The following is a 72,089-nucleotide window of genomic DNA, read 5'->3' as shown; positions in this document are numbered from 1 at the left end:
GATAAAGTGCTGACAAGACAGTTGAGCTCATCCAGAGATGGGCTGAAATAAGCTTATAAAATCAGTCATGAAAAACACAGAGCTTTTTGGACCATCTGTAGCAGCTGGTTGATCCTCCCCCTCATGTCCAGATGGGCAACTCCAGACTCTCCCACTATATGCAGATGTGTTCTCCCACTGGACAGGTTTGGACTAACCAACAACTGCATAAGGTGGCTTTAACTCCTAAGATGTTTCATGGGCAATGGGTCCCTGACATCAAACTCAGAAGACCTCTTTGACAACCTGCTGTCTCACTATGGGCAATCTGAATAAGCCATTGCATTTGTAAGACTGATGACTGGATGTTTTCATCACTTCAGTGCCTTGCAAGCTAAAACAGGTTGATATGAGCCAATTGGATAAACAAAGGGAATAGACATCAAATGTTAGATGCCACTGGTGATTGGATACAGATGAAGGAAGAAATTATGATATGGACCTATACCATTAGCACTACTTTTAAATGGAGGATTAATTTAAAAGGATTCACTATATTTAGCTTGGTGAAGGAAACAAAATCACAGTAGAGTCTCCCAAGGCTTTAGTCAAGACTGAATTATTTGCTTCAGAATAGTGAATTCAGAGAATCACTCTTGGGTTTAATGATAATGTCTATATTTTCTCTGGAACCTAGTGAATCATTTCGGGCATTTGAGTCTCCACATAATATAAAAGGGACATAACAATTTGGAGATCAGAGAAGCAAACATTCTATATATGGGTTCACTCTCAATTAATATGGGCAGGATACATTTTACAGTATTTTCAGGATTTTGGTGTCAACTTCTGTATCCCTGATATGATTAAGACTGATATTCCATATCCTCAAACCTTAAGACGTATTGATTTCAAGAATGTAAGTTCTATTTAACATTTGAATATCCATTATATACAAGAGGCAATAATCGCATACAAATGTCAGTTAACCTCAAAAGGAGGTAGAGCTACTCACCTGGGGTACAGCTTCTTACTAACAGATACAGAGTTATGCAAGGATGGAGGTAATATTTGGTGTCAATATGCATTTTTTTCCTGGTGCTTTCATCAGACTAAAAGTTGGTCAAGATCATTGTTTTGTAGTTTGAGTTATAGATTCTATTTCTACATAACACCAGATGCCTATCACTTCTGAGATAAGGGAGCTTATAGTTTATGATAATTATATTTCAGAATACCTGAAAGGATTTGAAGTGATTTTTAGTTTGAAAAATGGTTTCTCTTGGAGTAACTGGCCATAAATCTGCCATTCGATGGATCTGATCTATTGCTTGGAAAATGCAAGAGAGGGAAAGGGCAAAGTCTTAGAAAAACTTAGAGGTAAAAGAAAATCTTAAAATACTAAAAAGCAATTAGAAATGTGAAACCATGAGTAGCAGAGTATAATTCTTAACACAAATAATTGAAGTAAACTCAAATTTTAAACAAACTTAGGACTAACATTAGTTTTTAAACTACTTTTTGCTAAAGCCAAAGACACTAGGTGGTCTATTTTAGGCTTAATATAGGCAGACAGACAGACAGATCATGGATATCAGGTCACCTAAAATTCAAAGCCATGGACTAGCCTTAATTTAGTAGCCAGTTTTGGACAGCAGAATAGGCATTTTTAGTAGTATAAGTTTAAAAATGTTGTGAACAATCTGAAATAGCAGAAGTCAATATACAGCAAAAATCATCACAGCAATTAGGGGAATTGAATAAAGTTTGCCTACCTGTTTTCAAGCAAGCCAGAATTCACTATGTGAGGTATCAAGTATATCATTTGGGGCTCCCAGCATTGGAAAGGAGGGACTATCTTGTTAAATATCATAACCCTAGAGCCCATGACAATAGACAGTTGATAAATATTTGTTAAATGAATGGAGTGTGAAGATTCCAGAAACTTGGCACCCTTAGGCCGACTAGTATTGGCATCCCTGCCATCCCAAAACCTGTAGCACTTTTAAGTGTTATGTCTGGGTTCTGAGATGAATCCACAGGACAAAAGCTCTTAGCAATATTAAAAATGTGGGACCCATTTTTCAGAGCTGAGCACTAAGGTAACAATGACCTGGAGAGCAAAGGGTACAGAGAGGGAGGACTTTGAAAACGAAGCATATACATCACATTTATTGGAACACAGACCAGCTCATATCTTAACCAGTATCTGACTGGTAAAGAAGGTAGTAGTTTATTCATTCTTATAAAGAACTGTAGTGGTTCCTATCATATATCAGCAAGTCAAGCCTTCCATGATTTAATAAATGCCTAAACATGGATTTTTTTCTTACATAGATATGCATGCTTGGTAAGGTGCGGCATGTATAAATCAGAATTCAATACAAAATTCTACTCGCAAATGACAGATTTTCAACAGTCTGACCTTAACTTTCAGTCAATAAAAGCACTTTTGTGTTCGAAATATACCTATTCATGATATGCAACTCATTTTATCTTGTTTCCATATGGATGGGACTGGCAATGGGGGAAACAATGACAAATTTGTCTGGACTGGAAATGTTCTAACCAATCCTCCCTCCTCTCCAGTCTACTTCCTGCTCCCTTGCCCCCCAACCACGTGGCTCCAAGAGAAGGAGCAGCACCAAGAGGCTAACGGGGGTGATTGCTGTTGGCTGCATCTTCGTACTTAGGCACATGTCTGTCTGGCAGTGGAAACAAAGGTCTCTGCAGCCTTACTAGCCAGTGCTATGCTGCTTCTGTCTCCAGCATTCATTACCGAGGGAAGAGAAGGGCAAAACCTTCCATTCCTGTCCTCAATCTCCTCCCCCAGCTGAGCCTGGGATAGGCATTAAGTAAGGCCGCCTTTGCGAAGAGCATTTCCCCCGTCCAACATGCTCTCACAAGCCCCCTTTGTTCCCTGCCCTCCACCCCACTATATGCTACAGCAGCAGTCACCCAGATGTTCTCTATCACAGCCTGAGCCGTGCCAGCAAACTTTGGCACGCATGAAAGTGCACTGAGTACTGGCCCTCCAGAAATACCTTATTCCCCCTCTGATTTCTGCAAATATTTTTAAATGTTAATGGGTTCCACTCACCCACAACCTAGGGGGAGGTTACAGAACAGGGCTCTGTGTGTCCAGCAAATTAGCAGCCCGAGGATACTGCTTGGCGCCTGGGTTCTGTCCCACCCTCGGGCGTTGGCTGGGGTTCTCCAACCTTGAACTGTTGAGGCCAGTTTGCCAACACATAGCTTTCTCGTGACAGGGGTTAGATGGGCGCTTGGCAGGAAAGTTACTCCAAGCTACAAAAAAGAAAGGACCCTATCTCGCTCTGAAACTTCTGAAAGCAAGAGAGATCTTTTGAGCGTCACTGAAATAAGATTTTGAAATGTTTATTTTTTCCTCTTACTCATCCTCTTTTTTTTTTTCCCAGTTCAATACATAGGCACAAAACAATTTGATGTGTGCTCTGGTACTTTGGGTATCATGTACCTTTGGAAGTACCTTAATGATAGAAAATGGTACATTAGCGGAAGTCTCAGTGCAAAATTTAATAACATGGAAATTTGGATCTTTCGTATACAGGTAGGAGGTGATATGTATTTGGAGGGGCAAGAAGAAGAGATAGAATATATTTGTCACTGGAGCGACTTACTCATCTTACTTACATTGTGACAGCTGTTCTAGGGTGCAGCTGGAGGTCTCTAAAAAGCTCTCTAAACTGAAAAGATAACTGAAAGCCACCCTTAAAGAGTCTGTTTTTAATCCGTCCTGATAATCTCACTGGTCACTCTGGAAACAAACTGCTTATATGTTATCCACCTCTGGACCTTTATTTCTATGTAGCTAAAGCTCTCTTGTTGCTTACCAAGTCACACTGTGTGAGGCTGGTAGCCCACATTTCCTGCCCCTGCCCACGCTGGGGAGCGGAGGAACTGACCCTCGGGTCTTCTGTCTCCTGGATGCGAGCTTTAGAGAATCACGCCGTATCATGCCATGATCCAAAGACTTCAGAATGTTCCAGTTACACCATCAGTATTCCTGCTGGAGGTGAAATTTTATTCTCCCACCTTCCACTGAGGAGGAGTAGAGAATTAGGAGGACCTCGATGAGATCTGACTGCAGAGCAAATGCAGGGTTACACAATCTAGATAAATCTTGAGAATCTTGAGAAGTAAACCATCTACCCACACATCAGCCTGGGCACTGAGAAAGGAAACCACACCTTACTGCCAACATTCATGTGATTTTTCTATTCCACTGTCTTCATTCGCTTTTTTTTTTTTTTTACTTTTCGAGGACTGTCCTACCCAACCAAGAAATGGTGTGAATGTTCATTACAGGAATTTGCCCTAAGACCCACCAATTCTTCAATGGAAAGCATTGACTGACAGGTGTGCCCTTGGAGTCTTTGAATCCCTTGCTTCAAAATCTTCCCCTTGATCTTTCTACCAATCCTGACCTTCTTACCCCATCCTAATCAATTCCCCACATTGAAAGATCAGATTTAAGCAAAACTCCCAATCCTCAATAAATTCTGACCTTACCTTTCCCCCAACCTCTTCTAGACATGGCTGAAGCTCTGTGAGGTGGTGCTTATTTCCCCACCATACCAAGCAGTAAACTCAGCCCTTTCTTACCAATGACTGCATTGCATATTTAGGGAGCCAACTCTTAAACACTCTTTTGTTTAACTATAACCTGAGATGGAACTAATATTTTGAGATTTTGGAGTTTTATACTTAAAACTGGGGGAGATATGATGATTTTTTTAATTCTTTATATTTTCAAAATGATTCTTCTCCTTATTTAAAAAGTCCTGAGAAAATTTAAAAACTGAAAGAAGAATTTCCATTATGAGTTAATTCTAAAATGAAAGTTAAGTAATTTTAAGAAGCAAAACTTTACTTTATAAGCTAAAAATATAGGCAGGGACCATGTCTTCAATCTCCAAATTTAAGTGAGTGATAACAAATTAATTAATTTGGTACAAACTGAAATATCTCTAAATGTTTATGTCAGTGTCAAATCACTTGGATTTTTCTGATGTGGGAAAACCTAGCATACAGAATTTTATTGTTGGCAGTCCCTGCAAGTGTGACTTGCCCTGGATCTATGCTGATAAGGTTCCAACATAAGAGATACCTGGATAACAGGCAAAAGAGTGTAACCAGGATAAAAGCACACATAAAACTTTACTAAATTTGTTTCCAGTCAGTAACCAAACAAAGCACAGTTATAAATGCCTGATATAGGTGTCTCACCAAAGAATATGATTTTAACTACAGAGACCACTAGAACTTCTGGACGAGAGGTGTGCTGGGTCAAAGGAAAGAACTATAGGATAATCACTGCCCTATTTACAAATACTTTTGTTTAAAAAAAAAAAAAAAAGGAAGTACAAACCCAGTGGAGATTTGAGGTACATCAGTGTTTCTAAAGCTAAGTCAGTAAATTCTAGTTAAGATCCTGCAAAAACTTGGGCTTTTCTTTAAAAGAGGTCTGCAAGTTTGAGTTTGAGGACCACTGCTATACGCTCTAAATCCTTGCTTAAGCCAATATAAAGAAGACATGACTTTTGGTTCAAGAAAGCAGCTAAATATAATTGTTCATCTGTTCTACCTCCCCCAAATCAGAGAAAGCATAAAAGTCAAAATAAATCCACAGTAAACCTGAAATGCCAGGAAGGATATCATCAGTGTCCATGAACAGAAAGAATTTTCTGGCAGATGAAATCAGATTGACTGCAAATTCCAGAAGACACATACACACACACACACACACACACACACACACACACACACACACCCCTTAATCCCATACAAATGAAGGAGAGAATCTCCTGAAAATCTGAGTTTACCTAATAGAATCCTAGATTAAACCTGTGAATCAGAGACAGCAGGGGCTAGGAAGAATGGATCCTGAGTGGACAAGTAATTAAGAGCAGCAGAACAGCTGAACCCACCTCCACATGCAGAGCCACTTTCGTGTTGCCCAAAGCAGAAAGCACAAATACTGGTGTTCCATAAAAATGGGAGTTCTGATCCAGGATGGATAGAAGGGGCTATGGGAGAACTATGTGCCCCTAGCTATCATAAGGGTTAGGAAATCTCATAGAAGAAAACAAGTATCTCCTACCCCCAAGCCTGCCTATGTCATACCTCTCCTTTGCACAACCAACAAGAGTCAGGGCTCATGTACTGACCAGCAAGGGACAAGTATCATTCCCCAGGCTGATGAAATGTGTTCCAGCAAGCAACAGTGATCAGCCTAGCCTGAGGGTTTTAGCCTCTTTTATGCCATGTGGACTTCTTTGTCTGATGAAGCCTATGGAGCCCTTCTCAGAATAATGTTTTGAAATATATAATATTTAAAAAATTTATATGATTATAAAGGAAACCAATTACAATGAAATGAAAGTATCAAAATATTTTTAAATTATAATATAAAAATATTTTTTCTTCTTTATTAACACACAAAATGACAAGATCTAGCAGTAGGCCAAACACTGCCAAAGTTTCAAAACAGTGATGATTATAATCCATACTTACAAACTAATGTGATATGGAAATGTCTGATGTCTATCAGTGACAAAGTCACAGATTGTGCTAATACTCCTATAATTGTTGCCTATGTTCATAATTGAAGGAATTGCTAAATTTCATTTTGAAGCCAGTAAAATAATATCATTTTTCCCATCTAAATTCATGAACATCCTGAATTCTATCTGTATTGGTCTGTGGTCCTCAAGTTAAAAATCTCTGATGGTAGACTCATTAACAAATATGAACAGGCAACCTGTTCTCATGCAAATATCAACTGCATGAGAAGGTCAACCACATGTTTTAAAAAGTGGAATATTCCACAAAAGAGCTAATTCCTGAGGAAGAAAAATATAGGGAATAGGAAAGAATCATCAAAAAAACACAATTTGTATCTTTTTGTGAGCTCTGTGAATTGTGTAAGACTGATGAATCACGGACCTGTACCTCTGAAACAAATAATACATGTTTAAAAAGAAAGAAAGAAAGAAAAAAGAGAAGATAGTAGGAAGGGAAAAATGAAGATGGGGAAATGGGAGGGGGCGACAAACCATGAGAGACTGTGGACTCTGAGAAACAAACTGAGGGTTCTAGAGGGGAGAGGGGTGGGGGGATGGTTTAGCCTGGTGATGGGTATTAAAGAGGGCACGTTCTGCGTGGAGCACTGGGTGTTATACGCAAACAATGAATCATGGAATACTACATCAAAAACTAATGATGTAATGTATGGTGATTAACATAACATAATAAAATAAAATTTAAAAAAACACAATTTATAACTATAGTTTTAAAAGGAAAAGATGTCAAATTAAAAAAAAATACCTCAAAACGATGCGATGAAAAAGAAGCAGAGTTTTTGGAAATTATCAAGATTATTAAAATGTGACTGAACTGCAGAATGAATGAGATTTCAGATTAAAATAGTGAGCTGGAGGGGTAAGCCAAAAGATCGTATCAGAATTCAGTGACAAGAACAAAGAGATTAAAAGGATGAGAGAAAAGATGAGATATGTATATCTAAAAGTTCTGCCATCCATCTAGTAGGCATTCAAGAAAGATAAAGTAACAAATAGAAGGAAAAAATCAAATAATAACAGCAAGGCAAAGTTTCTGCCAGATGAACAAAGTCTCTTCAGTAGTGCAAGGAATAACATCTAGACACGTTATATTAAAATACATGAACTCCAACATTAAGTAGGAAGTTGTAATAGACTATGAAAGAGAGTATAACCAAGTGGAAAGAAAAATTAAAACAGCATCAGACCTCTCACCTTCAACAATAGATGCTGGAAGACAATAGAACAATACTTTAACCACGGACAATTAGAATTTACATACAAAATTAAACCATCTTTTAAAAACCAGGGCAAATTTTAAAAATTGAAAAAAATTAAAACCAGGGCAAATAATCATAGGCAAAATCTGAGTTGAACACATATAGCCTTTCTGAAAAAATACAAAATAATGTACTGTAACAAACTAAAAACTGAATTCAAGAAAGAATATAAGAAAAAAAATTGTAAGCAAAGATAAAGCCTGCAGTTAAGTTCAAATAGCAATTGATGATTGACCCTAAAATTAACTCAATTGCTAAGGAATTATTCCTAAGGAATCAGGAATCAGAAACACAACAATAAGAGAGTACGTAAATATACCCAATCAATCAAAAGGATTCCAAAAGATCTTAAAATGTAAGTTGATGGTGTGATATTTAAAAAGTATGCTAAGGGATGTGCATGCTCTGGGAGATGGAGGAGATTCTGAGATTCTGATTAATTCTGGATGTTAATAGTAAAGTTGTTATCACTATGTGACTATAAATGTATACAAATATTTTTAAATTGGCATAACATAGGCGCCTGGGTGGCTCAGTTGGTTAAGCGACTGCCTTCGGCTCAGGTCATGATCCTGGAGTCCGGGATTGAGTCCCATATCGGGCTCCTTGCTCAACGGGGAGTCTGCTTCTCCCTCTGACCCTCTTCCCTCTCATGCTCTCTCTCTCTCATTCTCTCTCTCTCTCAAGTAAATAAATAAAATCTTTAAAAAAAATAAAGATAAAAAAATAAATTGGCATAACATGAATACCCCTTATTATTTCTCCCCTCTGCTTTGGCCCTAAAGTTTCAGACCCAAAATTGTGATGCAGCTCTGGGAAGTATAAGACCTTGAGACATGGTTTTCATGTCCTATCCTCATTCTTGGCTCCATTTTATTTTTCATATTCTTATGTTCCCTCAATTTGGATTTACTTCTTTAAAAAAATCATATATATATTTGCACATGTGTGTATATGTCCATATTCACATATATATGTGTGTATATATGTCGAATTTTAGGTGATACATATATATATATATGTAATATACCTAATATATATTATATATATATGGCCTAGGCAGGGATAGAAAGAATATACATTTATAGTTCAATAGATGATCTCAATTAACTAAAGGCAAGGGTACGGTTTAACACATTACTATTTAATCTCCATCTTATTAATGTAATCCAAAGATTACCTAGCCCAGAACTGTCCTAACCTTAAGATGGTGTTCAAACCGTCTACTCTTCTGAAAATCAATGATAGCTTCACTATATCCCTTAACCACATATATGGAAAGAACCGTGTGTAAATTAAATTACCTAAATGAAGAACTTGAAACATTCAAAGTGACCAGCTAACTACAATAATGAGTAGGCTTCTTTCAAGTAAAACAAAGCAAAACCAATACCTGAGTTGTAAGAGTGCATTAAGAGCACAAACCTGTGAGGCAGACTGCCTGGGTTAATCCCACTTAGCAAGTATGGCAACTTGAACAACTGACAGCAACTCTTTGTGTTTAGTTTTCTCATCTGTAAAATGGGGATGGGGGGAATAAGAAGGTTGTTGTGAGGATTCAGTAAGATAATGCATGAGAATATCTTAGAATAGAGGCTATCACAATAAATATTAGCTATGACTATTTTAATAAAATATTTCCCTGAATGACATATTTCCCAGAACTGTATTAGCATTCTGTCACACAAATGATGATTGTTTTGAACAATCCAGCTGAAAGTTCATTCAGAGCAGAACAGTGAGATTCTTTATGAATAACAACATAAATTTAAAAAACTACTTCTTTGACTTTTTCTATTTCCATTCCTTTTGTCAGACCATATATCTGATAGTTTATAAGTAGGCATTTTCTCAAAATGCTCCATCTGAAAAATGACTAAGTCCTGTTGAAGCCTTCCCAGGTGGTGTATGCCCACAGCAACCATACTAGTCCATCTGACCCAATTAAGGCAATTTTTCCCATTAACATAGGCTTTTGTAACTGACGGCTTCCGTACTGCATGTTTAGCAAATATGAAGGAATCCATCGTCAGTGGTTTGCTGCAGCAGGCTAGCATCGATTGGCAGGAGGTGATTTACACATCTCTTACCTCCACATTTCATATTTACACTATTAGGAATCATCAAATCAAGGTGGTTTTGGCTTTTTTTTTTTTTTTCCGGAGAGCCTTTTGTTAAAAATTACCAACTCATCACAACCTCTTGTCCAAAAGAACCAGCCTTTGTAAAGTCCCAAAGTTAAGAGTACCCACATTATCTTTTAAGATAAAGCTTTTACAATGTAAAAAGCCGGTATAAGATACCTTGATTTGCATATATAAAAGAAATATGGTGTAAAAACAAAGAACAAATATACTTATATCTGGAATATCATATTCATGAATATAACTTTCTATTCTGGGTTAAAATCTGAGCACAAATCTTTTCAGATGTAACAGTAACTATCGCAGTAATGATGTGGTTTGATTCCACATACTAAATTAACTTGGAAATATTGGTACATGATGTAAGTACTCATCAAAATTCAGTCCGTTTTATTCAAAGAAGTTTAAATTCAGAATATTTTATTTTGTTCTGGGAATTTTATAAAGGGGTTTTGCCAAAAGCATTAAATATTTGATTCTACTTGTTAAGATTTGCAGGAACTGCTTTAAATTTATTATAAAAAATAACAGCAACAGCAACACATTTTCCCCTTTCATTAAGGTAGTGAAAAAACGAACTTTAAGAGGTTTTCCATAAAAATGCTCTAAAATATTCCATTAAAATTAAAAGGCAACTGCCATTTCACACGTGGTCAGATTTAACTATTTGAAGTTATTTTAGGTATATCAGCCCCCAAAGACCAAACTACCTGAGAGTCCAGCTGTGTTCAAAGATCTGCAGAATCCGGCCTCCAAAGTTGGATAGGGTTGGTACAAAGGGTTGTTAGACCTGAGAAGGAAAGGATAGTTCTGGTAGTATTCGATGTAGTATTCAAGCTCCTAAAAATCCTCACTTGATTAGAGGTTCCTTAATGAAACAATCACCTTGCAGTGGTCAGGGAGAAATCTACACTAGAGCATGCTTAGAACAAAAGCCCAATCCAATATTGAAAGCGTGTGATCGCCCCCCCCTCCATCAGAAATGGTGAATGGAGAATCTTAATAGCAAGCAATCTTCCAGGGTTGTGAGAAATAATGGCAGTTCAGTTGAAATCTTAAGCTTTCATAATTATAAAAAGTATCTTTAAAATGCTACAATAATATGCACATTTGCTGTTAAATATTATACTCCTTCTGGTATGGTTCTCCTTGCCCAGTTTTGTTTTATAGCAATATTTATGCATTTTAAATATGGTTCAAACATTAGTTTGCCACAGAGATATGTAGTTTCCTGCATGAGTAATTTATGCATTCTTAGGGTGGTCCTTTATACATACATTTAATTAGCCTTAGAATCAGATTGTTAAATACTTGTTTAAATGTCCCGAATATCAAGAAATAAGAGTACCTCATATTTTTCAGGAATTTATTATTGACTTTTGCACTTAAACCTTAACAATCTTTCACCAGTATCCTTGTTAGGTCTCCCAGAACCCCAGCAAAATTTGACATAACTTACTTTTACCATAGTACCAGATGTTTATGTCTTTGGAATTTCATTTTTTGGTGTAAAAGAAAGTTATCCCAAAAAAGTGAACTAACGACTACAAGATAAAAAACTATGGACACAAATGATACAGTAACTACATTTAAAGGCCAACAGACTTGTCAGTATGTGTTAACATCTTACTTCCTGTACCAGTGTTAGAAAAAGGATATGGGGGTGAGAGTGTTTTTGTTTGGCTTGTTTGTTTAGTGTTAAGTGAAAAGTATAGGGCTTGAAACCATCCATACTTGGGGTATAATTCTGACTCTTCCATTTACTCATTTGTTTGACCCTGAGAAAGTTACTTGACTTCAAGTGACTTTTACATTTCATCAGATTTCCTTTCAGATCCACCCAAAAACGAGAAAACAAAAATAATGAACACTCTTTTAATGATCTAATTTATACAAATATGGTGTTAATACTGAGAAAAACTAGAACAACAGTAACTTTCACATTAGGCCTTAACTTTTCCTCAAAATATCCCTGTTACAAACCTCTCAGCCAGGGCACCTGGGTGGCTCAGATGGTTAACCATCTGCCTTTGGCTCAGGTCAGGATCCCAGGGTCCTAGGATCGAGCCCCACATCGGGCTCCTGGCTCAGCGAGGAGGCTGCTTCTCCTTCTCTCTCTGCCTCTCTCCTTGCTCATGCTCTCTCTCTCTATCTCTGTGTCTCAAATGAATAAATAAAATCTTTAAAAAACAAAAAAAAAGAACCTCTCAGCCTTTGCCTTAGGAATGATTTTTTATTGTCAAATATGGCTGGCTATATGTCATTTCTTATGCCAGGTATGGAAAGTGAAGGATTTCTTCAACTTCCCACAAACACTCAGTACTTGCTTTGCAGGCCACTGGCTTCTCTTCCACCTGAATCAAGGCAGGGGCAATTTCCAGTCTACTCGCCTACACATTTGCTGTGAGCTTTAACTCCATTTGTTGGAAAGCCACCAAACGTTTATGAGCACCTAAGGGATATTGGGTGATCGTCATCTTTCTCTTGGTCCTTCCTGCCACACCAAATGCCCTGGTAAGGTTGCTGCACCTGGACACTGCATTCCCTGCAGAGCCCCTTGTTCCCAAAATTGTAGAATATTTGGACCAAGTTCAGAGAAGAGTTACTAAAAGGATTAAGTGATTGAGGAGACCAATTTATAAGGAATTCAGAAATGTTTGGTTAAATGGTAATTACCTTAAAAAGGTGTGGTGGCTCTGACATTAAGTTCAAATTTAAAGCCCTACTTGGCAAAAAGGGCTCTTTTCAGGCCTCCCCATTCAGAAATACTCTGAAGAAGGGGCAGAATCTCCCTCTTGCTTGGCCCTCCAACCACTGCTGAGGCTGCCTGGGTGGTATTCATAGTCCAGCGCCATGATCTCTACACACAGGCACAGAAGGCCACGCTACGAAGCAGAGGGTGCATTTAAGATGGCCCAGAGATGCTTATAAGAAAGTCTTCTCAGCAATCATGAAGAACAAGCCTGGGTCATGAAGGGCTAGTTCCTCTACCCCCGTAACGCATTTATCCACACCCCATTGCCAATCTCTGCTTGACGGGTGGTACCATTTAATAAGAGCTGCTGACTGAGTCCAAGTGTGCAAGTCTAAAATATACCACTTGGAATTTAAGAATGACAGTTCCCACTTGGCCATAGAGGAAAACCTGAGAACACCTGTAACAGTCAAGGAGACTGAAAGAGATAATTCCTCTATAGCAGCATTGCCCAAAATGTTCTCCAGGTGATATTACTCTGTGTTACAAACTTTTTTTTTTTAAGATTTTATTTATTTATTCATGAGAGACAGAGAGAGAGAGAGAGAGAGGCAGAGGCAGAGGGAGAAGCGATGCGGGACTCGATCCCAGGACCCTGGGATCATGACCTGAGCCGAAGGCAGACGCCTAACCGACTGAGCCACCCAGGCGTCCCTGTGTTACAAACTTTTAAAAAGAAAAGAGCGAAAAACTGGAATAAATGAAGTCAAACTTTGTGTGTGTGATGTGTGTGTTTTAACAGTAGTATCTCTCAGATGCAAACAAACAAGCCAAACAAAAACACTCTCACCCCCATATCCTTTTTCTAACACTGGTGCAGGAAGTAAGATGTTAATACATACTGACAAGTCTGTTGCCCTTTAAATGTAGTTACTGTATCATTTGTGTCCATAGTTTTTTATCTTGTAGTCATTAGTTCACTTTTTTGGGATAACTTTCTTTTACACCAAAAAATGAAATTCCAAAGACATACACACTCCAAATTCAAATTGGGCTTGGAATGCTTTATTCCTGAAGTACAGATTCTTGGCATTCACAGCTACTTCCAGAATGCCTTTTATAATGATGCACTCAGTAAATGAAAAATGAAATGTATGGACCAGCCTAAGCTAGAACACAGGTTTTAAATCTACTCCACTCCTCTTTCTACCACATTGATATTCTAGCTACTCTTTACTTACAAGAAGCTTTTCATCCTATATAAATGAAATGAAATTTGTTACCTGGAAGCATTGACTTGGAAGGTAGAAAAGATCAAGCTCGAGGGTCTTCTGCTTTCTTGAGGCATCCAGGTAAGTGTGTATTTATATTTTTTTCTTAAGGAAGCCCCACAAAACTGTATAGCCTTTATGTCCTGCAAAACTTGCTGCTACCATATAAGATGAAAATAGCCCAATGAGTTTTCACCAAATTTATAAGTTGTGCTTGAGACAGTTGACCTTATATTACTAATGATATGACAGAGTAAAATGCGCTTTAGATTACTCTGGGGTCACCTTTGAGAGAGAGATATTCATCCTCCTGTGTGGCTAAAATGTATATCTAAATAAAAACTAACTCTATATTCATTATTTCCATACTCTTCATAATTACATGAACTTTAACCATCTCACTTCTTAGCATTCCTCTTAAGACATTTATTACATCTACTATTTGGTTAATAAGCACCTTACCCAATAGTCTTACTTCCACCCTCGCACCTCTCGATATTTTCAGACTATGAATAGCCAATCTGAAATCATCACATTGTAAATATTACCACAGATGGAATTCCTTCTGACAACCATCTGAAGTTTCTGTATCATTTTTTTTCCATGAGTGGGGGCTGCCATAGTTAAACTTGAATCTACAGTACTGCAATTTGGCATTCTACTTCAATTCTTTAAAAGCTTCATTTATATTGATCTTGTCTTTTGGAATTTCCTGTAGGCTGCCTCAGATAAAATAATTTCCAGCCTAATCTTCGTCTTGTCTAATCTCTAGTTTGACATTATGCCTTCAAAATCAAATCTTATCATTTAATCCAAAACAAAAACTTTATTATGAATATTAAATCAGTAATATTCACAGACTGGCCTTGGTAATTCATTTTTACCATGATTGAGAAGCCAATGTTTAAACTTTGACTACTGATACTCAAAACTTTGCAAATTTCTTCCAGACTGTTCGTAATTTAACAAGATATGCTAACAACCACACACACACACACACACACACACACACACACACACACACACACACACCACTATCCAACCACTCTGTGTCTTAGACCAAATAGCCTTTACCCTCTCATTTTTCAAGTAAACTTATAGTCCAGATTATAAAACCAGGACTGAGTGTAAAAGCCAAACATTTTACCTTCCTGTGTTTCCTTCCCATCACTTCCTGAGTTGGTGACTATGAAAATATGCTAAGCCCAAAATAGCAGTCAGCTTGGCCTCAGTCATTTCCAAGCCAAAGGGGAATTGACAGACACCCCCTTTACAAGTCTAATGTTTGTAAATATCCAGTGAAATGACTTCATTCTGTCAATTATTTCTGGAGAAAGCTGGCAGAATAACATAGTAATTAAACTGAGGACTGATGGAAACTGTTAAACAGGAGAGCTATTTTGCACAGCAATTCACATTAATGCTTTTAATGTATTTTCATTTTTAAAAAATGCTTGAAATACTAGGGCAGTTAAAAGGAACTGCCTCTTCATTGAGAAACATATTTAAAATTCCAGGGAAGGTGGCATATGGAAAAGAAGAAACTCAGTTTTCCAGTATCATCTTAGAATCAGTATGATTTATTTTAAGTATGATGAATTGTGAAATCAAAACACAACTGTATTCAAATGTAAGTAGAAAAGACACCCCAAAGCCAGAACATCATGTACTCAAGATTCAATTGCCTGTGTGCTAGGTATTCACTTCATAGTGAATATGCTGTCTGCTGCATGTTTTTGCTCCGTCCAGTTTCCCTTTGATTCCTCCAGCTGGACGCCAGCTTACCTTGATTCATCCATCCAATCATTCATTTATTCAACAATATTGAGCCACCACCTCAGGCACTCTGCTAGTTACTTGTTATGTAGCTGTAAACAAAAATACTTTTCCACATACCTCTCCTAACTGCCTAATAGTTATGTACTTGGAGATAGACAAAAATTCTAATACAAAGTAATAAATTGGAACCCATAAGCTGATGGAAAGAGCTCTGAATGCTTCCCAAAGGAAAATGCAAGTTGTTAAATTACTTGTCACTTCATTTTTTTATTTTTTAATTTTAATTCCAGTATAGTAAGTATACAGTGTTATATTAGTTTCAGGTATACAATATAGTGATTCAATTATTCTATACATTATTCAGTGCTCATCATGATAAGTATACTCTTAATTCCCATAACCTCTTTCACTCCTCTGATAACCATCAGTTTGTTCTCTATAGAGTTATAGTTCTAGTTCTCTATAGTTAAGAGTCTATTTTTTGGTTTGTCTCTCTTTTTTAATCCTTTGCTCATTTGTTTTGTTTCTTAAATTCCACATAGGAGTGAAATCATATGGTATTTGTCTTTTTCTGACTGACTTATTTCAGTTAGCATTATACTGTCTAGCTCCATCCATGTTGCTGAAAATGGCAAGATTTCATTCTTTTATGGCTGAATAATATTCCATTGTATATATATACACCACCTTTCCTTTATCCATTCATCTACTGATGGACACTTGGGCCCTTCCATAACTTGGCTATTGTAAATAATGCTGGCAAAAACATAGGGGTGCATATATCCCTCTGAATTAATGTTTTTGTATTTTTGGGGTAAACACTCACTAGCATGATTACTGTATTGTAGGGTGGTTCTATTTTTAACTTTGTGAGGAATTTCATACTGTTTTCCGCAGTGGCGATACCAGCCTGCATTCCCACCAGCAGTGCATGAGGATTCCTTTTTCTCCACATCCTTGCCAACACTTGTTTCTTATGTTTTTGATTTTAGCCATTCTGACAGGCAGGTGTGAGGTGATCTCATTGCAGTTTCGATTTGCATTTCCCTGATGATGAGTGATGTGGAGCATCCTTTCATGTGTCTATTGGCCATCTGGATGTTTTCTTTGGAGAAATATCTGTTCATATCTTCTGCCTATTTTTTAATAGGATTATTTGTTTTGGGGGTTACTGACTTGTATCAGTTCTTTATATATTTTGGATACTAACTCTTTATCAAATATGCCATTTGCCAATATCTTCTCCCATTCAGTAGGTTGCCTTTTAGTTTTGTTCATTATTTCCTTTGCCGTACAGAAGCTTTTTATTTTGATGTAGTTTCAATAGTTTATTTTTGTTTTTATTTCCCTTGCCTCAGGAGACATATCTAGAAAAATGTTGCTAGAGCCAATGCCAAAGTATAGCACTTAATTTTTAAAAGACTCTAATATACAAATAAACACCATCTTTTCTAGTACCTGATGGCATAGATACAAAGCCTAAAAAAAGGGAAACTTTTAGGTCATTTATAACAATCTAAAGAATGGAGTAAGAGAAGTTGGCAAAAATCAAGACCAACTTAGGGAAACCAAGCCAGAAAATTCCAAGGTAGACTGAAACTGGATGAGTTAGTGACTAAAAAGCACTTCTCCTACACTTCAGAAATACTTCTCATTTCTCTGTCAATATTAACTTACTAAATATTCTTCTGGATGAATAATCATACTCCTTTGAAAATACAAATAACATGGGGGTGTGGGGTTAAGGACTGTCAGTCATTCACATTCTGCTTATATGAGCTACATAAGAATTTAATGAAATGTTTGGCACAGTTCTTTGTAAACTGAGGAATACTACAAAATCAGAATGGCAGGGTAGTTAAGATCGTAGATTCTGGAGCCAAACTGCCTGAATTTGAAACCTAGCTCTACAAATACAAGCTGTGAAAGTTTAGGCAACTAATTTAATCTCTTGATGCCTCAGTTTCTTCATCTACAAAATGGCAATAATAGTTGAAACTATTCCACAAGGTTGTTGAAAGGTTTAATTAGTTAATATATGTAAAGCACTTAAAACAGTGCTGGGACTTGCCCTTTTGACCAGAACAGAGTAACAGGGACTGGTTTTATGCTCCCTCCTAAAGCTACCAAAAACAAACAAATAGGATATGAAATAGAATATGAAATAATGATTATCAAGACACAGTACATCAGGCAACGAAGGACAGTGATCCCTGAGATATGGGAAACAAATGAAGCAAGCCTGAATGATTGCCCTAATTTACTGTCTTGAGAGAGTTCCCAGGCCACAGTACAGAAGAGAGTTGAGGGGGGATCCAGGCAAAGCTTGCAGGGCTCCCTAAGTTGAGGAGATACGGTTCAGAGTGTGAGCAGAAGAACAAGGGGGCCAGAAAGTGCAAGACAAAGTACCAGAAAGGAGAGAGTTGAAAAAAAATAAAAAGGCAAAAACAAAAACAAACAAACAAAAAAACACCAAAAAACAAACAATGGGGATCAGCAGAGTATCCCCTCAAGTATTCACCAGGGTAGTGATAAGCACATGCCATGTGAGGAAACTATGTAAGACCAGGGGAAGAACTATCCAAAAGCACCAGAGAGTATAGTACACAATACTCACATAGGACCAGGAATAGTGGCTATTGTCACCAGTCAGACAGAAAAACCTCAAAATACACAGAACATTTGGTAGAGTACTCAGAAGATTCTTATCCCAGTAATAGGAAATAATTAGTCTTGACTGATCATTTCTCTGCTTATTTCTAACACATTTTAAAATCATTTTCAAAGGGATGCCTGAGTAGCTCAGGGGGTTGAGTGTCCAACTCTTGAATTAGGCTCAGGTCATGATCTTAGGGTAATGGGATTGAGCCTTGTGTCGGGCTCTGTGCTCAGCATGGAGTCTGCTTGAGATTCTCTCTCTCTCCCTCTGCCCCTTCCCCCACTTGTATGCTCTCTTTCGCTCTGTCTCTCTCTCAAATAAATAAGTAAATAGATCTTTTAAAAAAATAATTCTCAAAAACTATTTCCAAGTAGCAACTGCATCTCAGAACAAAGTTCAAAAATATTTAAAGAAAAACAAAAATAACAAGCCAAATTCACAAGGTAAAATTCACAACGTGAATCAAATCAAAGATTACCAGGTATGCAAAGGAGAAAAATATGAATCAAAATGGGGAAAATTAATCAACTGATATTGCCCTAGAACTAACAGATTTTAGAATCATCAATGACATTAATTATAATTAATAATGACATCATTATTATATTCCACATGTTCAAAAAGTATGGACAGACACTAAAGATATAAAAAAAAAGACCCACGTTGAACTATAGATGAAAGCTACAATGTCTGTGATGAAAAAGATACACCAGATGGAATTAGACGAGAAAATATTAGTGACCATGAAGACATAACAACAGAAACTATAAAAAATGAAGCAAAAAAAAAATTAAAATACAAAAAGAGCTTCAGTGAACTATAGGAAAATGTCAAGTGGTCAACAAACATGTAATGGTAGCCCCCAAAGAAAAGAGTGGGGAAGATGGAAAATATTTGAAGAAATAATGGTGAAAAAATTAACAAATTTGATGAAAACTAAAAATCTACACCTCCAGGAATCTCATATAACCTTAACATAAGAAATATGAAGAAAAGTACACCATGACATCATACTCAAAATGCTCAAAAACATGATAAAGTACAAATCTTATAGGCAGACAGAATAAAAAGATAAATTATATATGAAGAAACAAAGATAATGATAATAGATTTCTCATCATAAAAAATACCAGCTAGAAGACATGGAGTAGCATCTGTAAAGCATTAGAAGAAAAAAAGTCAAACTAGAATTTTATACTCAGTAAAATATCCTCAAAAACAAGGCAAAATAAAGACTTTTTCATTCAGGCATAAGGAAAATTATACCTGATGGAAATATGGATCTGCACAAAGGACTAAAGAGTACAAGAAATTTTACCTATTTGAGTAAATATATAAGACTTTCTTATTTATTTATATTTTTGAAAAAGATAACTGTTTCAACAAAAATAACAGTACATTGTGAGGTTTGTAACACATATATGATGTATAAAAACAATAACATACAGGCCAGGAGGGAAGAAGTAAAAATGTATATTTGTAAGTTTCTTATACTATATGTTAAGTGTTATAATACCTGAATGCGAATTGTAGTAAGTTAAAGATGTATACTATGATGCCAAATTGACCACTAAAATAAGAAAACAAGGAGTTATAGCTAATAAGTTACCAACGGAAATGGACAAAATTTAAAAAAAAAAAAGAATACGAAAAAAGAGAGGGAAAGGGAACAACATATGAGACAAAAAGAAAGCAAAGACTGGAATGTTTTGTTTTGATTTTAGGTTTAGCTTAGAGGTTTAAGACCTAAACATAACAATCACATTAAATGTAAATGGTATCAACACACCAATTAAAAGGCAGAAATTGTTAGATTAGATAGAAAAGCAAGACCAACTATGTGCTGCCTAAAACAAAGGTACAAGTAGGTTAAAAGTGTAAAAAAAAACAAGAAAAGGAAAAAGATATACCAAGTTAACATTAATCAAAGAATGCTAGAGTAGTATATTAACATCAGACTAAGTTCAGACTAATATTACCAGGCAAAAGAAGGGAAGATTTTATAATAATAAGTGGCTCAAATAATCAAAAGGGCATATAATCCTAAATGTTTATACACCTAATAGCAGAGTTTCAAGACACATAAAGTGGGGCACCTGAGTGGCTCAGATGATTAAGTGTCTGCCTTTGGCTCAGGTCATTATCTCTAGGTCCTGGGATGGTGCCCCACGTCCGGCTTCCAGCTCAGGGGGGAATCTGCTTCTCTCTCACCCTCTGCCTCTCCCTCTGCTTCTCCCTCTGCCTCTCCCCACTGCTCGTGCTCTCTCATTGTCTCTCTCTCTCTCTCAAATGAATAAATAAAATCTTAAAAAAAAAAAGACATAAAGCAAAACCAACAGAAGTGCAAAAAAAATGAACAAATACACAATTATAGTAGCAAATTTCAATTCTCTTCTCTTAACTGAATAAATAGAAAACCAGTAATGAGATGGGGGACTTAAAAATCACAATCAACCAAAATTGACTTGATTGGTATTAACAGAACACTCCATCTAACAATAGTAAAATATACATTCATTTTATTTGCACACAAAACATTTCCCAAGAGAGGCTACTTTCTGAGGCATAAAACAAGTCTCATTAAATATAAAAGCATTCAAATTATACAAACTACTTCTTTGATCACAACAGAATTAAATTAAAAATAAATGAGAGGTCTCTAGAAATCTCCAAATATTTAAAACTAAACAACACAATTTTAAATAATGAGTAACTAAAAGATGAAATAAAAAAACCTAAAAAACAATTTGAACTGAAGGAAAATCATAAAAACAATATATCAAAATTCATGGGAATCTGCTAAAGCAGTATATAGGAGAAAATTTATAGCACTGAACATTTATTTAGAAAAGAAGAAAGGTTTTAAGTCAAGGACCTCAATTTCTACTTTAGAAAAGAAGAGCAAATGAAATGCAAAGTAAGCATAAAATAGTAAAGATTAGAGAAGAAATAAAAAATGTAGAAAACTAATAGAAAAATCAGTAAAACCAAAAGCTGGTTGTTTAAGAAAAATAGAATTGATAAACCTCTAAGGAGAGTGATCAGAAAAAGAAACAAGATACAAATTACCAATATCAGGTATTACAGAAGTGATACCAATACAAAACCTAGTCATTAAAGGATAATAGACGTTGGGGGGTCCCCATGCCACCCTTAGTTTTGATAATTAGCACTAGAAAGACTCAAAGAACTCAGAAAAGCTGTTATACTCACAGTTACCTTACAGTTTATTACACTGAACAGATACAGATTAAAATCAGTAAAGGCAATGGGGTACCTGGGTGGCTCAGTCGGTTAAGCTTCTGCCTTTGGCTCAGGTCATGATCTCGGGGTCCTGGGATTGAGCCCCACCTGTGTCAGGCTCCTTGCTTGGCAGAGAGCCTGTTTCTCCCTCTCCCTCTGCCCCTCCGCCTGGCTCATGTGCTCTCTCTCTCTCTAACAAATAAAATACTTCTTAAAAAATCAGCAAAGGCAAAATTCACCTAGAGAGGAACCTAGAAAAAATCATATATAAATTTCTAGTCGTCCTTTCCCAGTGTAACTTGTATGGACTGCACTTAATTCTCCCAGCAACAGTGTGTGACAACACATATGAAGTATCACCAACTAGGGAAGCTCATCTAAACCTTGTTGTCTAGGGTTCTTATTGACAGTCATGCAGGCATGGAACACCCATGACTGACTTTAGCTACCCAGTCTCCAGCCACTCCAGAGACCAAACTGATAAAGCATGGCCTAGGAATCCAGGTAAACAAAAACAGTCATTCACCATAAATCACTTTGTTAGTATAAGCCACCTGATGAACACAAAGGCCCTAGGTTTATAAAGACAATTTTATTACACAGGATATTCCAAGGGTTTAGAGGTTTTCTCCCAGGAGCAAGTCAATGGCTAGTTCTTTCTTTGGGATGTGCCGGGTTTAACCATCACAAACCCTCTAAGTGAACCCTTTACTGTACAATAAGAAAATATTCTGAACAACTTTATGCCAAATCAGTCAACAACTTAGATGAAACAAATATCTTAAAAGAAAAACTATGAAAAGTCACTCAAAAATAAATAATCTAAACAGCCCTATATCAAAGAAACTCAATTTGTGGTTAAAAAATTTCCCACAAAGAAAACTCCAGATGGATTCACTGGTAAATTCTACCAAGTATATAAGGAAGAATTAATACTAAAGCTACATGAGTCTTCCAGAAAATTGAAAAGAAAAAAAAATGTTTCTCATTTGGTGAGATGAGTATTAACCTGATCCCAAAACAAGGCAGACACCACACAAAACAATTACACACATTAGCAACCCTCATGAACATATGCAAAAATTCTAAACAAAATTTTAGCCAATCAAGTCCAAGAATATATAAAAAAAAAAACATAATATATTATGTCTAAGTAAAGTTGATCCCAGGATGCAAGATTTGTGTAACATTGGCCAATCAATTCAACTCACCATATTAACAATCTGTGGCACCTGGGTGGCTCAGTCATTAAGCGTCTGCCTTTGGCTCAGGTCGTGATCCCAGGATCCTGGGATCTAGCCCCCACATCGGGCTTCCTGCTCAGCGGGGAAGCCTGCTTCTCCCTCTCACACTCGCCTTGCTTGTATTCTCTCTCTCACTGTCTCTCTGTCAGATAAATAAATAAAATCTTAAAAAAAAAAAAAAATCCTATTATCACCTCAATAGACCCAGAAAAAGGATGCAAGAAAATCCATTATCCATTTCTGATAAAAGCTCTCAGCAAACTGGGAATTTCAACAGCATGATAAAAGGAATCTACCAAAAAAACTAAAACTAACACCATATTTAATGGTAAAAGACTTTTATGCTTTTCCCCTAAGATCAGAAACAAGACAGGGTATTCAATCTCACTTCTATTCAACATTATACCGGTGGGTCTTGGCTAGTGCAATAAGGCAAAAAAAATAAATAAATGGCATGCAGATTCGAAAGGAAGAAATAAAATTGTGATTTGCAGACATGATCATCCATGTAGAAAATCCAATGAAATTTACCTTAAAAATGCTGCTATAACTAATAAGTGTATTTATCATGGTTGATCAACAAACATAAATCAATTTTATTTCTATATAGTAGATACACACACAAAAAATTGAATATTGAATTAAAAGTGCTATTTACAATGGGTCATGCTATTAACTATTTGGATAAATCTGACAGAAGATGTGCAAAATACATATAATGAAAACTGCAGAATATTGCTGAAATACTATTTTAAGGCTTTATAAAAAATAAAATGGTATCTTGGGATTCTTCTTTTCTCAACCTATTTTTAGTTTTTTATTTACTAACCAATGAGTCCATGGCTGCAACTAGCAATAAGTAATAAATGGGGTTAATGTTATTCACCATCACAGAAATTCATACTAAAAAGGAATCTCCAGAATACATGAAATGTGGAAATGTTTCATCTCAATACTTAACTTGGAAAGGTTTAGTCTTTCAACATTTATTTGAAGGCTCAGTAGGCATCAAACATTTTGTTATGCTCTGGCTGAATAAAAGATACATCCCCTGATCTTATGAAGCTGTTACCTAATAGAGGGAAATAGAAAATAAACAAGCAAGCAAACAAATGCAAATTACTTAAGAGTTGTAATTAGTGCTATTAAAGTAATAAAGAACACAGAAATGAGGGTGGGTGGGAGGGGTGCTACTTGGATAAGGGGGTTATTGAAAGTCTAAGTGGACATTCAAGTCAAAACCTGAAGGAGAAAAAACCAGACTGATAAGGGAAAGATTATTATGGCCAAATAGACAGCATTTGGGAAAGCCCTGTGTAGGGCAGTAGGAGGTAGGGGGAGAGCCTGACATGTTCCAAACCTCCAAAGAAAGTCCTTTTGACTAGAGTGTAGGGACTATTGAGTAAAGGGAAAGATAAGCCTAATGATCACTTAAGATAGGTACAAAGGGGTGAGATCACACAGGCTCACACAGGAACTGGTATTTAAATTCAAAATGCAACAGGAAGTCATTTTACAGTTTTAACCAGACTATACACATTAGATTTTCATTTTTTTAAAAGATCATCTCTAGTTGTTCTGGTAGAGAATCAGTCGGAGGGAATACAATGATCTAAGTTATCACAGATGATTCCCTTTTGCTATAAACACATAAAACTGCTGAATAACATATAACACGTTTTTATTTAAAAGAAAAAATATAGGGGCATCTAGGTGGCTCAGTCAGTTGAACCTCCAACTCTTGATTTCGGCTCAGGTCATGATCTCAGTCAGGGTTTGAGACTGAGCCCTGTTGTCAGTTTCCACATTCAGCAGGGAGTCTGCTTCTCTCCCTCTGCCCCTCCCCCCACTCATGCTCTCCCACTCTCTCTCTCCCAAATAAATAAAAATCTTTAGGAAAAAAAATATGTCCTAGAACATAAAAGAAAGCAAAAAGAGATGTAGAAAGCAAACCCAAGGGGGACTCTACCTGAATATAAGTGCTGGAGGTTGGGATTCCTGTACACATTTGAAGACAAGATCCCTGAAATAAAGTTCACAGCCTGGAAAGGATGGTCCATGTGATAACAGAGGATTAGAAAACACTCAGCCTACTGATAACCTGAGCCCTGATCATATGTGGGGGAGAGATCCAAATTTATATCACAAGTTGAAAAAATTACTTTAAATTTGATTTAAAGCAATGAAAGTTCTAGCACCCAGCAAAACCAATCTGCAAAGAGAGTCTCTCAACCCAAGATACAGAGAACTTTCACAAAGCAAAAAACTTCTTTGAAGCTAAGCTCCCAATAAAATCTTACCTCATTTGAAGAAACCAGTCACCATGAGGGAAAGCCAACAGAAACAATAAGTTAGAACCTTGCAAACTGGAAATTGTAATTTTATACAGATGTTGTTTTTTCACTATAATCTCGTTTTGGTTCTCATTCAAGGCTGATGCAAAACCTTTTAAAATACCATAATTTCCATCTCTATTAAGATTATTGATAATTCTTGAAATTCACCCAGAGCTAAAAAGAAAGTTTATGTATAAAATTTAACATGGGGCATACAGGGTGCTTCATTTTTACTACATGGCTATGCTTGTAAATGGGAAACCGAATTAATTACCATTGATACTGATCCCCACCTGGTAGATAATCCGTATCTTTAAAATATTTAGTCCATGTCCCCAACCTGAAGGCTCTCTCACCAATCCTTTTGAATTGCACTTTAATTTTCAAATGTTAGGGAAAATGAGTCCACGCTTAAAATGAAGCGTTTGTGAACGCTTAAATTTCAGAAATCACTTTTAAGTTTAAAAGTTCAAAGGTTAAAGAGGAATTCCAAACATCCTTCACCTTCTGGTCTCCTATCCAAACCTGAAATATTCATTTCAACTCTTTTCTTGGTGTGGCACTTTTTCATTCTACTTCATTTTAATTTGTTTAAAATATTGGCACGCTAAAGCCAAAAGTCACACTTGGGATTTTGAAATATAAGCCAAAATAATTTTTTAATGCAATATAATAAGAAACATGAAAGAGTAACTGGTCTCTTTTAAAGCGTCTTGCTCTATAAGTATTCTGCATCTTAATCTTTGATATCTTTCTTGAAATGAGAAAATGGAAGCACAGACTTGTGTTCAAAGTCGAACCAAACAATGAAATTAGGACTCCATACACCTAAGGAAGCTGGAGAAAGAACAGTAAATAAAGCCTAAACCCAGCAAGAGAAGAGAAATAATAAAAATTAGAGGAGAAATCTATGAAATAGAAATAAAAAAAATAGAACAGATCAATGAAACTAGGAGCTGATTCTTCGAAAGAATAAGATCGATAAACCCCTAGCCAGTCTTATCAAAAAGAAAAGATAAAAGAACCAAATTAATAAAATCATGAATGAAAGAGGAGAGATCACAACCAATACTGAAGAAATACAAATAATTATAAGAAATTAGGACTCCAGAAAAGCCTAGTGTTGCCCCACTCCTCAGTGCCGACATTGTTTTACACTGTCTTCTCTGAATGAAAAACTGATGAGAGATCATTTTAAAGTAGAGAGATTCAGGTATCCCTTAGGAAAGTTACAGATATGCGAGAATCATTCACAAAACATGGAAACAACCCACAATCAGAATATTTGGGAGACCTAGCTCTGCAGAGAAACCCTGTTACACATGTCTGTTCCCTTCCCATTATTATACCCCGGCCCTCTGAAATGTTTCTTCACAACTAAAGGCCTAACTGAACATTCTCTTGCGTCAATTTGCAGGATAATCCCGGGACAGTTTTGGAAAAGATCTCCACAGATGCCGAAAGCCACCTTTCCAGACCCAGCAAGTAGAGGGCTCCGCCCCAGTGACTTCCCAAAGGCCCCAAGAGACAGTTGAGACAGCTCTTTTCCGCCACAGACTTGTAGCCACTTCCTAACTGCCTGTTTATCTCCACCCTCGTCCCCATAGCCACTTCTCCCCTTATCTCGTTAAGCTATTAAACCGACGAGAATAAGAGATAGGGAAAGAGATCAGACTCAGGTCAAAGACATAAAAGTCCCCGCGGCCGAGATTTCCACAGGCAGTTGGTCCGGCACCGCCGGAGGCAACTCGAAGGGAGCTGGGCCCTGCTGCAAGCGGGAAGGGGACCTTGTAGCCAGAACTCGAAGCGTTCATTGGTTGGTCGGCCGCGGCCGGGAAAGAACCCGGATGTGCTTGGTAGTCGTGTTGGCAGTCGAGGCTCTGAGGTTTGGGCGTTCTGGGGGTGCTGGCAGCCGAGGCGGATGGCGCGGGGCTGGGCCGGCTTCTCTGAGGAGGAGCTGAGGCGACTAAAGCAGGCTAAAGGTAACGGGACGTGCCGGCAGAGATTTAATCTTTGGGTCTGTTGGGGGAAGGGGCGGAGCTGCAGCTTTTGAAGGGGAAGGGGGCGGGAAAGAGGGTAATGTGTTGGTGTTTGGGGAAGGAGCTCTAATGGGAAGAGGGGATTGAGGGGCTCCAGAGGTGAATGTACTGGGAGCCAGGGAGGGAGGGGCGAGTCCAGGGGAGTGGGATTTTCTTTTACAAAAGAAAGTTCAGGAATCCATTTCAGGGATTTGGATTTGACTTTTTCCTGTGAAAGGAATGGGACTTGGGAGAGGAAGTGAGCCTACAGCCTAGCTGTCTCCTGTGGGAAGACTGCTGCATAAATCAATGGCTGGAGAGTTGGGGTCGGGTAAAAGAAGGAGGAGGGGCACAAACCATATTAGAATTGTGATGAATTTATCAAAGTTGACAATGGTTGGGAAGAAGGAAGCACCGGGATCTGAATAAACGCAAAGAGACGATGCTTTTCCTGATACATCTGGAGTCTTGCATTCACTTCTGGTTGCCAGACGACTTATGTAATTCTAACTCTTGAGAGTGAGAAAACCAAGAGTTTTTGAGAGGCTACATGTGAAATTATACCTGTTGACTTTGTTGTAAGCTAAAAGTTTGTGCTTCCCTCGCTGGAAGTCGTACTATTTTGTTTTCTTTTAATAAAGGAATTACTTTTGCTGTTATTTGGTGAGAAACTCTTCGTATAAACTATGCTTTGTTTGTGGTTGAAATTTCGTGAAATTCTGTTTGGTGATCCTGGTAGTGGACACTACATCACCCTGAGTACCATAATTTATATACTTTACTGTTGGAGAAAATTAAATGAGCCCTGGCATGCTTTTTGTTAGAGTTTGTGATCAAATTGGATGTTGCTCAGGTAAGTCTGTGCATTATTAGCATAGATTTAAAAATAATCTAAGACTGACAAGTGGAAAAGGAAATAAAGTAGTAACATAAGGCCAGTGTAGATTATATAGATTTAGGAATTTTTGACTGGTCCGGAGGCCTTTAAAAAATTGTATCATGAAAGTTATACTACAGTGTGTAATTAATTGACTTTAGCTTGATGTTCTCAAAATCTTTTGTTGTGTTTTGAACATCTGTTCACATATTTGAACGTACAGAATACAAGTATTCCTGCTTTTGGTCTGACCCAAAGTTAGAGGTGTCATCTTCTGTATTACACATACTAAGATGAACAAGGCATCATCCTTGCCTTCAAAGAGCTGATAGTCTAATGAGACAAACTATAATATAATGGATAGTAGAAAATTTACAAGAGCTTACTACAGAGCTAGCAGGAACCTGACTGTGCTGGGGGTTGGGTGGAGTTTGGGAAGATTTCACAGAGATGATGTGTTAGCAGAGGTGAGTTTGCCAACTAAATTATAACAATAGATTCATTATGTAGAAGTACATTTCTAAATATCTCTGCAATTTGGGATAGAGTGGGGCTGGAAGGACGTTAGCTTCGAGGCCTGTCATTCCATGGTGAGATGTTAGAGCGTAGACACCAACCACTAGTCTATGTCCACCCTACGGAGCATCTTTGTACACTCATAGCCAAACACCGCGATTGGCATGTAGATCTCCTAGCTCTGCCTCTAAATCTTTTGCCTTGAATTTCTCATTTGTAAAACTAGAAAATCTGGATTTTTAATTTTTAAGGCTCCTTCCTTAAAAATTCTCCAACCTTAAAAATATAATTAAGTAATCCTTGAAGATGGAGTTGGTTGCCAGCAAAAGTAAGCATGACGGTACTCTAGAGAAAACCATATGCACATTAGGAAAGATCAAGAATGTTCTTAGCATTCTTTTTTTTTTAAAGATTTTATTTATTTGAGATAGAGCGTGCACACAAGCAGGGGGAGTGGCAGGCAAAGGGAGAAGGAGAGGGAGAAACAGACTCCCCACAGAGCAGGATTGACACAGAGCTCAATCCCAGGACCCTGGGGTCACAACCTGAGCTGAAGGCAGATGCTTAACCCAGTGAGCCACCCAGGTGCCCTGTTCTTAGCATTCTTATTTATAATATTAAAAAGGTGGAAACAAACCAATTGTTCATTTAAAAAAGTGGATAAATAAATTGTAATATAACCATCCACTGGATTGCTATACAGCTATGGGAATATATGAAGTATACCCACATGCATTAACGTGTAAATTTCATAAATATAATGCATGAAAAGAGCAAGTTGCAGAAGAACAACCTGATACATTTGTAGAAGATCAAAGTCATACAAAGCAGGTATATTGTTTTGGGAAAATAGGACATCAAAATACAGGATACTAGAAAGGCAAGGGAATATTACCAGGAAGGGGCAAATACATAGGGAATTTCAAAAGTATTGGTAATGAAATCAAGTTGAGACAAATTATGCTACAGTAGCAAATAGCCCTAATATATCAATTGTTTAAAATAATAAAAGATTTATTTTTCACTCTAGCTTCATGTCTAATATGGACTGTCAGGTCACTCTTTTCCACATAATTACTTCATATTGTGTTTTGGTGCTATCATTTAGGAATTCACCATGGCATGAGAATTGAGTATTGGTAACTAAATGCTTCCATCAATAAATTATAGGTGTCACTCATACTTACATTTCATTTAACAAAAGCAAGTAGTATGATTTGGAGGGCAATAAATACAATTATCTTATGTGTTCCAAAAGAGAGGATAACATGTCTATCATTAAATAGCAGTTATGTCTATTATAGTCATGTTTTATTTGTTAAAATGTTACTATTTTTAATAATCCATACAGGTTGGATATGTCTATAACACATACATGTATTTGATGTATGACTTACTTCATACTAAAAAACTGGAAATAAAAAAAACAGTGCCACTACAGTGCCATCAGTGTCTAAAGAAAATATTCATGAGTTATTTATTCTTGATACTAGTTCTTTGCCAGGTATATTATGAGTATCTTCTCTGAATATCTTCTCCTAGTTTGTAACTTGTCTTTTAACTTTTACTTTTTGATGAACAAAGTATTTAATTTTAAGGTGGTCAAATTCGTCAACATCTTTGTGTCTTAAGAATTTACTACCCTACCATTAGGTGGTAGTACCCTACCATAAGATGTTAATCCTTATATTCAGTTAAGAGGTTTTTTGAAGTTTCTTCTTTTTTAATTTTATTATGTTATGTTAATCACCATACATTACATCATTAGTTTTTGATGTAGTGTTCCATGATTCATTGTTTGCATATAACACCCAATGCTCCATGCAGAATGTGCCCTCTTTAATACCCATCACCAGGCTAACCCATCTTCCCACCCCCTCCCCTCTACAACCCTCGGTTTGTTTCTCAGAGTCCATAGTCTCTCATGGTTTGTCTCCCCCTCCGATTTCCCCCTGCTTCATTTTACCCTTCCTCCTATCTTCTTTAAGAGTTTTTAACAATCATTTTTATTATAAGCTACAACAGATTCAAACACTGCATAAAGAAATGTGTTTCTAATAAGAATTTTAAAGTGTTGATTTGCCATTAAGTTCTTAACCCATTTGGAGAATGTTTTGTTTGTTTTTATATGGTGTGAGGTATGGATCTGATTTTATCTTTTCTATATAGTAGTTTTTTCCTCAAGTCCATTTATTGAATGATTCCACCTTTTGCTCTTGATAGGCCATGCTATCTCAGTCATATACCAGTGCTTTATACCTGTATGAACCTGTTTCTGGGTTCTTTGTTCTATTTCATTGGTCATTTTGTCTATTTCTTTGCTCTCTGTTCTATTCCGTTGGTCTGTCTATTCTTTCATAATACCCACTGTCTTTATTACTGTGGCTTTAAAGTGGGTCTTGAAGTCAAGTACTGCCAGTCTCCAGTTTTGTTCTTCACAATATTATGTTAGCTATTTCTGAGTCTTTTGCCTCTCCATATAAACTCGAGAAGCATTGTGTCAGTATGCACACAATATCGTGGCTGGGATTTTGATGGGGATTGCAGTGAATCTAGATCCAGTTGGGGTGAACTGACATCTTGACAGTATTGAATCTTCTGTTCATGAATATGGAATATCTTTCCATTTAGTTCTTTGATTTCATTATCAGAGTTTGTAGTTTTCTTACAGATCTTGTACTTACTTTCTTAGATTTATTCCTAAGTATTACATTTTTTTTTTTAGTGCTAATGCAAATAGTATCATGTTTTTAACTTCAAATTCTACTTGTTCGTTGTTGGTACATAGGAAAGCATTTGACTTTTGTATATTAATCTTGCATTCTGCAACCTTACTATAATGGTTGATTAGTTCCAGGAGTTTTTATATCATATGTTCTGTTTTTAAGTGGACTGAATTTGTTTATTGTTTGGTTTATTATTCGTTACTTGTTTATTGTAGCAATTTTAATCTCATACACAGGTTCTGTGAAAATGCAAAATAGATTGGCAACTGCAGTACTGGATTTCATAGGGACTATTAATTCAGCTAAGTGAGTGTAACTGGGAAGTAAACAGACATTTTCTGATGGTGTGAATAAAGATCAGTGGTTAAGAATAAGTTCCTGTCCTAAAATAGAGGAGGCTACTTTGTGTTTCTGGCAAAAGTCAACAATAATAACATTTTAACAAACAACAATAATAACATCAAAAGATGGTACATCTATCTTTTAAAAATATTTTCTTTACCTATCTCATTTAATCCTTACACCAATTCCATGAGTTAAGTAGACCAGGTAAATTTCCAACCCCTTTGGCATAGGAAGAAACTGAAGTATGGAATAATTAATTGACTTGCCTAAGGTTATTGAGCTGGACAAAAGCAGTACTAGAGCTGTGACTCCAGAGCGTTTAATTCTCCTTTGGGAGATTTAAATACCAGGCTTGTGTTGCTTCAGAAGTCAACGTGCAGAATTTTAAAAGCCCTATTTAAGTTCATTTACAAGGACTTAATCACAATTTCATTTCCCAGGTATTTTGTAAATAATACCATTTACAGATCTTATTAAATATTGTGTGAATGTGAGTAAATTCTCCAGTACTCTGTCTTGAAAGGTTAACACTGGCATGGACAACCCAAAAAGTATAATAGGGGTATTATTTATTTTATAGTGCTTTTTAAAAAAATTTCTCCCAGTTGTTTTATCTTCCTCTATTGGTTTGCTTAGACTGCTATTAAAATTAGCTTGCGTATATTAATTAATGGCTAACTGACTTTGGGGAACACAACCTTGCACTGCTCTGGAAAATGAAAGGGTTTTAACAATTGAGGGTTAACTAGCATTCTTAGAAGTAAGAGATTTCATTCAGTTATACTTTATGCATTACATCTACCTGTGTATCAGATTGGCCTAAGATCTGCTATTATTTAAGAAAGGTGCAGCCCATCTGTAAACGCAACCACCATTTTATTTCAGGAGAGCAGATAGAATCATAAATCAAATTTAAGACCTATCAAGAATTCATTTGTCTACCTTGTTTGGTCAAATTAGTTGATTCTTGAGGCAGTTCTCAATTCAAGTTGAAAAAGAAACCTTGCTTTTTATTCTGAGGCCTAACTCAACAGACAAATGGACTTCTTAAGGTAAATTTTGAGTTGGGACAGTATGATTGGAGAACTGTTAAAACGCTACAGGAAAATGGCTGTTTTTCCCTGGGCTTTTGTGGTAGAGGGGAGAAACCCTGTAGAATTATTATCAAAGCTTAATGTTAATGCTTTATTTTCTTAGAGAAATTCTAATTATTTGCTGCTCACACAAGGGAATTTTTCTCCATTCTCTTTTTCACACAGATCCATTTGAACCACAGCGGCGTCTTCCTGTGAAGAAAAGTCGACAACAACTTCAACGAGAAAAAGCCCTTCAAGAGCAAAGCCAAAAACTTGGACTTCAAGATGGATCAACCTCAGTACCTCCAGAGCAGCTGCTTTCTGCACCAAAACCAAGCTTTAATAGTTCAAAACCACATTCTTCTTTCCCTGTTCCTTCTAGTCCTCTTACACTTACCTCTCCTGTTGGTGATGGAAAACCACAGGGTGTTGAAAGTCAACCAAGGGAACTGGGACTTGAGAATTCCCATGATAGTCACAAAAACGCCGAGATTCTACCCCCGAAGCCAGATTACAAAATGGAAAAAAAGAAAGTGGAATTGTTAGTAAGTCTATATACCCATGAGACTTTCTCCATTTTCCATTTTTTTTTTCTCCTTTAGGCTTTGAAGAAATAATAGTTTTAACATTTTCTCTTTCGTATTCTAACCTAGAAGTGTAATGGATAACCTGTTAAAGATTAGCTACCCCCTAAATGTGTTGTAAACCAGTCAGTGTTGGGTATGTTATACATGTTATGTCACTTAGTCTTTGCAGCAGCTTACAGTACCAGTTCATGATTTTCACTCTGTAGATGAGATATCTTGGACTCAGAAAAGATAACTTTATTCCTAAAGCAAATACATAGCTAATAATAACAGAGTTGGGGTTCACATACAGGTCTTTCTGGATCCAAAGTCTCTGCCCTTTACCGTCACCAGAAGCCGTTCTTATGCGTAGTACTCACTCCACCCCCATATCGAACCTATTCTTCACCTTCCAGACTGCATCTCCATTGGCCCAGAAAAGGGTGTTTGTGAAGAGATACAAAGGGATGGTCAAAGAAAAGTTGAAATTTAGGAAATTGAGAGAACTAATAAAACGATTCAGCTCCATCATTAGATTTCTTTTTATTCTTTATTTAATGTGCTTGTATTAGAAACAACCTCCAGAATTTAGTTTAGAAACATTCTTATGGAAATTGCCATTCTATCACTTGTGAATTCTCAAAATATTTATCCTAGAGCTTATGTTTTAATATCCACTCATGTTTTGTTTCCTCCTGATTTATCAGGATGTCATTTGTTTCTGTTTTCCATTTTCTGAGTCTTTCACAGTATCTTAGGATTTCTCTGATCCAGATTCCATGCTATGAGTTCACAACCAAGAAATCATTTTTTAAAATTTTTTATTGTTCTGTTAATCACCATACATTACATCATTAGTTTGTGATGTAGTGTTCCATGATTCATTGTTTGTGCATAACACCCAGTGCTCCATGCAGAGCGTGCCCTCTTTAATACCCATCACCAGGCTAACCCATCCTCCCACCCCCCTCCCCTCTAGAGCCCTCAGTTTGTTTTTCAGAGTCCATTGTCTCTCATGGTTCGTATCCCCCTCTGATTTCCCCCCCTTCATTCTTCCCCTCCTGCTATTTTTTTTTCTTTTTTACAAGAGATATAAAACCACATGACTTATGAGAACAACATTGAACAAGTGCATATATTTAAATGTCTTTAAATGTAGTTTACCAGCATAGACCTGAGACAAGCAGGGGAGGGTGGGTTTAAATTGAGCTGGACAATTTAGATTGAATGTTGTTAGGAAAATAATTTTTTTTTTTAGGTACTTGGGAAAATTTTCATAGAAGACATGCAGTCTTAAGAACTGTCATTGAAAAAGAGGAATTCTGAGCCTATAAGAAGGGGAAAGGAAAGCTCTATCCTACAGGATGCTCAGAGATGGCATCGCATGTCTCTGGAAGAGGCAAAAGCGAGGCCAGAGAAAGTAGAGAATGAGGGAGGTGAAGAAGGATGTGGAAGCTGAGGGTTCCTGTCTGTTGAGCTCCCCGATGCAGTCGTGTATCACCAAGGCCTCTGAGAGAGAGATACCCTGGTCAAAACAATGGTTAGAGAAAATGCAGGTGTCGGCGTTGCGGCGCATTCAGGGGAGGGCACCACCTGAGCTGGACCTCTACCACCGGGTGACAAGATGCCCGCGATAGTGAAGCTGAGAGTGGACCAGTGCCAGCACCAGGGTGGAGGCTGTGAGAATGGGAAGAAAATGATAAATTTGGAAGTGGTTACTAGGTCTCGGACTAGAGAATTTTGATACAATGGCCATAAGAAATGTCAATAAAAGTAATAAATAGCTTTGTCATGACCTTGTTTGAGTTGACATCCAGTTGTTGAATTTATGGGAAATTTTAATCTACGTCTTTCAGAATTGAACAGAGGGAAAACTGTTTTCAGATCTTTGAAGTTTCTCGGTAGTCCAACATTCAAATCTTAGCTCATGGTGTTTTGCTCTGTTTAAAATTGAGATCTGGAAAGAAGAAAGCATATTGAAAAAAAATGAATAAAATAAACATTGGTTATTTTGCTGAAGGTGTTAGGTGGTAGAGACTTTCATTATAGAAAGCTCTAAAAGATAGAACATGACATTAGTTACATACCAATTTATTTTGCTCTCCATTTTGCATCTAATACGTAATTAACTTATACAACTTTGTTCTCCTAAGAAATGCCATAGTACTCTAGCTTCCAGTTTGTGGCTTCCTAGATTATATACATATAATGGATTTCAAAGGGCCAGTTTATGTAAGCCTTCTTCAAATCATAATCTTTGTTCCTATTAGAACAAAATAATGAGCTGCAGATGGGTTCCTTTTAAGAGGGTTTTTGAAAGAAAATAGACATAATCTGCTTGATTAAGTTTTATACATAGGGGACTGAGCCTGGTAAGGTATAGGATGGGGTTTCAGAAACTACTTTTTATACTTTTTTTTTCCCTAGGCAAGAAAAATCTCGTTGGGAAGTCCTCCAGCAAGAACAGCGGCTAATGGAAGAGAAAAATAAACGTAAGAAAGCTCTTTTGGCTAAAGCTATTGCAGAAAGGTGAGGCACCTGAACTAGGAGAGTTGTTTGTAATCTGCGATCAGTTCTGTCATGTTTTATATTTGTTTTCCCTTGTCTCTTTTGATAAATTGACGTTTTTCTCTACAACATTCATTTTTAATTTGTTTTTGTAAAGTAGGTTCCACGCCCAATGTGGGTCTTAAACTCACAACCCCGAGATCAAGATTCACATACTCTACCGACCAGCCAGGTGCCCCTCTACAGTGTTACTTTTAAAGCTAACTAAACAAATTATGCTTTATAAATGATACTGAAATTCCGATGTTTATTTATTAAGTAGGACTTTGTAAGCCGAAATTGTGAATACAGGTGCAATTAAAGCTTCAGAATCAGCATCAGTGTTTTCAGTTTTAGCCATCTACACATCTGAAGGAAGTGGAGAATAGCCGTCAGTATAAGTGCATTAGCAACAAGTGCAGGTTTTAATTTTGACGTGGGGATGTTTTAATCATGTGATATGTAGAAAAGTAAGATTATTTATTCCACATAAGTGACTTCCACTCCCAGAAATCTTAATTGTGTTTTTCTGTGGACGTTTTCCTTGAATAATTTACCTCCCCCACTGATACATGATACAATCTTTCATCAGTGACTCAAGGTCACCATTGTGAGCACTCTGCCCTGTTGTGTGCATTTTGATATTTCTGTCACCTCCCAGTGTCAGTTTGTCGGCATTCGCTTTTCCTTTACTGCACTGTGTTGGCCTCCAACAGCAACATTCCCATTTGAGCCACTTTCCACCCCTCACCCACTCTTCCTGCCCTTTTAGTTTGTAATTTCCGGTGTGCTGTGGCTTTAGGAAACCAAGCTTAGTCAGTGAAGCAATGATTGAGAATAGGGAGAATGAAATGCAAGCGAGTATTCTTGGCATTTTCTTTTCAGATCTCCAGAAAAGCCTGGCAAAACTATTGGTTATTGAAGCTGACGTATGTGTCGGGGGAGGGGAAGGGACGGGGCTAGAGAGAAAGGCAGGTAGGTATATGAGAGTCATTCAGAATTTTATCTGTCAGGGATATATGTGTTTGAAATGATGATTTTTTTTTCTCCAGCTGGTCCCCCTTGATCTTTCATGAAACATAGGAAACATGCAACTTACTGAACTTACATTTCAAGAAAAAAAATGTGATTATTGAAAGTGAATAGTGATTTTGGAAATCACTTCAGTAGTCTTCATTTTGGAAATCGTTGGGGAGGCTGTTCACTGGGGATTTTACAAAAAGATTTATAGGCTCAGCACTTGTTCTTTACGTGCATTTGGTTGAAGACAGTATTGGTACAGGCGGAAAGTAGGGAAATATAACCTGATTAGATTATTAATAAATGCACCAGCAAAGTACTTGAAGTAAAAGAATCATACTGGTAACTTTTGTAGGCAGAAAACAAGGGAAAATGCATAATGGAGTAGAAATCAGGAGAATATAAGTTGCAATATAGTGGTTTTCTGGGGGGGTTTATTCTGTGAGAATGGGTATGAAATTTTGAAGTAAGTGAAATCAGATTGAAGGTTGGCTTTTGTATTTGTTTATTCTGTTTCTTCAGTGTGTCATGTATTTGGAGGTGGTGAGGGGACTGAGGTTGAATGTGCTTTTAAACAAAGAAAAAAAAAAAGAGTATTGGTTTTGAGCCCCAGAAAGAATTTTGAGGAACTGTAGTGCCTAAAAAACAAGAATCAAAGTAATGAAAGTTTGGGGGAAATGGGTCCTAAAAAGGTTAAAACCAAAAATACAAAGAAATGGTGTTTAACAAAACAAAAAGAAATGCAGGCATCAGTTCTTTTGTCCACTAAGTATCAGACAAATGAAAATGGGCTTAGCAAGAATTGAAGGCTAGAAATTTAGAAAGGTTTGTTAGGTGTTCCATGTAAAGAGAATACAGATATATTCTTTCAGTGCCTGTTCACATCCTCATGGAATGAAGAGAGACCTATAAGTGAACTATTAGTTTTTTTTTTAAATCTTACTTTTTCCTTTGTGTATTGGAATAATAAGGGAAATAGCACAAATGCAGTCTTAGAGATATATCAAAATGTTGCCAGCATTTTATTTCAATTTGTGCTGTTTTTTTCTAATTTTTTTAAAAATTATACATTAATATCATATTGTATATATAGTAGGCTGCTTTTTTCACTTATATTGTATATAGTTACGTGATTTTAAAATGTCTTTATTTTTCTACTCATTTTTCTAGATCTAAAAGAACTCAAGCAGAGACCTTGAAACTAAAGCGGATTCAAAAGGAGTTACAGGCTCTAGATGACATGGTGTCCGCTGATATTGGAATCCTCAGAAACCGGATCGATCAGGCCAGCCTCGAGTATTCATATGCTCGGTGAGTTGAGGGAACTCTGAACCAGGAATCAGAGTAAATTAATGTTTATTGCTACCTGGGCCAGGAGCTTTCAGGTGTGTTGTCATTGAAGCCTCATAACAATACCGTTAGTTGCTCTATTTATCCCTATTTTGTACTCAATCAAGTGTCTCTTCTTTTTGAAGTCTTCCTTAACTTTCCCCCATCTTTGTTCATATTCCTGTTAGAGCGTTTCTTGCATTATTTGCATTTTAGTCTTTCTTGCTAAACCATCAGCTGTGTAATGTTTGGGACTCTTAAGTGTCTGTATGACTTGTCCCCAAATTCTATTATTCTAACACCCAAGTCTGCAATTTTTCTATTAAGAAATTTTGATTATCTGAGATGGTTCTTAGAGATTATCCTAGTTCTCATTTCAGTTTTCATCAAAGAAAGAAGACCTATTTTATTTTTTTTAAAAGCCTTATGAGTATTTTTTTAAATTTTATTTTATTATGTTATATTAGTCACCATACAATACATCGTTAGTTTTTGATGTAGTGTTCCATGATTTATTTTTTTCATATAATACCCAGTGCTTTATATGAGTATTTAAAGAAAATACCACTCTGTCTCGAAAGCTTGAAGTTTTCCTCTTTTTTTTTTTTTTTCTTTTCGATTGTATTCTGTATATAATAGTTTGCTATCATGTGTTTTCTTGGTTTCAACCACTGGAATTTTTTTAGTGAAAAATTCATTGTGGAGTATTTTTAAAATGAACTAACACATGTAAAGAATTACATGAACTTTGCAAGCAGATAAAAGGGCAAAAAATTAGGTCCAATTTCAGGGTTTTCAGTCCTTTCAGCGTTGCTTTAATCATCCTAGTTTGTCTTTTTTCACAAGGGAATGCCGTGTTAATGACTCAGTTTTGCATCTCTCTCTGTAACACTAGAAATCAATCAGAATGCCTCATTAGTCCAGGGTAAACCACAGCATCAGAATGTTTATATAACAATTTAATAAGGCAGAAATGCTTGATGATGGCTTTTAATTCACTGTTTATTAAGAAAGAGGTTTGTGGTGTCCCTGTGATTTTTGTAATTGTTGCTTTTATTAATTAACTGCTTAAATTAATGCCATCAGTAGCTGATAACTGGAGGTTCCAGATTTCTATTTATAAGGTCATTAAGGAGGTAACCAAGATTTTATTAAGATAAAACTAATCCTAGATTTTTAGCATATTTTATTCTCTGTAACTTGTTTACCAGAGGAACATTCTTTTGCCTTTATAGCCCTTTATGTGAATAATTCAGATTATTATGGGTACCTCAACAGAAAATCATCTCATTATGTTTTAATTCTGTCCTAGAGGAGGCTGGAGTAGGATGCATTTGTATGTTGAACATAATATAAGAAATGTCATAGTTATAGCCTTCAGAGAACCACAAAGAAAGTGGGATTACTGGTTAAAGAAGAAAACATCCCGTAATATACAAACATGTTTAATGAAATTTTAGCAAATTTTTATATTTACATAAAATTTTACATCTTTTAACAAACTAAAGATGGCAATTTCTCATGGTACTGGCATTGACATAGTTGTATGTGAATATCCATATTGTATGTGTGAGGCTGTTTTTAAAAATCTAAGCTCTTGAGATAAGTCAAAGAGAAGCCATAGACGATTGTGACTAGGACCAGCATTGTATCTGGTTCATGCATAAGATTAAGACAACATTTTCTAAATTTACATCTGTGGTTATTGAGAAATTAGAGATTGGTGATAGAATATTGTGGTTTAGATTTATACTGGTAGCTAATCCCCAGGGCAACCAGTTTCTATTGGAGATTTCCTTGATTTTTTTTTTTAAATAAAAATAATATTGTAGTTTTATAGTACAATGCAATGTCCACAAAAGGTTCTTAGATAATGAATAGTCCAGAATTTGCTTTGAAATTGGCTTCTATAGAGCATTGTTAGAGTAGACCCCTTTAAGGAGACCAGCACTTGGAGTGAACCAAATTGAGAGTTATTGCTGTTTGCATCTGTGACTCCCAGGCTGCCGTATGCTGCATAGACCAGCTTGTGAAATAGAGTGGCTGTGTGTAGAACATTTCTTTGACCCTTCATGGACCAGGAAAAACTATAATCACTGTTAGCTATTTATGTTTAATAGACATTCCCATTAACATGTACACATTCATGTGCATACATGTACACACATATATACGTAAATGTTTTATGTATAATTTGCAGAAGTAAAAATAGGGATTGTGGAAAAAAACTTTATTAAAAATTTTAATAAGAATGTAAGCATAGCAGACCTCTTTATGTCAAGTAACTTGACTCCCAACATTATAAAAAGCTGAAAGAATGCAGTTACATCCTTTCACAACACTTTCACAACACAAGACGGTCCAAGTACTTGTAAAATACTGTGTGATCGAGTTCTTTCTGTTGGAATTATTAATTCTCTGAGAATAACATTTCCTTTTTATCCTCAGAAATATATTTTTCAGTCATTGACTCTGATTTTGAGAACAAGTTCATCTAGGATGTGTTTTTCTGAAGTCTCATACTCGAGATTTCATGTATGTCATTGGTGTCACCATCTAGAACCTAGACTGTCTGTTTTGGCCTTTGTATTAGGTTCCTAGGGCTGCCATAACAAGTTACCACGAACTGGGTGGTTTAAAACAACAGAAATTTATTCTCTTACCTTTCTGGATGCCAGAAGTTTGAAATCAAGGTGTTGGTAGGGTCAGTCTTCCTTCACAGACTCTAGGGAAGAATCCATCCCTTGCCTCTTCAGTTTCTGGTGGCTGTAGGCACTCCTTGGCTTGTGGCTGCACCACTAAGTTCTGTGCCTCTGTAGTCACATTGCTTCCTCCTCTTCTCTCTCAAAACTTCCTCTGCCTCTTTCTTAAAAGGATACATGTGATTATATTTAGGGTCCAACTGAATAATTCAGAATAAACTCCTTTCAAAATTGTAAACTTAATCACATCTTTTACCATATAAGGTAATATTCGCAGATTCTGGGGATTAAGAAGTGAATATCTGTGGGTGGTCATGTTTTTAGCCTACCACAAATCTTAGGATTTGTCTAATAGCTGCAAAATGTCTTCATCTGTCAACTTTCTCTACTTTGTCACTGTGGGCAGAAAATGAAAAATACTAATTCTGAACTGTGTTCAGTGAAAGCTGAGAACAGATTACAGATATGATGTTTCTAGTCTTTTTTTTTATCTTTTTGAAAGATGATGTGATACTTTGAACAACACAATAAGGAAACTAAACAATGATGATTTATTTCACTGTGGCATCGTCCTTTAGGTCATTCTATCATTCTCTGTTTTCTTATTTTTTTCCTGCAAAATGGGAATAATTGATGAGTAATAAGGAAATAATTCCCAGGGTTACAAAATGGCAAAATGTTTCAAGATATAGCAACAGTATATCCTGTCTCAACAATCCTGTAATGCATCTCAGATGTATAAAAGGATCCAGTGGACCCATGTAGTAATTGCAAAATGTAGTTTTATTCTATCCTTTCTTAGGATAAAAACCTTGATATGTTGATCCTTACAGATAGTTAGAACTGCTCAGAAAAGGAACCAAAAAACTGAAAGTGGACCCATGGAACCTAGCAGCATGCCAAGGGTTAACTATTGAGTTCTTAAAAAATTTCAGGATACCATCAAGAGACAGATTCTAGAACCCTTTAAATAACATTCATTAAATCACTCGATGTCCCTTTAAAATAACAAAACAATTCTGTAATTACATTTCCAGTTCAATTTAGCTTACTGTGTTATATATAATGCTCGTATTATTCTGTTCCAAAACATGTCATCATATTCTGATTTGGTATTATCCACCTGACCCTCCAGCTCATAGTGCAGTTTGTGAAATTAATCAATATTTCAAACATAAATCACTCTGTGCAAGAATATATATGCATGTTTCTGGCCAGAAGAACTTTAAATAAATAAACAAAATGCAAAATCTTCCGTGATTTATCCAGGGTGAAAGATCAATGGAAACCTAGGGACCTATTTGCAAATTTAATTTCAATTCAGCATTCATGAGCTCCATCCGTAAATCTTTACTGACTTTGGCTGGCTGAGGGGACCTCAGACCACAGAAAGGAGGTTTGACTTGGGGGGAAGGGGCAAGGTTTTCATATACCTGTAGAGAATATTGTCAGAGCTCTTAAGCTTGATGCAAGAACATTCATAAACAGGATATGTTACAAAGTATGGAAATAAGGGATTCATATGTCCAACAAAGCTCCTTTGGAACAATTTTTTTAACATAGAGGGTAATTGAAAAATAGCTAACTTTCTCATTCTTACAGTTACTAGATGACAGTAAAAAAAAAAAATTAAGTGCGGTAAATGAACATTATGTAAATAACAGTTTTCAAGTATAAATACTGAGTCCTTAAACTTTGCATAATTTTAGTTTTAGTTAGAGTACTCATTTAGTGATAAACTAGCAATGCTTTTTGATTCTGGTGCTCTGAAGGAGAAGTTCTGTTTCTTGAGTGCCTACCAGGCACTGGGCTAGACACTTGCCCTGTTTATACTGTTTAATCCTTAACACTCCTATGAAGTAATAGTATCATCACCATTTTACAAATAAACCAAAACTCAGATGAAGATACTACCAAGGGTCACTATACTGGAGTTTTCAGACACTGCATGTATATTCTCCAGCCTCTTCCTTAGGAACCTAGCTGTGTTTTATACTCATGGTGCTGACCCTGGGGTCCTTCCCCTGGAATTCGAACACTGAGAAATTGAGTGGAGTGAATTTGATGTAGAGCCACAGCTGGTGGCCATATTGGGCTATGAGTATGATTGGAAAGCGAAAATGAGAGAAACTGGTTTCTAAGCATTAAAGAGAATAGCTTTTGATTCTGATGACATGCCTGTGAAATTGCCTCTTGTATCCTACAATAAAACCCACTTTTCACCTGAGCTAGTTTGACTGGGTGTCTGTTCTTTACATCCAGAAAAGGCCTTGACCAAAACAGGTACATACACAGTAAAAGGCAAAGGCAGGTTTTGAACCATGGGTTTTCTAAAATCAAAGCCTTTCATTTTTTCACTATATTCTTTTTCAAGACAGAGAATCTTGTGTTAGGAGATACAACTTTCTGTTTTGCTGTAACTGTAGTACCAGAAATTACTTACTACATTGCGTTGATGTAGGCAGTCATAACAGGTAAGGCACCATGGCTTTCACAACTGGTAGTGGTTATTAAACTGAACAATTAGTTGATAAATGTGGGCCAGTCTCTTCCTGGCCAAAAAAAAAAAAAAAGAAAAAAGGGAACAAATTATATGGAAAAGGCAAAAGACAGTGAACCGACATATGATAATTTTTCTTTTTGTGTCAACCTAATACAAAAGAAAAAAAGAGAGATCACAGGGTGACTTCCCCAGTAGAATTACCTTATTTCTAAGATTGGCGTTGCCTGTCTTTGCAGTTTACATAAATGTAAATAGATAAAAAGCCTTAATCAAAGTCTAACAGTAATCTGTTGTTGCAGAATGGAGAGAGAACAACTTAACCCAGGGATTCTCAACTGGGGGCAGTTTTGCCCCTGAGGAGACATTTGATAACATCTGGAGACCTTTTTGGTTATTACAAGTATTGGGTGCTACCAGCAGGAGTGGGAGAAAGTCAGTGATGCTGCTGCACATCCTACAATGTACAGGACAGCTCCCCACAACAGAGAATGATATGGTCCAAGTTGTCAATAGTGCCAAGATTGAGAAACCCTTCCTAAACCCACCCTGAAATGTTTCTGTTCTACTTGATGCTTGCTTTTTGCCTCACCTAATACCATTTACATTCACCTTGCAACCACTGTCCATATCCTTCTCCACCAAAATTCTTCCTTTTCTAATCCACTAATCAAGAGATGCAGATTTTCTACTTTTTCCTTCTCCTGTTGTTTTACCTCTCATACATTTTGACCAATTGTGTGCTGGAGCTAGGTTGCACTGGTTCACAAGAACAGATTTTGTGTATCTCTTTCCAATTCTGCAATCAGTGATGGCACATTAACTGCCTGAAATTGGCCATAGTGGTGGTAGTATTTATAATACAGAAATTGACAAACACTGCAAATCAGGGCTCTCCCTGACCAGAGCTAGCTCACCACTGAATTAACCTCTCAGCCTGCTTTCATTCAAGCCCCGCTTCGGGAAGAGGAAATGAATGCAGAAGAATGTCATTACATTAGAAGGGCCCAAATGTGGATGTTGCAAAAGCTTGAGCAGGAACAGCCTGGTTTGTCTGACATGTAGGACAAGTGTGCATAAAATATTAGTATCCATGTCTTCATTATACTTCCTTCCCCCCCAATTCTGGAGTTTAATTATTGTTTTTAGGCCCTCCTTTGAATATCTTCTTAAGTGGAAAACCAATGGACCAATCTTTGTACCTGTCCCTACAGGAAGCGGTTTGACAAGGCTGAAGCAGAGTATGTTACAGCAAAGCTAGATCTCCAGCGCAAGACTGAAATTAAAGAGCAACTCACTGAACACCTCTGTACAATCATACAGCAAAATGAGCTCCGCAAGGCCAAGAAGTTGGAAGAGTTGATGCAACAACTGGATGTACAAGCTGACGAGGAGACTCTGGAGCTTGAGGTGGAGGTGGAGAGATTGCTGCATGAACAAGAAGCCGAAGCAGAGAAACAGGTGGTTCATTTGGGGAGGCCATTTCAGCCTTCTGGGGAGAGTGTGACATTAGGATTTGCCGAAGAGAACAAAAATCATCAAGAACACGCCGCTTCCCTAAAGGTAGATGAACAGTGTGAAAATCCCAGCAGCATGCCCCTTCAAAATCCAGACCAAAATCAAGAAGTTAGAACTCCTGTAAAGGCCATTTCAGCTGCTCTGACCACATGAAGTGCCAGTGTTTGTTCACTCAGCTATGCAGGATTCAGTAGAGTACGCTTCAGATTATGCCATGAGCTCGAATAAGTGTGCCTTTAGAACGGTGTTAATTTTTGAATCCCTGGTTAGTTTTAGTATAACATGTTTGACATTCTAAACCCTCAAATTATGATTATTTTATACGTAGGCACACAGTTTACCTTGATCCAGGGCCAGTTCCCTCGGTGTACCCTGATGACTGGGTGAAAACAAATGACCCAAATAAGATGGAAGAAAAACTATATGGTTAAGAGTGTTGTTGGACCAGGTAAATATAGAAAAGTAAAATGGAAAATACTCAGCACCTCATCAAACTCATTTGACTTCTAGGAGAGGTGTTGATGAGAGTCCTGTTTTATGTAGTTAGTAGAGAGACACCAAAATTAACATGAAAAAGAGCAGGAGAAAAATACTAACAAAAGTAGCGTGTTGAATTATCTATTGGATCTTACTAGAGCTGCAAAATACATAAAGAAAGACAGCTTCAGTAACATTATTTTTGTCTTCAATTTGCCTTTTAAATGGCTTTAATTCACAACCTGAGTTTTGATTGGTTTATACACACACACAAATGTACCACTAATACATATAATTTTACTATTAATGTATTGTCTTTAATCAGCACATTGATTAAATTGAGACAAAACATTTCTACAGTGAGGCTAAAACTAATACAGAAAACCTATCAGTACTTTTGATTATCAAAAAAATTGATACACTTTTTTTCTAAAGTTATTTGTAAATATGTATTGCTGTATATAAATTATCCTGTCATAAAGGATTTAAATTGCTAAAATGGTGATTTTCTTAGTATTTTAATAGTTTGTTACTTGACCACCACGTTGTGCTATATGTGAATGTGTAAATACTGTTGGTTTGTCACAGAATCTGTGAATTTCACATTAAATTGTGATCTATTTATCAGAAATTCCAAAAAGTACAAACACTACATTTTAAGTCTTAAAAAAGAACTATCATAAAAGAGAATAAGGACAAATGTAGTATTGTATTTATAATAATGCTGAAAAAGTTAGGGCCATCCTATTTTTAAATGAGTTTGTTTGAGGGTATTCTAGCAGTGTGGATGAGCTATGTATTTTTATATTATGTAATTTGAGTTAAAATTATAGCTTTCCATTACTGACTTACCTAAAGAGGCATTTATATAGATAGTTGTGTTTTTATTTATGAATGATATTCGTAAAAACTGAAAACATCATTGTCCAATACACTCTTATTTTTCTAAGGAATAAACGAGTCTGATACATCTATAATGTGGTCTTTTGTTTACTGTTAAAAAAGTCTCACTTTAGTACGTGTTCTTACGTGCTACGTGGTAGTCATGTGCCTGTATCTTCATGTGGTAGATGCAGTCATCTGCTTTTGTATGAGCTTCTGTTAAGGGGAATTCATCAGTGAATGAGGTTCTGTAACATCCGCTACATACAGGGAGCTACAATCTGATTCTCAGTCAAAATATTTATAAGGTATACGGAGAAAGGAGAACCATGAAATAAATGAATTGGAAGGGACCTCAGAGATCATCTGATTTTATCATCTCTAGAGAAGAGGAATTTGAGAGCCAGAGATTTCACTTATGGCATGTTGGCCAACTAGCTTATTTTAAACTTAAAGTGCTAGTAACGTTGCAGTTCTAAAACTCTTGGTGTATCTCTTACATGTATCAGACCATAAAGTTCATCGCATCCCTCCACTTGAAAATTTTGTTTTATAACCCATTCAAGGATTGTGTTTGTGCTTGTGAAATGCTTTCACATATGTCTATAAAAGGTCCACTGATACCATTCTTTTGAAAAGCTTGCTTTGCTTGGCTTTCCCAGGGTGGTATCCGAGTGCTCAGGTGATGATATAAGTGACAAAGTTATATTGCATCAGTTTTGTACAAGGCAGCTGTATTCCATGTGTGGGAGGAATAAGAGCAAATGAAGAAGTGGGGGCTCGTTGGTATGAGGACCATATGCACTGGCTTTGCCAGGATAGCCCTGATATCTTTTAAAATCATAAAACACATTCAAAAGACTTTGATATATGGATTCACAAATCCACAAATAATTGTTACTTTCTGTGAAGGAACTTAGGTTCAAAATTACTGCCCTGAGTTTATTGGAGCACTTTGTAGAGCTGTCCCTCTCTGGAGTTGAACTCCTCTTCTCTTGCTTCTACTTCTCAAATAGTTGGAGCAAAAAGTTGTCAGGGCTCTTAATGTGTAATTTAGGAGTTAACTACTTCGTGTTCTCTCACTTGTTCTCTTTGAAAGATAACCATTGGTAGTCATTTTCACTTGCCTTAAAAAAAAATCATACTCTGAAAGGTAAACTCGAATTCCTGAATTTAAGAATTCTTATACATTGATTCCCACTACTTTCTTTAAATAGAACCATTTTTATAGGTTTCAGAGAATTTCTTAAAGCATAGTTCTCATTGCATTTAAAATACAGTGAGAGTTTTTCACGCTCTTCACCTCTGCATAATTCTACTGAATTACAGCACTTGTAGGTGGTAAATCTTTGTGCTCACTGAGAGCACAGTTGGTTTCCAAGTCAGATGATAGAAGTCTCTGATTGGAATTTCTAGAACATATTTTATTGCTAGATTGGCATTTGAATTATAGAGTAAAAAAGCTATAAACCTCTTTCATTCTTTGTTTGGATTTAACAACATAGTACTCTCAAGAAGCTTTAAGTATTCAGCAACTTCCTCTTCCGAAACATTGGCACAAAACGGACTCAAGTTATTCTGACCCAGGCCATTCCCAGTGACCTTTATAAATGATGTTTTGGGTTTTGTATTTCTAAGGAGCCAAGTCAGCATTTTAAAAGGCCCTGATAGATATAACTCAGTCTGCCAGACAAGACCTGGGGCCACTCTGGACCAGGGTAATTATACCCCCTCTCAACATAGATCTACCCCAGGCCTGACTTGAACTACTCTCTGGAGGGATGAAGCAGGACACTATTCTCCATCTGCCTTTTCCTTAATGTCAACTACTTTTGCAAGCTCCTAATCCCAAACAGCTGTCTTGAAAATGCAACATTATCTCTTTATGAAATTGATCAAACCACTGTGTGTAGCTACATATATGGACAGAGCCATGTGAGATGTGTATGATCTGCCCCTTTTGTCCTTAAGCTTATCATCTACCTGAAGGACCGAGATTTATACTCAAAGGTTGATACAGAACATAATGTCTTCTTGATGGGAGGCAAAATGAGCGATTGGAACACAACATGGATGCATCCTCCAGAAGTCCCAAATTTTTAGAACACTTCTAATTTTAAATATTCTGTCCACTTTTTTTTTTTTTTGCAATCTATGAATGTATCTAGGGCCTGCTGTATCTTTCAGTTTGCCTTTAGTAGTAAGGAGCAACACATGCACAACTAAAAGAACAAAAAGCCTCTGGTATACAACATGTACACATTCTGAGTTAAAAAAAAATTATAGTCACCACCAGAGTATTGAGAAAAGAGGAAGGTTTTGCATGATTTAAAAGAGGGGCAGGGCACTGGGATTTTTTGGTGCAAAAAAACCCCAAGTATTAGAAAAAGTAAGTACATGCCTTTCTGACAGAGGGTTGATAGTGTCTTGTGTGGAGACTAGCATAAATATAAGAGCTCATTGCAACAACTCAAGGTCTTGCTGACTCAAGGAGCAATAATTATTGCCCAAGCCAGAACAAGGTGGAAATGGAACAGACTCGTGTGAACTCAAGGATAACTCAACATGGATGGGTGTTCAAGATCACATAGAAGAGAGGTCTTTCCAAGCCAAATGACTCTAGGAGCCTAAAATAGAGCCATAATTAAGCAATAAGACGTGACAGGGAACACATTTCTCAGTGATTATAGCATGCCTCAAGGGATAAGTCATTAGGCCAAAGGTTCATGTGATGAGTGAAATAATAACCCTGTAATGTATAGCATCACACTGTTAGAGGGAGAAGGAGAAGGAAATGAATAATCGGAGGTCGAAGAGCATTTCATGAGCTATTCCAGTTTTGGGGCAATACATCCATGTGTACAGTACATGTGGCCATTAGTTCTACCCAGGGCCCGGAAGCTTGGAATTTACACCAGAGCCTTCACTTATATTAAAACCCTGCAGAATTGTCCATCTTCTCATTTTCTCAGCCAAACAAAAGCCAGGCCATTAAGATACAGACTTGGAAGTGCATAGCCATATATATGGCACTACAGTCTGGTAGAATTTTAATTGCAGGAACTTAGACCTGGCTTTTATAACTGAAAAATAGCTGAAGCAACCACACGGAGTCATTTTCAATATTTTGTCTTATTTACCTCCTGTGCATTTCCCTCCGAAACTGCCAAAAGACAAGGCCCCAGTGTCACACAGGTCCAGAAACATCTCTGGTGTTCTAGTCTGAGCTTTCCTTACCGCTGCACTGCTGGTGGAAGACAGGGAGAACTCCAGAGCCAGTGGCCAACTGAACCCCATGCTATGGTAGAGGGAGGCCTTTCACCTGGATGAGAAGCAAGATACCCACCAAGCACAGTGGGATGAAATTTTCCAGACTGACAGATGTCTTGAAATGCCAGTAGAGGCAGTTGTTTGCGAGATTCCTCTCCATGTTTCTGTGATTCTTATTCATCACTTCAGAAGATCATTAAAAATCTTCTGAACCAACCTCAGAGAACAAGATTTTTTGTGATTCTTCATGTATCCCATAGCACAGGCTAGGGTTGTACCCTGGACAGAATTCTGGCCAAAGAGTGGTTTAACTTAGATAGCCCAGGCAACCAGTGTTCTCACCTCCCCCAAAATCGCTCTTAAGAAAAGTACTGAAGACAGTGTTATCGACTGAATGTTTGCATCCCTCCAAAATTCATTTGCTGAAACCTAAATGCCATGTGATAATATCAACAGGTGGGACTTTGGGGAGGTGATTAGGTCAGGAGGGTAGAGCCCTCATGAATGGGATTAGTGCCCTTATAAAAGAGACCCCAGAATGTTCCCTTGCTCCTTCCACTGTGTGAGGACACAGCAAGAAGGCAGTCGTCTGTGAACCAGGAAACAAGGTCTCACCAGATATCAAATCTGCCGGTGCCTTCATCTTGGACTTCCCAGCCTCCAGGTGGTGAGAAATAAGCATCTGTTGTTTTTAATTTGCCCAGTCTGTACTGTTCTGTTACAGCAGCCCAAACAGACTAAGACAACAGTTATGTCTTGGGGAAACTAAGTAGGTTACTTTTCTCCAGTGTCCGCTTTTAATACAATGAAATATATTAAAGCAGTGTATTTTAGCTTGTGTAGTGGAAATCTTAACCCCCAGCTAAAAAAATTTCAAGCATCAGAGAGCAGATGTGAGAATGGGGATGTAGTGAACTGCCTGGAGAGGGCTTGAGGAGATCCTGCAATCATACTCACTGCATGAACTGAGAAATGAGTCTTTATTTGCCTTTATTGCCCATGGCATTATAATCTCTATTTGAGGAAAATTACCCCAAGCTGTCCTCCACTGACTTCCTATTGCTAACACAACATGTAGTTGAAGAAGTGAAACCAAGTCTGACATTCTAGCCACGTATATGTCCGCATAGTAAACCATGCCATAACTGAGTGTCTTCAAACAGCAACCACTTTTTTGCTCATGATTCTATGGGTTAATAATTTGGTCTAGGCTGGGCAGTTCATTGATACTGCTGGGGATCTCTTATGTTGCAGTAATTTGGTGGCTTCCCTGGGGCTACATGATCTAAGAGAGCTCCACTCACATTCTGGCAGTTGGTGATGCCTGTCACCTGGACCTTTTTCTCCAGTTAGTCTCTTATCCTCAAGAGGGCTAACTTGAACTTCTATTCATGGAGGTCTCAGGGTTTCAAGATGGCAGGACGAGCTGTAGACGAAGTTCTACAGTCACATGTATCACTTCTGCTGCATTCTGCTGATCAAAGGAAGTAACAAGACCAGCCCAGATTCCAGTGGCGGGGAAGTGGACTTCACATCTTGATGGGAGGAATAGGCCACTCACGTTGCAAAGGAACAGCCATCTAGGAATGGGAGGAATTGTGGTTGTCATCTTGGCAAACAGTTTACCACAGTCTGCCCCTTGCCTGCTACAATAATTCACATTTGTCCCACACAGAAAATGTACTACCTCCTCCCCCCAAAACCTCATCCCATTATGGTTTCAGGCATGCAGTCCACGATCTCATCATCTGATCAAGCCCAGATGTGAACGAGCCTCCTCAGGTATAGCCCCTTCAGTGTGGCTCCTCTTAATCTAAAGACCTGTGAGCTAAAATGAAAAGTCATCTGTTCTTCCCACACTTCAACATGTCGTGTGAGACAGGACAGGATAAATTCAGTGGACATTTACTTTGAAAAAGAAGAGGGGCTCACTGCAGAGAGAAGGCATTCTGAAAATCTAGCCTGGGGTATGTTGTCACGTCTCCCTCTCCTGGGGAGTGTAATTAAGGACCTAGTTCTCATCTCAGGGAATGGCTTCCCAGTTCAGCATTTTCCACAATTCTCGGCTCTGTACTTGGAGATATTTTTGCTTTTCCATAAGAAATGACCCATGTTAACGACTCAGCGGGTAAGCGTCTGCCTTTGGCTCAGGTCATGATCCCCGAGCCCCACATCGGGCTCCCTGCTCCGCGGGAAGCCTGCTTCTCCCACTCCCACTCCCTTGCTTGTGTTCTTGCCCTTGCTGTGTCTCTCTCTCTGTCAAATAAATAAATAAAATCTTAAAAAAAAAAAAAAGAAAGAAATGACCCATGTTTGTGACTGAGAAGCTTTATCAGCCTGCTTCCTGTCCATAGAAACTAGAGGGTCCAGAGGCCTCTTTTCATTTTGGAAAGTCTTGGTCTCTTTTAGTTCAAACTGGTGGTGATTTTGTCATTTTAACTCTTTTAAAACTTTGTTGGTTCTCTTTGACTCTTAGTGGAGTTCACTCATAATTCCAAAGCCACATTTAGTTATTTTTTTAATGAAAACCTCTATTGATTTTGTATATGTCAGGGAGATGTGACCCAGTGTCTCTACTGTGGCCTGAATTGTATCCCAAAATATGTATGTTGAAACCTTAACCTCCATTGTGACTGTATTTGGCTATAGGGCTTACTTATAAGTAAGGTTAAATGAGGTCATAAGGGTGAGACCCTGATCCCATAGGATTAGTGTCCCCATAAGAGGCAACAGAGAGCTTGTACAGCCTCCCTCTGTCTGTCTCTCTCTCATTCTGTCTTTCATATGAGGACACAGTAAGAAGGTGACCGTCTGCAAGCCAGGAAGAGAACTCTCACCAGAAACCAAATCTGATGGAAATTCAATCTTGATTTTCCAGCCTCTGGAATGATGAGAAATATATTTCTGGTGTTTAGGCCGTCTAGCCTATGGCATTTTGTTATGGCAGCTCAAGCTAATACCAATTTTGGTAGCAAGAAGTGGGATGCTGCTGTAACAAATTTCATCCCACAGCTCCAAAAATCTTAACCCATTCCAGCATCTGAGGTCTAAAGTCCAAAGTCTCATCTAAATATCATCTCACTCAGGTATGGCTTACATAGAACTATGCATCTCAAAAGGGGAAATTTCACCCTATATAAATTATGCCTCAAAAATAAGACTTTGAGGAAAAATTGAGACTGAAAACAACTATTTTATTTTCTTACCATTCTATGTTAGCAATTTGGACTGAATCAGATGGGCAGTTAGTTCTTTTGCTGTGCTATCCACAGAATCAGAAACAAAATGGTTGTTGTTTTAGGAGACTAATTTGGGGGGTAGTTTTTTATGCAGCAATAGATAATTGATATGGCTCAGGAGATTGAATCAGGACCTCTTGTATTTGTATGAGGCAACAAAATACAAGCTGGCCATAAAGGAGGCTAGCCACTCTTAGGGTGATCAGCAGAAACTCTGTCCCATGTAGGGAGGTGTATGCCATATTTAAATGAAGCTTGCACCATCCGATCAGAACATCCACTGGGGGAAGTATTAGTGCAGAGCACAGAGAATTGTGGGTCAAGCTCAAATTGCTACCTGAAGGGAGGCTGAGCCACTTTCTCCAAATTGCCCTGACATGTCTCAGCATCTGGTTCTTTTTTTTTTTTTTTAAGATTTATTTGAGAGAGAGCATGAGTGGGAGGGGCAGAGGGAGAAGGAGAGGGAATCTCAAGCAGATTCAATGCTGAGTGTGGAGCCCAACTATGGGCTCGATATCATGACCCCAGAGATCAGAGATCAGGACCTGAGCTGAAACCAAGAGTCAGGTGCTTAAGAACCACCCAGGTACCCCTCAGGATCTGATTCCTCACTGTTATCTGTCCATATTGTCATCCTCTAAGGTCTGTATGGTACCACTGGTCCCTCATACTCAACCATTATAGATTACATCTTCAACATCCCTTGAACTGAACTGTGGGAGACCTCCAGGGCTGGCTTTCTCCGGGGGCCACAGAGATATTAGGCTCACCTCCTTTACCACTCTGGGACCATGGAAAACTCAGAAAAACCCATCCCATTTTGCTCTAGATGTGCCCTACAGCTTCTCTGGCACAGTGCTGGGTAGAGGGAATCTCTCTGACGTTTGCCATCTTTTGGATTCTAACCTGGAAAGAAGGCACAGGTCCCCTTGTTCTTAGAACCTGAAAACCCCACATTCATGCTAGGGGTCCGCCTGTGGAGGAGGGCAAGAGGAGAATGCAAGAACTGCTTTCAGGGACTCACCAGCATCCAACCCTCTTGCTCTGCCTTAGAAGAGCCTCTTGTCTTCCAGCCAGGGGAATTTTTATTTTACGTGGGCAGGAAAAAATTGGCTCACATTGATCAAATATTCTTCCAAATCTTTTTTGTCTGAAGCCTGAAGCTCAGCCTTTTAAACTCAAAAGCCAAGAATTTGTCTCTTTTGTTCTCGGGTTCTGCTGAGACAACCCTCCCTTGAGGCAAGGAATGACTCATGGTCTAGCTGCCCGGATGGGGGAGGGTCAAGGGTAACAGGAAATCACAGGGAAAAACACATTTGTTAATACATCAAAATATGATCCTGCAACACTAGGATTTCTATTCTCTTTCTTATTCTCTGTTAAGTGGAGACAAACCCATCCTTCTCCTTTCTTACAAAGCCTTCTGCATTGGATAGGGTTCTTTGGGATGTGAGTAATAGAAATCAACTCATTCTTGCCCACTGTCTCTCTGAAAATGAAATGCAGGTGTTGGGAGAGGGGGTAGGGAGGACTGGAGGCAGAGACAGAAATGTACTCAACGTCTTTTACCAAGGCACCAAAGCCCTGAATTCCCACCAGAACCATGCTTTCTCTGATTTCTGCTCTTCTTTGCATGTTGGTTTTTTTCACTCTGCACTTACTGGCCCTTCTGTAGATAGGGTCTAAATTTCAACTCCCGCTGCTCTGGTGAGGCAGAAATCTCTCACTCTGCTACCTGAATTCCAGTGGAAGGGCCACTGGTCAGGTCAGTGTGGTCAATGATCCAGCAACTGTACCTGAGGGAGTACTGGTAGGGAAGGGCAGAATCCCATTTTACAAAAGGGCTGTGGACCCATGCACCACCAATGGGGGTGAGGAAAATTCTGGAAAAAGTGGAGGCTGAGCAGCAGTTCCTTAGATCTCTAGTCTGTTTCCTGCATGGAGGTAACTTCACCCTCATTAACCTATGTTGACAGCTTACCTGTACCTATCATGTAGCACTTACCGTACTGCTTATTTTATAGCTATTTATGGATATGTCTCTCTCTTCTAATGGACCACCAGCAACCTATGGGTAAGAATTTAATTTCCCTTCCCAACAAAGGCAAACGTGGTGCCCTGCACATCATAGGCACTCAAATGTATCCATTGAAGGATCAAATGAATCAATGAATGGGAATGAAGGAAAGTTAATTAAATCAATAAGCCCCCCAAATCAATGAATACTATAAAGGGAGAATAATAGGGCATTTATATGGTAGGTATAATTTTGAAAATATATCCAGATAACTTCTATTATGGGCTGCAATTTTCTTTAGGCAGGGAAAGAGTTAAGCAGTTTTGCACCGTGTTCATGGACTTCTGACATGATATAAAACACTACAATTTTGGCTTTTCCATTTTAGCTGACATAGTTTAAGTTGATGAATATTTTGATTTGTGCCAGTCTCAGGCAGTTTTAAATGCTATCCCTGCAGGAGTCAAGAAGTCCAGTCATAATCATAACAATATGCTTGTCAGTCAAAAGCACCGGAAGATTGTTTAGGTGCAAAGAAAGCATTTTCCCCTGAAAGGAAACAGGGCAATTGAAATCACCTACTTTTCAAGGCATTGAAGTCAAAACTGTTACCAGCTTCATGGTGTGAAAACCCAGGTCTCCGCACCGCCTTGGTCAGACTCCAGTATGTCCTGGGGCTCTCCAGCCAAAAAACAAGTTACAGTCCAAAGTTCAGCAGAAATTAGACTAAAGAGAAAGCACAGCGATCAAGCTTGATTTCCCCATCATTATTTTCAGGTCACCATTTCAGCAGGGAATGTATAATGAGTTCCCTTCCATCCCTGCACCTTGGAATAGATTTGCAGAGCCAACTAAATCAGAGAATTCATGCAATTACACAAGGTCTAGGCAGAAGAAAGTGATTTTTTCCCCCCCTGAACAGACCGAGCAAATAATACTTGATAGAATTGACCTAAAGATTATACCATAGGAACCGTTTGCATTATAGCAGGCAAAATTAAAACAGTCACGTAATACTGGGTTCATTAGGAAAAGGGAAAAAGCCAGAAACCAGGGTGGGATAAAGAAAGAAGAAATGAACAGCCCGGAGAAATGGATTTCAGAATTGGAGGCAGCCCAGAATTATTCAGACCTTTGGGTATGTTGATGTCAGGACCTCCTTTTTTCAGTGTTAGTGTGACCTTGGCAGTTGCAGCTGCTCAGCAAACATGCTCAGCAACACTGCCCCACCAGAGGAAAATTAAAAAACAAATCTGGGACACCCCTTCTAATTTTATTGCATTAATAGCAGCTTTTACATGGAAATGAACTGGTTAAATAAAAAGCTACTATAATAGAAAGAACACCTTTCACCCCCAAAGAATTCCATATACCCCATGCTGATATCAAAAGAATCTCCTCATGGGAAAGAGCAATGTGGAAAGCAGAGGGAACAAAAATCTGGTGTTCAGAGTCCACTGGGAGCTTCAGACCAATATGAAACAATGACTTCATGTAGTAGATAAATTTTTCACATTCTTCAACCAGTTTTATTAGCTAAATACTCATGTATCCAGTTGTATGCATACCAAGCCAGCCCAAAGAAGAATCTGAGTGGATTTATTTAAAAATACATCCAGGGTGGAAATGTAATCATAGCCTACCCTTTTTATCCAGCAATTTATCAATGTTTCTATTAGTGGGTCACTCTTGAAGTCACCTAAAAACATGTCCATGCTTATCCTCTCTCTTACTGACAAGGGAATAACTTTGTAAAGGTAAAACAATTTTCATCAATCACAGAGCGGGAGGAAGTATACTCATTGTATCTAAGTCCAACCTCCACATTCTCCACTGTCCTAAGACGCAGTACCAACTCCGGCATGCCACAGTGTGTCCCAGCCCTCTCTCTGGCTGTGGCTCCCAGTTCTGTCCTATAAGAATCTTGCTTTTCATTTAAGCCACTTTGACTCTGTCCCTAATTGGCCATGCACCCATGTGTCTCTGAGCCTTCATGTGCTGTTTCCCTTTCTTCCTTGTCTAAGCTCTGTCTTTCTGTCCTTCAGACTGGGTACCTCCATGAGACCCATGGGCTGCTCCAGCCTTTGCCAGATCCCTCTCATCTGGATTCCTCTCAGTTGGTACCTTGTCCTGTGAGATCTCTCATGATTTCATTAGTCTCTGAAGGCCATGGAGGATAATAGAAAATAGAGAAGCTTTGGAATCAGATAGACTTGGTTGGAGATTGAGGCTCTATCCCTAACAAACTGTAGTAATTTAACCTCTCTGAAGTTTCATTTTTTCATGTATAATCTGGAAATCATAACACCTAGCTTGCAGTGTTCTTGGTAGCATCAAATAAAGTCATGTATACAAAACACTTAGTCCCTTACTCTACAAAGTAAGTCAGAGCTTTGTCTCTTTTTTTCCCTGCTTTATCTTTGGCACCTAGAAGATTTCCTAGCACAGAGTAGATGCTCAATTAATGCTTATTAACTGAATTAATGAACATTCAACGTATAGCAAACATTGACTTTCTTCTGTTTCGTTTTCTCTACTAGCCTGTAATTTCTGGAGGATGGGGCTTATGCATCTATCTTTTGGTATACTCACTGTGAGGAGCTTTGATGAGTGTTTTCTCATAAGTCGTTGGCCTCCCTGTATGCTAGATTACTCTCAATGGCACATGAAGATCCATTTATCAAGGTAATTAACCCATTTGTCTCTGAACTTCAGTGCTACTCCCCATGGATAGATGTAGTAGCAGAGTAAAAATAAATATAAATAAATAATCAGCTTAGAAAAAAACAAGGTAGCTAGAAGAAGGCATCTGACAAATATGTACATTTATTAACCTTTTCCACCAGCCCAGCATGCTGAGATTCATACCATAAAACTAAAAATAAAAGCCAAACTGCCAATAATAAAAGTATTGAAGAAGGAAAGGAGGATGTAAGGGAAGGAGGGGGGCAGGGAGGAATGGAGGAAAGAAAGAAGATAGAGGGAGAGAAAAAAAGAAAAATAGAAGAAGGAAAAAAAAGCTGTGAACATATTGCTGTTGCCCCAAGGCTGCGTGTTTTATGTTTGTTCCCAGGCCTCTCGTGATCATTCTGGCTCAGGCTGGGAACAACCTCAGAGGAGTTCTAAAATCCCAAAAGGATAGTGGTATTTAAAGTCCAGAAATCTCATAACAGAGTCTCTTCTTCAGAGATCATGCCAAACCACCATACATCGGCCTCTTCTGTGAGAATGAGAAACTAGGTCTGAGATCCTAGATCCCTTCTTGATTGTAACCCAGGGACTTCTCCATAATTTTTTTAATCAACTTGGGCTGTGATGTTGTACATGGGAGAGACAGTTTGGAGCATTCGGACAGGCTTTCCCTTGGCATAATGGAAACCACATGCATCATTATGGATTTCTAATGCTCCATTGAGTTGGGTACATGTTGCTTTGAAGAAAAGGAAGCCATTTCCAACCACACTTCTCCTGATTTATGCCTGAGCCCCAGAAGGTCCAGACAGGTTGGAAATGATTTGGTAACCGGAGAAGTGACGGGGTGAGAAAGTATACTTTGTAAAAGATGACGAACTTGACTCTTCGCTTTAAATCCTTGCCTTGGGCAGTGTGTGCACTTCGGAGCTTATATCATGTTAATATTTTACATCAGATTGAGAGTGAAAGACTGTATAGCTCGATGAATTAGGACTGGATTGCTTTGGTAAAAACATTTTCTAAGTTGGCCAAACATAAATCAGTCCTCAAGGCACCTGTGATTACAAGCAGGTCTAAAACCCTTCACCACTCTCCACCCATTCTTATTTCTCTTCTATTCACATGTTTTCCTAACCAGAAAAGTAGGAAGCAATGAGGATTTTTTTTAAAAACATGTTGCAATCAGCCCCCAAAGAGAATAGAAGAGTCCAGAATGACACAAATCCAGAGCACCAGACACAGGTAACTACATGGGTCTTAGCAAGGAAGCTGGGATCAGACAGAATCTGATGGTGGATACTAGAGAGGTTTTCATCAGGCAGTAGGGAATAAAGTCCTAGATTTCAGCACAGTGTCTCAGAGCTGGTTTCAGCTGTCACTCTCCTGACCAGGAGTGGGAGGTCTCTGTGACCACATGCGTGTGCCTCATCTTTCTCCTTCTCTTATTCTTTGACCTATAAACCTTCCAGTTCAGGAGAGTCTGGTCACCCATCTTTTCAGATGACTCTTGTTTATCCGTGGAAAACCTTTATGGTTGTTTTCTTGTTACACTTTGGGTTTTGCCCTATAGTACATTTCTTCATGATTGTGTTATTCTTTGTTGCTATCTCATGAGGAATGTTCTTACCTTTGAGTCCCTGCTGAATTTCCATTAGCAAATGCCTTTCTTCAAGTCCCATCAGAGACAGAAAAATGACACGGAAAAAGACACCAGGGTAATTTCACCCTTTTGCAAATTTTGTAAATCAGTCAAGTAGACTTGAGATTTTTTGTCCACCGAATCCAGCGGTCTTGGAAAAAAAACTAAACTGTATATGCCTCTCTTTCCAGTCTTTTATCTATTTTTAAAACTTGATTTAAATTGTTGGCTCTTATGATACCTTCTGCCATTTTTAAACATTTGTCACTCATCACGGGTGATTCATTGTTTCAGTTGACATATGCTCTTTTAATATTCCATACCGCTATTGCTTTGGTTAGTTACTAAGATCTGATGGAAAACAGTTATTCTATTTGTAAGCATCAAGTGACCAAGGTACTGCTAATTGCTTGATATTTCTTGGGTTCTCCTGGGTCTCACCACCAGTCAGGAGAAAGATTCATCTTCAGGGAGTTAATTTAGTTTACATTAGGTATTTTATATATTGCATCAAAGTTTTGCCACCTACTTTAGTAAATAAATGGCAGGCTTCAATTTGTCAAACTCTTGAGTTGAAATATTCCACAAATGTCTGTTTGTTTAAAATGATCACATTTTAAATCCAACTTACATAAACAAGGTATTCAAGTGCTGCATCTAGCAACGTGATGGTCTTTTATCATTATGTCTACTCTAATAAGGATGATTAGCCACATTTTAAGATGAAGAAGAGAAGTTCAGAAAAATAACCCAGCCAAGGTCATACAGTTTTGGTTAGGGGACTCAGGATTTAAACTCATGTCTGTCTTATTCTAATGCCCCATTACCTCCTCAGTAGATTGTTACGTGAATAAAATTTTTTATAGCTATATAGAACGTCAGTGTTCTCAAGTAACGATTTCACTGAATATTCCTCACAGCCAGTTAAGGTTGACAAAGCAATTACTATTACTTCTATTTTATAGCTGAAGAAGTAGAGGATCAAGAGGTTAGGTAATTTATCAAAGACTCCATCTCCTGATTCCTAATACAGTGCTTTTTTCAAGTACATCCTCCTGTCTCCAGAGACTTTCTTCTTGGCACTACCTTTGCCTCCTCTGTGGTGTTTGTTAGCTCACAGTGGATGATGAAGATGGGGATAATCATATTGATGAGGAGGAAGAAAATACCCTATTACACACACACAAAAGCGATGTATATTTTTTCTTTGAAAACTTATGTAATTGCTTCCATTCATATGGTTATACATGTGGTCTCTTACTTGCCTGATTAACTGGAATATACTCTTCAGGGTAAAAGAGCAAAAAGGGATAAATGTTAGGTCTCAAAGTTATGTGCTTCATATAGTTTAATGCACAGCCTAAGAGTAAAACCTGTCTAGATTTTCAGAATAGGAGATGGTTTCAAGCAATTTAATATACTATACTGATCTCCTTTCATAAATTTCATTCTTTGAACATAACTTTCTTGAATATCTACCATATGTCAGGTGTTATGATACTAGAAATACATCAATGAAAATCAACCAAAATTTGATTCCTGGGTTGAATAAAAGAAGGAATAGTGACAGGTGGGGAGGGGATGTATGAGAGGAGAGGCTGTAATGAACAGCAGTGAACAATATCCATTTCGTACTTTGTGTATACATAATAACATACATACAAACCTATCACAGTTGAATATATACTAGAATAAAGCAGTAGTAATAGAGCTACTGACAATAAGATTGATTTTGAACCTTAAATCTTGTCATGTGTAATACTTCTGACATTTAATTGTTTTGATTCATTATTTTTATTTTTTAAAAATTAAAACAATAGTGATCCCTCTAACTACTCAAAGAAAGGGTTAAGAGGAAAAGAAAGTCATAAGATTCCAAAATAGAAATTAGATGCGTATAGCTGGTGTGGACTCTTGTGCTATCTTGGTTAGGTTGTGGGGCATATGGATATGACTGCAATTGTATCATACTGACCCGCTTGCTGGACAGACACTTAGTGCTGTGCAACTGGGCGAGCCCCTCATCTGTTCCTGGATTTAGAAATTATGACACAGATAATTTAAGATTTAAGGAAAGAAGTCATTTGTTCTGCTCTCATTCTTACTTAGCTGTCATATTGTTTGCTCCTCCTAAAGTCACTTTTTTCCTCGAGCTTAGTAATTACTAATAATTTCTCAAGCATAGTTTGAGAGTATCTGGAAGTTGCCTTCCATTATAAGTAGCGAGGTTATACTAAGGAGCCCTACCCCTAGAACACATTATTTTTTCAAGTGTCCAGTTTTCTATCTCACCTTCCCCAGAGCTATCATCTGAGAGGCATTTAGCTTTGAGTATATAACTGGAAAGTCCTATTCAAGAAAGTTTGATGTTGGTGTTGCATGATCATTTCTAACAGAAATGAAACATCTCGTGGGTTGATTACTGGGCTTAGGATGTAGGAAAACAGATAATAAAGTCGAGCCAATCGTGATACATCCCATTAGTAAATAGTCCTCACGGTTGTCACACTGTGCCCTGCACAAATATGGCAAGGGTATACAGCACATATGTGTCACAGTGTGGCTAGCTCATGTAGAACGCCATTCGTCATTTTAACCCAACTGGAATATACTCTTCAGCGTAAAAGTTGAATTTGGTCCAACTTTATGGCAGAACCTTTAACCCTTCCCTCAATCATCCCCTTTCCCAAATTTCCAAAGAGTTCTAAAACATCTAAGAGGGGCTTCACAAGTCCTTCTGAACAAGTTCTCTCAAACCACTGTGTACCACCCACCATACTCTCTCCTCTATTTCTCTTTAGTGATTTTCCTATGAAGATTCTTCATTATGCCACTAGGGATGGGCTATTTCCTACTACTGGTGTTATCACCCAGTGGTCCCTTAGTTCCCAATGGCGCCCACACTGTCCCGCAGAATTAGTGCTCTGAGGAAGTAGAGAGACCTCTCTTGCCCTTGCCCTCAGGGCCATGTATCGTGCCACCCTCTGTTACCAGGATCTTCAAGGGGGACTGTCTAGCATTCCCAGATCCTCACAGAGATTTCTTACTTGCAAGCCCTTTTTCTAAGATTCAGACAATAGTCCACAAGCGTTGTTGAAAAGATTAGTTTCTCAGAAAACTTCATGCTGTGCTCCTGTCTTAGCTCCCACTCCCTAGCAGATAGATCCTGAGGCAAGTGTTAAGTAACTGGTGAGCCTTTGCTTGGGAAGTCAGAGAGAGAAAGGAAGAAGGAAGGGAGGATAGGAAAGATGAGGAAGCAATATCACACTGGCCATTGCTTTGGATACTCAATCCACAAAGGTAAAGAGACTTACCTGGTCGCACAGCAGGCATATCCAGTAGGAACTTCTGCAGATAGGCTATGTTAAGAAATGAGGCTCAGAGCACTTCATGGGTATGAAGAAGAAGAGGGAATTCATCTAGACGGCCCCTACCCATTTCCCTTTCTCACTGGTTGAAGTTTGCCTCGTGGGGCAGGGCTCCCCTGCTTCTGGTTGAAACCATCTTGGTGGTGGCTGGTATGTCAGATATGTAATATGTATGGTGTGTGGAGTGTGCCTGTGGCATACTGTTTTATCCAAGTCTGGAGGTCGTGGGCAGAGACAGAAACTCTGGACACATGAGAGGCAGCTGAGCAGGGAGGACTTGGCATTCACTAGGCAGCAGACTGCTTACCCCAGCAGGTCCAGCTGGGTCGGTGTGCTGTGGCAACACAAGGCAAGAAAGAGGTGAGGGTCTGGAAAATGAGAGGCTCCCAGGTAATCCTGAGAGATGCTTAGAAGGTGTCAGTTCACCTCCAAGTTCCTCCCTCACACCTCTACTCTGTTCTTTCCCCATAGTCTTGTGAGCATTCAGAACCCCCCGGAAACTCTGTAATTCAGTTCAAGATTTGGTTTACTTTGATGTTTGTGCTACAGAAACACAGTCCATTAAATTTTGACCAAGTGTCAGGTATAAACCAGTTATAAGGCCATTGAGTGTCTCTTTATAGCAAAACTAAAGGCTTAAAATGAATAGAGTCTTAATTGAATAATATTTCTCAGGGACTCTTTATGTATTTATTTTTAAGATTGAAAAAAATTGTATTTGATGTGTTAGATAATCATCAAGATGGCATGATGAAAACTGCTAATATAAATAACCTAGAAAAACTAAGTTTCCATCCCTAAGACACCTCAGACTCCTTTAAAGAGAGGCAAAATGGATGCTTAAATGTAAATAAACTAAAATAAAAACCAATACACCCTCAGGGATGGCATTGTTTAGCTCACACAGTGGAATGAAAAGTGGTTTTTGTTTGTTTGGGTCTTTTTAGTTTGTTTTATTGATATGGTTTTAACTTCTCCGTGGTTAGGGCTCAAGTAATTTTCTTCTATTCTATTATAAATTGCTGGCAGGCTGGTAAAGATTCAGTTTCATTCTGATGTTTGGGGAAAATGATCTTCCTGTTCCATATTCAAAGATAAAAGTATCTCCCAGCTCAAGAGATTGTCAATGCCAGGGCCAGGTCCCTTTTCAGGAATTTCTTCTGGGACTTGGCCCTTCAACTTCCGAAATAACAATTGTTTTTCAGCTTTTCTGAAATCAAAATATTTACCAGCAAGGTTTGCTTTTATGACATCACATGTCCTTCTTTGGCCTGCTGTAATAGTTACATCAGACTAGCTGACGCTGAGCAAGGGAGAAGCTGTGAGGAAGCCACCGTCTATGGACAAAGAGGGAGGGAAGGAGGGAAGAAGCAGGAGTGAGGAACAAACCCTATTTGACATGCACATCGGAATTTCAATAAGGCCCGGTATCCAAGTAGAGAGGAAATGTGTATCAGATGAAACACCCACACTTTGATCTTTCTTCGAATGTAATTCCTTTTGGCAAAAACTCTTTCTCCTCCATACCCATTACAGAACCTAACTTGTCGTTGCCAATCAATGAGGATAACACAATAACAATAATGTTAACACCTTCCAATGGGAAAACAGTGTTGGGAACTGTGTACTATCTGTTTTTGGCTTGGTTTCATATTTAAAATGGGATTTGGCAAAGTAACTAAGGACTTCTGTCTACCTCCCCTCTATCCCTTCCAAACCCTGTGCATCTTAATGAACTGATGTCAGAGGAATCTGGCAGAGTGCTTCGTGATGGCCTCTCAAATTAATGTATACATAGGGCAGAAAAGGCCTTTCTGGAGGACACATCCTACCTCAGGCCCTAATGTATTAGCAGTTACTGCGCAGGGATGCTAGCACCTGGGATGATGTTGAGATGAGGTAGTTGGGTCGGGGGGTGGAAATTACATCATTTCAGTATGTTTTTTTCTGACAAGAGTGACATCCTTCAGAAGGCAGAAAGTACAACCTAGATCCAAAACGTCAGCACTCCTCAAAAAAGAAGGCAGGTTACAACAGGAAAATATTTTCATCTGTGGACTAACCTCAAGGACAATCTAATGTTTGTTAGATCTTCCTTTCTTGAAACTATCCCTAGACATGAAAAAGGATTATCACTTAATAAGAGCAGAAGGCAAAACGCACTTTTAGAGAGAGGCCATTATGTGTCAGGCACTCCGCTACCTGCTTTACAAATATTATTTCCTTTAGTCTTTATTACAACTTTACCTGCTTCTGTTATTATCCCCAATTTGGGAATGGGCAAAGTGTGGGTTAAGAAGACAAAAATTAAGTATCTTGTCTAAGATCATACATTTAGCAAGAGAAAACTCCAATAATAACCATGGGAAGAGATCCTACATTTGTCTTTGTAGTGGGTACTGTGGCACACTGCCCGATGACCCCTTCAGGACCGAGACATCGAGTCCCCCAGTGTTGGCCGCTGATGACTCACTGGTGATGCTCTCTCCAGGAGTTGGCCTAGGCTAATGAGAGTGGCCTTGCCAAAGGTTGTGCCCCCTTCCTGGGAGGCAGCCTGCAATCAAAGACTAATAGTTGAGGGGACACTAAGTACCGGCCCCCTTCTCTCAGTTGGGAAAACCGGGGGTCCAGAACTCCTCAACCAGCTGAGGTCTGTGCTGTGATGCTTTCTCTGCCCAGTGCTGCTTCCCTGACCCACTTAGTACATCGTTGTCCTCAAACATACGCTCCAGTCAACTTTTGCATACACATCTCCATCCCAGAGTCTGTTTTCTGGGAAGTCTGACCTATGATGACCTTCTGGAATGCTTTTGAAAACAAACAAAACAAAACAACAAGTGTAATGCTAGGACGCAGAAGAAACAAAAGGATAAACAAACAAAAACCCGCCCCATCATTTCAACATAGTGGTTCTAGTATTCTACATAGGGATACCCAGAAGTGACACTCTTATTCCAGGTAGAGTTTCATAAATCATAGGAATTAACTCTTTTTTAGAATCAAAATGGATGTTAAGGATTCTTTCTCTCCCATCCCACCACGCTCCACCTTCATATCACAATTTTAAAAAATTAATGAGGCTAAAGTAACAGACGTGGCCATGGTCACCCAGCTATTTGGTAGATTAGGAACCAGTGCTGAATCCAAGACACCACTCTATAAAACACAGCCAAGGTCATACTTAACTTTTAATTTGATTAAGTTAAAATGCTTTTATAGTACATAGTATGTGCAAGAAAGAACTTAATTCAGAAATGCTTTGTCTCTCATCCCAATTTTAGAGTAAATGATATATAACCATTGTCTTTAAAAATACAATAAAGCAACTCTTAATATCATGGAAGCAAAGATTATTTGTGCTCTGCTTTAACTGGATCATACTTGATTCTAGTTATTTGAACCACACAGTGACTTTTATACATTCACTTGAAACTGTTGTCATTCACCCAGCTTTAAGCAATACATTTCTCCTCTCTCTCTCTCTCTGCCATCCTGTGCTAATTTTAATTTAAATTTCACCATATTACATGATAAATTGTTTATTTTCCTTAAAAGAACAACTTCAAGTGTGCCTTCCAGGACTCTAGGAGTTCTTTTTTCCTTCAATCAGCTTAGTTTACAAATGGGGGTCTTGGAAACTGAAAGAACATCTGTCGCACAGGGGAAAAGTTTCCCTTCCATGCTCTGATCCACTCTCCTATCCACACGCGCGTGCAAGCACATGCACACACACAACCCGCATCCTCCATCAGGAGGTTAAGGGACCATGGCCTTTTGTTTCATGGGATGGATTAGCATTGCTGGGCTGCTAGCAGAGGGAGAAAGGACTTTCCAAGCTGTTACACGCTGGACGTGCTGAGAGTGCGTGGTTATGTAACACCATATTTTTTAATACAACTGACAGTCTGTCTTGAGATTTAAGTGTTTTTTGACAGTTTTTATGCACCTGTTAATTCAAAGCTCTTAACATATGCCAGTTAAAAAGAGCCAGGCACTAAAACATCTAGCTTTAGAGGCTAAATATGGCTCAGCTGCAATCCCAGGAAGGCAGGCAGGTGGCAGGCAGGCAGGCAGGCAGGCCGACGGGAACAATTCCTTCCTCCAAGATGGAAATCAGCTGTAGCCTCCTCTCTGTGACCTGAACAGACTATTTCTAGGTGGGGTGGCTGGAAACAGCATTTGATTTCTCAGGGAACAGTTAGAGGTGGCTCAGGTCCTTAACATGGCTGGTTACCCTGGATAATGTTCTGCTGTGTTTAGACGGAGACCTCAGGATGTGAAAAGACCTTGGTGTTCATTACAGTTGCTCAGGTGAGCATCCTTATACCTGGAGTCTGTTTAGTACAGCTCCGCATTTGTCACCCCTCAGTACTCATCCACTTGCACCCCGCACAACTGGGACGAGTGCCTGAATTTTTCCATTGCTAACTCCAAGGATTTCAAGGGTGAAGGGCAGGCATTCCCCTGTAACACAGAGAGTCATATTTCTGGTGTAAAGAAAAATTCTGTCAACCATAAGCGAGGGTGAATAAAGGAGTCACTTTAGCAATAGCCACATGCCAAAATATAAACAGTCTCTGTGCATACAAAGTAACTTATACTCAACGCACTAAAGCAGCATAGATTGGGAGGAAAATAAGGTTTTGCTTTTATTGTTCTCTGAGACTATATGGTGCAAGGTGTGGATTATGATACGTTTCAAACATCTGGTACATTCCACACCTGAGGGTACAGAACAACATTGTGCAGTAGAAATATAATGTCAGCTGCAAATGTAAATCTATACATACTGTAATTGAACATTTTCTGGTAGGCACATTTTAAAAAGTAAAAAACAGGTGAAAATTTTAATAACATATTTATTCATATCCAAGATATTATCATTTCAATATGTGATCAATCAATAAAGAACTTTATGTTATTTTTAAAACTTATTATTACTGTGTTTTTGGTGTGGAGTCTTTGAAATCTAGTATATATGTTACATTTTCATCTCAGTTTGGACTAGCCACATTTCAAGTTCTTTACAGCCAAATGTAGCAAGTACAGTTCTAAAATATTGGCCATGAAAATGTTCCAATAAATAAAAAAGAACACCTAGTGACTTTGGGGAATATTTCTAGAAACTGGAAAACAGCCAGGGGACCTGCAGAAAATTCAACAACTTCTTCTCTTGTTTCCTCCCTATTACAGAGCATTTCTTTTCAGACAGTTGTTCAAGTGTCCCTACCAGCTTCACAGCAGTGGTCATTAGATTCAAAGTAAAGAACCATAGGAAAACAGAACTATCCAAAAGTGGAATGAGTTGCCTAGATGGCAAAGTGAATTTCATGTCATCAGAGTATTTGAGTAGAGTCTAAATGATTATCTGCCCTGATGCCATGGTGAAGTTCTGTACTGTGCCATCCAATAGCATAAGGCAGTATACATAGCAGTTAAGAGCTTAGATTTAGAGCCAAATAGAACTGGGTTTGAATCTCATCTCCACTATTTGTGTGGTGGCAAACATTTTTACCATTTTGAGCTTCAGTTCTCTCATTTGTAAAACAGGAATAACTACTTGGAAAACTTGTTTTGTGAAATAAATGAAAAAATACATAGCTCTCACCACAATGTTCAAAAAGATATGACGGTGATTATTACAGCATAAGAAAACTGTCTACAGACATTTGGTACAAAGACAGATTACAGAGCAGATTCAGCATTTAGGATATTGGCCATCATGTCTTCCTTAATTTCTACAACCATGCTAATCTATCATGGTATAGCAAGGACATCAATTATTAAGGAGAGATGATTATTAGACTTTAGAATGATTTGCAACAAAATGTTTCCCTTCAAAATTGTTGTCTTATTTTTAGGGGGGAAGAGATAACTAACTTTCATTGAGTGTTGAGGCTTTTCTCCCCCCTCTTTTTTGTTTGTTTGTTTTAACATACCAAACACTTTCTGTATCTTATCTTAAGTATCCCATGAGGTGGTGGTCATTTTAGGGGTGAGGATATTGAGGATCAGAGAAGTGAAGCGTCATACAGTTAATATACAGTGTAGTTAATATGTGAATCCAGGCCTGTCTGACTTGAAAACTCCTGCTATTTTCAACACATGGGAGTGGCCAGATTTGACTTTCACTTATTTGAAACTTTCAATCAATAGTAGAAATCAATAGAAATAATATTTCAGTTAATACTAAATACCAACATTCTGGCTCCTTGCTTGACTGTGGTTAAAATACATGTGCCTCAGCTACCACCATCTATCACGGAAAGGGGGTTAGTGCTATACCTGGGAATCCTGTTATTCACATCAGTCGGCTAGGACTTCATCTTCTTCTGCACTACTGAAAGGTTTACCGCTTAGAAGAGCTCACATCTGATGTAAAAAATGCTAGAAATTGGGCAACAAGACAGAGTAAATATTTCAAGAGACTCCTCTTAGAGGCACAGGGAACATGCATCTTATACAAAGGGTCTCACAGCAACAATGGTGGCCACCTGAAGTGGGAGTCATCTACACACCTCTCCAGATTGACTTTCCAGGTGTGTCTGTCCTGACACAACTTGGTTAAGGTTGGTAGGGAGGAGAGGGGAAGGGAAGTGGCAAGGGAGAAGCACAAAAAAAAGTTGCTTGAATGCTACTGCTTTGGACAGTCATTTATGATTAATCATTATCAGTGCCTTTAGGACACGTTAGTCATAGAAGAAAACAAAAACCCCTGGCAGCTGTTTGGAGGGTCTTTGCTTGATCAAATCTAGTCTTTATAGCCTTGCAGAGAGAGGTCCACATAAGAATGTCCACACTGTTTCCTGGCTTTCAGAGCTGTCAAAATCCCCCAGTACTTTGATCACAGGACAGAGAGGAATAATCCAGTTCAAACTGCATTTGTATCTGAAAAGTATTCAATTTAGTTTAAACAAACTTCTGCGTTTCCCTTAGGTTTTCTCATTCCAGAAGAACTGTTTCTGCAAATTATATATAATTACCCCTTCTGGTCAAAAGTTAGAGGGAAATTAGCATCACAATGGCAAATTTTCTCTCTGGGTGTTGCCAGCTCACACAGTTCCACGGATGATTTGAGTGTGTTAAGCCTCCATTTACAAGCAGGAGAGCGCAGCAGAGCCCATGAGGACAGCATTAAAAATTTCTAATCATAGACAAGCATTTCAGACATTCATTACCACACAAGCCATCAGTGGATTAGATCTAATAAGCCAAATACTTGCAGACTGCAGTCCTGGGGCTGCTTCGACTATTCAAAGTAATACAGAATCAAAATTGGCCCATGCTGCACCCTGCCTTCTTTTGAAACAAGCCAGTGGTCCTCTATATCTTCATAAGGGGGTGTTAGCAAGCTAGTTGAAAGACAGTAGACCCAGGCATTTGGGTTTTAGTACTCTATTTGGTTAGAGACAGTAGGAAGCAATCTAGTGATTCAGCACAAGAAAACATTTTCAAAAATTGTATTAAGTCGGAGGAGGTAGACTTTTTGAGGAAGGTGGGCGTGGCCTCTGCACTATTCCTAAAGAAGGAAAATAACTCATCTTTTTCAGTAAAAAGAAATTGCAAACTATTCTTCCAGAAATAAAAATGAAAAACTACACACACACACACACACACACACACACACACACACACACACACACACGAAATTCTGAGATGGATGCCAAGTACTGCTCTAAAACCATGTGAATTTTTCTCTCGTGCATTTGTCAGCCTGACTCCAAACCATTTTATTCTTTCCTCATTTCTCCTCTCTGTTCAGTCTGTTTTTAGTTAGTTGCTTCTTGGCATAGCTTCCGTTGGAGCTGAGAGGGCCTGTTCTTTCCCCTCCCTCACCCTTTCTTTTTCTTTTCTTGACTTTAAAAAGTTTTTTAGTGTTTTCGGTGTTCTTTTTTAGTGTTCTTTCTTCTGGGCTCTGCAGTGACTCTGCCAAGACCAGAGCAAAGGCAAGATACGGCTCTGGAGCCCACTCGGTCCACCTCCGTCAGGCTTTCCTACAACATGTAAAGAGCAGGCTTGAGGAGTGTTACCGTGACGTGTTCACAAATGCAAATGCATGTGTCCTGTGACCCACTTCTCTGCGAAGGTTTGTAGCTCCCCCAAAACCTTCCCTTGTGAGCAGACTTGCCCAACACCGCCATTTTGTGTGGAAGACTTCCTTCAGAAGACTTTTCCAAGCTGCTTTTAAGAATTAGTTTTTTGAGACCCAAAGAGTAGAGGTTATTATCTTAATTTATTTACAGATTGTTTGGGGAGCTGGAGTGGATTTAGTTTGTGTTACTGTTTCCATCATGTGTGATCAGACTGGAAAGGACATTTAACATCAAAACACATTCTAAGTGTGCTTCAGATCAGGAATGCTAAAAAATAAATAAATAAATAAAAGGGCAAATTAATCCCTTTAACAAATTTAATTACTTAATTTGAATTAACTCTGTAGTTTAATGGGACAGTAGAATCAGAGTATTTTTTCCTGTTTAGACCTTGCCCAAGTTCATGGACATTCTGTATTTTTTGAAACACTTACCTGTGAAGAATGAAGCTCACTCTGTCTTCAGGTAAAATTTGAAATAAGATTCTTTTCCTTTTACTCTATCAGGAGCTTTTCTCAAAAAGACATAGAAACACAGAGCCATTTGTTGATAATGTGCATAGGATTTATGAACAAAATTTAAATCTCCATTGTGTATAGGATTTTTAAAAATAGTCATGTTAATTTCAGGAAACAAAAATAAAGGCATTAACACACACTAGTGCAAAGACTAATGTGGGAGAAAATCACCTGACGTATAGGATGAGACTCGTGAATTGGAATGATTTGGCTTGGCTAATTGCAAGAAAAAGTGGTCAGACCTTCCCCTCTTTAAGTATGTAGCCTGGGGATTGTCATTTCAATCACTTCTGCAATTGCTCTGCTGAATACTTTTGGGAAATATCCTGTATCTACAGATGATAAGAACCCACAGCCAAGAGGGAACAGAGCCTGTGGCCATGTCTACATGATGCCAAACACTTGGGTAAAAACTGAAACCATTAGTTCAATGCCTTGATGATTTTCAGACACTCAGCTCTTCGGCATTGTAAAGGGAAACAATTCAGATTTTTCCATTTTCATTCTGATATTTGTCATTGTGAGGTATAATCAGTGGCTAGATTAGTATATGTTTTCTCCACCAAAAAAAAAAAGCTTTAAAAATTATATAAAATAGATAATTCAAGAGAAGTAAATCTTAGAGACACAAAATAAACAGCTCAATCATGGTGCCATGGTCACCTGTGTGCCTGTATTACACACAAATACATAAACACACACATGTAAACGCACACTCAAGCACCAATTTAAAAAAAAAATCTAGTTAAGCCAGATTTTCCTATCTTTAGTTATTTGATGTGATATTATCCTAATCTTACTTGTGCATAAGTCTGACAACTTCTACACGTGTAAAACTTTGCAGAAGTATATGATTTCTCTTTGTAAATCTGCAAACCATTTTTCCTTCTATTACTTGAAATATTGTCACTGTGGTTTCA

General features: G+C 38.0%; 1 protein-coding gene across 2 annotated transcripts; it reads left to right on the top strand.

Moving 5' to 3' along the window:
* Positions 1-27,062: 27,062 nt before the first annotated feature.
* Positions 27,063-46,500, top strand: GORAB (golgin, RAB6 interacting). 2 transcript variants are annotated; one of them, XM_035722532.1, is made up of 5 exons: positions 27,063-27,214; positions 32,974-33,331; positions 35,784-35,885; positions 38,094-38,234; positions 44,669-46,499. In XM_035722532.1, exons 1-5 carry the CDS (start codon positions 27,154-27,156, stop codon positions 45,123-45,125), a joined length of 1,119 nt encoding a protein of 372 aa, XP_035578425.1. In that variant the 5' UTR covers positions 27,063-27,153; the 3' UTR covers positions 45,126-46,499. The 2 variants fall into 2 exon arrangements, with proteins under 2 accessions (XP_035578425.1, XP_027469194.1); XM_027613393.1 differs by having other exon boundaries at positions 27,088-27,214; positions 32,974-33,335; positions 44,669-46,500.
* Positions 46,501-72,089: the final 25,589 nt, after the last annotated feature.

Source organism: Zalophus californianus, chromosome 10 (genome assembly GCF_009762305.2).
Source record: "Zalophus californianus isolate mZalCal1 chromosome 10, mZalCal1.pri.v2, whole genome shotgun sequence".
Classification (NCBI taxonomy): domain Eukaryota; kingdom Metazoa; phylum Chordata; class Mammalia; order Carnivora; family Otariidae; genus Zalophus; species Zalophus californianus.
This window is presented reverse-complemented; position numbering and strand designations above follow the sequence as displayed.

Excerpts from the sequence above, each read along its gene's own strand:
- GORAB (XM_035722532.1), top strand. The coding sequence starts at position 27,154 with ATGGCGCGGGGCTGGGCCGGCTTCTCTGAGGAGGAGCTGAGGCGACTA. Across the intron at positions 33,332-35,783 it reads GAAAAAAAGAAAGTGGAATT|GCAAGAAAAATCTCGTTGGG; the intron begins GTTAGTAAGTCT and ends TTTTTTCCCTAG. Across the intron at positions 35,886-38,093 it reads GCTAAAGCTATTGCAGAAAG|ATCTAAAAGAACTCAAGCAG; the intron begins GTGAGGCACCTG and ends TCATTTTTCTAG.